Source organism: Lolium rigidum, chromosome 2, assembly GCF_022539505.1.
Source record: "Lolium rigidum isolate FL_2022 chromosome 2, APGP_CSIRO_Lrig_0.1, whole genome shotgun sequence".
NCBI lineage: Eukaryota > Viridiplantae > Streptophyta > Magnoliopsida > Poales > Poaceae > Lolium > Lolium rigidum.
The window spans coordinates 222167233-222230258 of record NC_061509.1 but is presented as its reverse complement, the minus strand read 5'-3'; the positions used below and the strand labels follow the sequence as shown (position 1 = coordinate 222230258).

General features: G+C 44.5%; 2 protein-coding genes and 1 pseudogene across 2 annotated transcripts; 1 reads left to right on the top strand and 2 right to left on the bottom strand.

The window, feature by feature from the left end:
- Positions 1-27003: 27003 nt before the first annotated feature.
- On the bottom strand, positions 27004-30155 carry LOC124690585 (annotated as a pseudogene).
- Positions 30156-50028: 19873 nt separating this feature from the next.
- On the top strand, positions 50029-50808 carry LOC124688199 (nuclear transcription factor Y subunit B-3-like). Its single transcript, XM_047221914.1, has one exon. It carries the CDS (start codon positions 50029-50031, stop codon positions 50806-50808), a length of 780 nt encoding a protein of 259 aa, XP_047077870.1.
- A 4687-nt stretch (positions 50809-55495) lies between these two features.
- Positions 55496-58271, bottom strand: LOC124688198 (tRNA (guanine(9)-N1)-methyltransferase). The gene is made up of 3 exons (XM_047221913.1): positions 57810-58271; positions 56735-57094; positions 55496-56112 (listed from the first exon to the last, which is right to left on the bottom strand). The coding sequence occupies exons 1-3, from the start codon at positions 58212-58214 to the stop codon at positions 55810-55812; spliced, it is 1068 nt and encodes a 355-aa protein (XP_047077869.1). The 5' UTR covers positions 58215-58271; the 3' UTR covers positions 55496-55809.
- Positions 58272-63026: the final 4755 nt, after the last annotated feature.

The following is a 63026-nucleotide window of genomic DNA, read 5'->3' as shown; positions in this document are numbered from 1 at the left end:
GTGTTCACGGAGTGTGAATGCTTTGCTCCGGTGCTCTATTAAAAGGAGTGCCTTAATTTCCAGTAGATTCCCTAGAGGCCCGACTGCCACCGACTGGTAGGACAAAATATGTTGTGCAAGTTTCTCATTGCGAGCACGTACGACTAAATATGGAACACATGCCTATTGATTGATTAGTACTTGGATACTGTTTTATTATTATCTGCAAATGTCCTGCTTGATTGTTACATGAGTTTCTCTCATCCATGCAACGCCCGTTCATCCATCCCCGTGCCTACAGTATTTTAATCCTGTTGTTTACTATAATCACTACTGCTGTCTTTGTTACTCTGCTGCTGTTATTTCACTACTGCTACTGCTATAAAACTGTTACTACTGATAAACTCTTGTGAGCAAGTCTGTTTCCAGGTGCAGCTGAATTGACAACTCCACTGTTAAGGCTTACAAGTATTCTTTGTCTCCCCTTGTGTCGAATCAATAAAATGGGTTTTACTTCCCTCGAAGACTGTTGCGATCCCCTATACTTGTGGGTCATCAGTGGTGGTGGTAGCGGTTGCTGGCTGATACGTCTCCGACGTATCGATAATTTCTTATGTTCCATGCCACATTATTGATGATATCTACATGTTTTATGCATACTTTATGTCGTATTTATGCATTTTCCGGCACTAACCTATTAACGAGATGCCGAAGAGCCAGTTGTTGTTTTCTGCTGTTTTTGGTTTCAGAAATCCTAGTAAGGAAATATTCTCGGAATTGGACGAAATCAACGCCCAGGGTCCTATTTTTCCACGAAGCTTCCAGAAGTCCGAAGGGGAAACGAAGTGGGGCCACGAGGCGGGGACACGGTAGGGCGGCGCGGCCCAAGCCCTGGCCGCGCCGGCCTAGTGTGTGGTCCCACCAGGACTCCACCGACCTTGCCCTTCCACCTACTTAAAGCCTCCGTCGCGAAAACTCTATCACGTTCGACGAAACCAGAGAAAACCTTCCAGAGCCGCCGCCATCGCGAAGCCAAGATCTGGGGGACAGGAGTCTCTGTTCCGGCACGCCGCCGGGACGGGGAAGTGCCCCCGGAAGGCTCCTCCATCGACACCACCGCCATCTCCATCAACACTGCTGTCTCCCATGAGGAGGGAGTAGTTCTCCATCGAGGCTCGGGGCTGTACCGGTAGCTATGTGGTTCATCTCTCTCCTATGTACTTCAATACAATAATCTCATGAGCTGCCTTACATGATTGAGATTCATATGATGATGCTTGTAATCTAGATGTCATTATGCTAGTCAAGTGGGTTTTACTTATGTGATCTCCGGAGACTCCTTGTCCCACGTGTGTAAAGGTGACAGTGTGTGCACCGTGTGGGTCTCTTAGGCTATATTTCACGAATACTTATTCACCGTTATGAATGGCATAGTGAAGTGCTTATTTATATCTCTTTATGATTGCAATGTGTTTTGTATCACAATTTATCCGTGTGCTACTCTAGTGATGTTATTAAAGTAGTTTATTCCTCCCGCACGGTGTAATGGTGACCAGTGTGTGCATCGTGTAGTACTTGGCGTAGGCTATGATTGTGATCTCTTGTAGATTATGAAGTTAACTATTGCTATGATGGTATTGATGTGATCTATGCCTCCTTTCGTAGTGCGAAGGTGACAGTGTGCATGCTATGTTAGTACTTGGTTTGGTTATGTTGATCTGTTATGCACTCTAAGGTTATTTAAATATGAACATTGAATATTGTGGAGCTTGTTAACTCCGGCATTGAGGGTTCGTGTAATTCTACACGGTTAGTGGTGTTCATCATCCAACAAGAGGGTGTAGAGTCTAGCATCTATCTATTTATTCTGTTATGTGATCAATGTTGAGAGTGTCCACTAGTGAAAGTATGATCCCTAGGCCTTGTTCCTAAATATCGCTATCGTTGTTTGTTTACTCGTTTTACCGCATCTATACTTCCTGCAATATTACCACCATCAACCACACACCAGTCCTGGACAGCAAAGCACTTTTCTCGGTGCCGTTGCTACTGCTCGCATTTATTCATACCACCTGTATTTCACTATCTCTTCGCCGAACTAGTGCACCTATTAGGTGTGTTGGGGACACAAGAGACTTCTTGCTTTGTGGTTGCAGTGGTTGCATCAGAGGGATATCTTTGACCTCTTCCTCCCCGAGTTCGATAAACCTTGGGTGATCCACTTAAGGGAAACTTGCTGCTGTTCTACAAACCTCTCGCTCTTGGAGGCCCAACACTGTCTACAAGAATAGAAGCTCCCGTAGACATCAAGCACTTTTCTGGCGCCGTTGCCGGGGAGGAAAGGTAAAAGGCACTCATACTCCGGTCCCAGGTAACTAAGTACTTTTCTGGCGCCATTGTGTGAGTGTTCGAAGCTATTTCCTTTAGATCCTGCAATTGCATCTTTTTGTTTCTTGTTTACACTAGTTAGGCATAATGGAAAACAACAAAAATATGAGAGATCTTTATGAACTTTATCTTGAATTAGGACATGATGTGTTTGAAGAGAGAATTAAAAAACCCATGGAACTTTATATGCATGCTAATGGGAATGTTATTAATATGAATGCTTTGAACACTATTGTTGCTAATGCTATGGAAAATTCTAAGCTTGGGGAGGTCGGTTTTGATGAGAATGATCTCTTTAGCCCTCCGGGCATTGAGGAGAAAGTTTATGTTGATTATGATATGCCTCCCATATATGATGATTATAATGATAGTGGTCTTTTGGTGCCGCCTACTATGGAGGATAAACTTAATTATGATTATACTATGCCTCCTATATTTGATGATGAGAATAATAATGATAGCTACTTTGTTGAATTTGCTCCCACTACAACTAATAAAATTGACTATGCTTATGTGGAGAGTAATAATTTTATGCATGAGACTCATGATAAGAATGCTTTATGTGATACTTATATTGTTGAGTTTGCTCATGATGCTACTGGACATTATTATGAGAGAGGAAAATATGGTTGTAGAAATTTTCATGTTACTAAAATACCTCTCTATATGTTTAAAATTTTGAAATTGAGCTTGTCTAGTTTTCCTATGCTTATTGCATTATGCCTACATAACTTGTTTATTTACAAGATTCCTTTTCATAGGAAGCATGTTAGACTTAAATGTGTTTTAAATTTGCCTCTTGATGCTCTCTTTTGCTTCAAATACTATTTTTTGCGAGTGCATCATTAAAACTGCTGAGCCCATCTTAATGGCTATAAAGAAAGAACTTCTTGGGAGATAACCCATGTGTTTATTTTGCTACAGTACTTTTATTTTATATTTGAGTCTTGGAAGTTGTTACTACTGTAGCAACCTCTCCTTATCTTATTTTTATTGCATTGTTGTGCCAAGTAAAGTCTTTGATAGTAAGGTTCATACTAGATTTGGATTACTGCGCAAAAACAGATTTCTTGCTGTCACGAATCTGGGCCTAATTCTCTGTAGGTAACTCAGAAAATTATGCCAATTTACGTGAGTGATCCTCGGATATGTACGCAACTTTCATTCAATTTGAGCATTTTCATTTGAGCAAGTCTGGTGCCTCTTTAAAATTCGTCTTTACGGACTGTTCTGTTTTGACAGATTCTGCCTTTTATTTCGCATTGCCTCTTTTGCTATGTTAGATGGATTTCTTTGTTCCATTACCTTCCAGTAGCTTTGAGCAATGTTCAGAAGTGTTAAGAATGATTGTGTCACCTCTGAACATGTGAGTTTTTGATTATGCACTAACCCTCTAATGAGTTTGTTTCGAGTTTGGTGTGAAGGAAGTTTTCAAGGGTCAAGAGAGGAGGATGATATACTACGATCAAGAAGAGTGAAAAGTCTAAGCTTGGGGATGCCCCGGTGGTTCATCCCTGCATATTTCAAGAAGACTCAATCATCTAAGCTTGGGGATGCCCAAGGCATCCCCTTCTTCATCGACAAATTATCAGGTTTCTTCTCTTGAAACTATATTTTTATTCGGTCACATCTTATGTACTTTATTTGGAGCGTCTGTTTGTTTTTGTTTTTGTTTTTGTTTTTGTTTGAATAAATGCTTGTGTGGGAGAGAGACACGCTCCGCTGGTTCATATGAACACATGTGTTCTTAGCTTTTAATGTTCATGGCGAAGGTTGAAACTCGCTTCGTTAATTGTTATATGGTTGGAAACGGGAAATGCTACATGTAGTAATTGGTATGATGTCTTGAATAACTTGATACTTGGCAATTGTTGTGCTCATGTTTAAGCTCTTGCATCATATACTTTGCACCCATTAATGAAGAAATACATAGAGCTTGCTAAAATTTGGTTTGCATAATTGGTCTCTCTAAGGTCTAGATAATTTCTAGTATTGGTTTGAACAACAAGGAAGACGGTGTAGAGTCTTATAATGTTTACAATATGTCTTTTATGTGATTTTTGCTGCACCGGTTCATCCTTGTGTTTGTTTCAAATAACCTTGCTAGCCTAAACCTTGTATCGAGAGGGAATACTTCTCATGCATCCAAAATCCTTGAGCCAACCACTATGCCATTTGTGTCCACCATACCTACCTACTACATGGTATTTCTCCGCCATTTCCAAAGTAAATTGCTTGAGTGCTACCTTTAAATAATTCAAAATTTATCACCTCTGATTTGTGTCAATGTTTTATAGCTCATGAGGAAGTATGTGGTGTTTATCTTTCATTCTTGTTGGGCAACTTTCACCAATAGACTAGTGGCTTCATCCGCTTATCCAATAATTTTGCAAAAAGAGTTGGCAATGGGATTCCCAGTCCCAAATTAATTAACCTAAATAGACACTCCTCCATGGTATGTGATTGTTGGACGGCACCCGAAGGATTCGGTTAGCCATGGCTTGAGAAAGCAAAGGTGGGGAGGAGTGTCATCATAATAAAACTAAAATAAAAAGGCACTCCTTCATGGTATGAGATTGTTGGCAGGCACCCGAGGATTCGGTTAGCCATGGTTTGTGAAAGAAAGGTTGGAAGGAGTGCCACCCAAAAATAAAAATAGTTCATGGGAGCCGCTCTTTGAAGGTTTGTCTGGCAAGGGGGTTAGAGTGCCCACTACCATTCGTTGACAACTAAAAACACCTCTCAAAATTTTACTTTTATGCTCTCTTTATGTTTTCAAAACCAAAGCTCTAGCACAAATATAGCAATCAATGCTTCCCTCTGCGAAGGGCCATTCTTTTACCTTTTATGTTGAGTCAGTTCACCTATCTCTCTCCACCTCAAGAAGCAAACACTTGTGTGAACTGTGCATTGATTCCTACATACTTGCATATTGCACTTGTTATATTACTTTACATTGACAATATCCATGAGATATACATGTTATAAGTTGAAAGCAACCGCTGAAACTTAATCTTCCTTTGTGTTGCTTCAATACCTTTACTTTGATTTATTGCTTTATGAGTTAACTCTTATGCAAGACTTATTGATGCTTGTCTTGAAAGTACTATTCATGAAAAGTCTTTGCTTTATGATTCATTTGTTTACTCATGTCATTTACCATTGTTTTGATCGCTGCATTCATTACATATGCTTACAATAGTATGATCAAGATTATGATGGCATGTCACTCCGGAAATTATCTTTGTTATCGTTTACCTGCTCGGGACAAGCAGAAACTAAGCTTGGGGATGCCGATACGTCTCCGACGTATCGATAATTTCTTATGTTCCATGCCACATTATTGATGATATCTACATGTTTTATGCATACTTTATGTCGTATTTATGCATTTTCCGGCACTAACCTATTAACGAGATGCCGAAGAGCCGATTGTCGTTTTCTGCTGTTTTTGGTTTCAGAAATCCTAGTAAGGAAATATTCTCGGAATTGGACGAAATCAACGCCCAGGGTCCTATTTTTCCACGAAGCTTCCAGAAGTCCGAAGGGGAAACGAAGTGGGGCCACGAGGCGGGGACACAGTAGGGCTGCGCGGCCCAAGCCCTGGCCGCGCCGGCCTAGTGTGTGGTCCCACCAGGACTCCACCGACCGTGCCCTTCCGCCTACTTAAAGCCTCCGTCGCGAAAACCCTATCACGTTCGACGAAACCAGAGAAAACCTTCCAGAGCCGCCGCCATCGCGAAGCCAAGATCTGGGGGACAGGAGTCTCCGTTCCGGCACGCCGCCGGGACGGGGAAGTGCCCCGGAAGGCTCCTCCATCGACACCACCGCCATCTCCATCAACGCTGCTGTCTCCCATGAGGAGGGAGTAGTTCTCCATCGAGGCTCGGGGCTGTACCGGTAGCTATGTGGTTCATCTCTCTCCTATGTACTTCAATACAATAATCTCATGAGCTGCCTTACATGATTGAGATTCATATGATGATGCTTGTAATCTAGATGTCATTATGCTAGTCAAGTGGGTTTTACTTATGTGATCTCCGGAGACTCCTTGTCCCACGTGTGTAAAGGTGACAAGTGTGTGCACCGTGTGGGTCTCTTAGGCTATATTTCACAGAATACTTATTCACCGTTATGAATGGCATAGTGAAGTGCTTATTTATATCTCTTTATGATTGCAATGTGTTTTGTATCACAATTTATCTGTGTGCTACTCTAGTGATGTTATTAAAGTAGTTTATTCCTCCTGCACGGTGTAATGGTGACAGTGTGTGCATCGTGTAGTACTTGGCGTAGGCCATGATTGTGATCTCTTGTAGATTATGAAGTTAACTATTGCTATGATGGTATTGATGTGATCTATGCCTCCTTTCGTAGTGTGAAGGTGACAGTGTGCATTCTATGTTAGTACTTGGTTTGGTTATGTTGATCTGTTATGCACTCTAAGGTTATTTAAATATGAACATTGAATATTGTGGAGCTTGTTAACTCCGGCATTGAGGGTTCGTGTAATCCTACACAGTTAGTGGTGTTCATCATCCAACAAGAGGGTGTAGAGTCTAGCATCAATCTATTTATTCTGTTATGTGATCAATGTTGAGAGTGTCCACTAGTGAAAGTATGATCCCTAGGCCTTGTTCCTAAATACTTCTATCGTTGTTTGTTTACTGTTTTACTGCATCTATACTTCCTGCAATATTACCACCATCAACCACACACCAGTCCTGGACAGCAAAGCACTTTTCTGGTGCCGTTGCTACTGCTCGCATTTATTCATACCACCTGTATTTCACTATCTCTTCGCCGAACTAGTGCACCTATTAGGTGTGTTGGGGACACAAGAGACTTCTTGCTTTGTGGTTGCAGGGTTGCATGAGAGGGATATCTTTGACCTCTTCCTCCCTGAGTTCGATAAACCTTGGGTGATCCACTTAAGGGAAACTTGCTGCTGTTCTACAAACCTCTGCTCTTGGAGGCCCAACACTGTCTACAAGAATAGAAGCTCCCGTAGACATCACTGGCCTGCCTGCTGGATGAGTTTGTGCATGTCAATGAACTGCCGACAGTCCCTGAGAAGGTGACTTGACTTCGTTTTCCATCTTTAGAATCGGTATACGAGTGCAAGTAACAGGGAGCGTTGATCTGCTCACCGTAAGGAAGTTCGGGGGCCCTCTGCTGCCTGATGTCTACGGGTGCTTCTATTCTTGTAGACAGTGTTGGGCCTCCAAGAGCAGAGGTTTGTAGAACAGCAGCAAGTTTCCCTTAAGTGGATCACCCAAGGTTTATCGAACTCAGGGAGGAAGAGGTCAAAGATATCCCTCTCAAGCAACCCTGCAATCACGATACAAGAAGTCTCTTGTGTCCCCAACACACCTAATACACTTTTCAGATGTATAGGTGCACTAGTTCAGCGAAGAGATAGTGAAATACAAGTAATATGGATGTATATGAGTGGTAATAGCAATCTGAATAAAATATGGCAGCGAGTAAACATGCAACGAAACGATAAATAAACGGAGTTTCGATGCTTAGAAAGAAGGCCTAGGGATCATACTTTCACTAGTGGACACTCTCAACATTGATCACATAATAAAACCACTCTACACTCTCTTGTTGGATGATGAACACCACTAATTGCGTAGGGCTACAAGAGCGCCTCAATGCCGGAGTTAACAAGCTCCACAACATTCGATGTTCATATTTAAATAACCTTAGAGTGCATGATAGATCATTGCAATTACACCAAGTACTAACATAGCATGCACATTGTCACCGTCACACTATGAAGGAGGAATAAATCACATCAATACTATCATAGTAATAGTTAACTTCATAATCTACAAGAGATTACAATCATAACCTATGCCAAGTACTACACGATGCACACACTGTCACCATTACACCGTGGAGGAGGAATAGAGTACTTTAATAACATCACTAGAGTAACACATAGATGAGTAGTGATACAAAACTCATATGAATCTCAATCATGTAAGGCAGCTCATGAGATCATTGTATTGAAGTACATAGGAGAGAGATTAACCACATAGCTACCGGTACAGCCCTTAGCCTCGATGGAGAACTACTCCCTCCTCATGGGATACAGCAGTGTTGATGAAGATGGCGGTGGTGTCGATGGAGATGCCTTCCGGGGGACTTCCGCGTCCCGGCGGCGTGCCGGAACAGAGACTCCTGTCCCCCAGATCTTGGCTTCGCGATGGCGGCGGCTCTGGAAGGTTTCTCGTACCGTGGCTTTTCCGTATCGAGGTTTTAGGTCAGGGACCTTTAAATAGGTGAAGAGGCGGAGTCGGAGGGCTGACGAGGCGGTGACACAATAGGGGGGCGCGGCCCCCCTCTGGCCGCGCCAGCCTGGCGTCTGGTGGCCCTGTGCCCCCCTCTGGTGGCTCTCGGGTGTTCTGGAAGCTTCGTGGAAAAATAGGATGCTGGGCATTGATTTCGTCCGATTCCGAGAATATTTCATTACTAGGATTTCTGGAACCAAAAACAGCAGAAAACAAGCAATCGGCCCTTCGGCATCTCGTCAATAGGTTAGTTCCGGAAAACGCATAATAATGACATATAATGTGTATAAAACATGTAAGTATCATCATAAAAGTAGCATGGAACATAAGAAATTATAGATACGTTTGGGACGTATCAAGCATCCCCAAGCTTAGTTCCTACTCGCCCTCGAGTAGGTAAACGATAACAAATGTAATTTTTGAAGTGACATGCTATCATAATTTTGATCATACTATTGTAAAGCATATGAGATGAATGCAGCGATTCGAAGCAATGATGAAGATAATGAGTAAACAAATGAATCATATAACAAAGGCTTTTCATGAATAGTACTTTCAAGACAAGCATCAATAGGACTTGCATAAGAGTTACTCATAAAGCAATAGATTCTTAGTAAAAGGCATTGAAGCAACACAAAGGATGATTAAGTTTCAGCAATTGCTTTCAACTTGTAACATGTATATCTCATGGATAATTGTCAACACAAAGCAATATAACAAGTGCAATAGGTAAACATGTAAGAATCAATGCACAGTTGACACAAGTGTTTGCCTCTAAGATAGAAAGAATAGGTAAACTGACTCAACAATAAAGTAAAAGAAAGGCCCTTCGCAGAGGGAAGCATGGATTACTATTTTTGTGCTAGAGCTTTTATTTTGAAAACAAGAAACAATTTTGTCAACGGTAGTAATAAATCATATGTGTTATGTATAAGACATCTTATAAGTTGCAAGCCTCATGCATAGTTTACTAATAGTGCTCGCACCTTGTCCTAATTAGCTTGGATTAACATGGATTATCATTGCATAGCATATGTTTCAACCAAGTGTCACAAAGGGGTACCTCTATGCCGCCGGTACAAAGGTCTAAGGAGAAAGCTCGCATTGGATTTCTCGCTTTTGACTATTCTCAACTTAGACATCCATACCGGGACAACATAGACAACAGATAATGGACTCCTCTTTTAATGCATAAGCATTCAACAACAGATAATATTCTCATAAGAGATTGAGGATTAATTGTCCAAACTGAAACTTCCACCATGAATCATGGCTTTAGTTAGCGGCCCAATGTTCTTCTCTAACAGTATGCATACTCAAACCATTTGATCATGAAAATTGCCCTTACTTCAGACAAGACGAACATGCATAGCAACTCACATGATATTCAACAAAGGTAAAAGAGTTGATGGCGTCCCCAGAAACATGGTTACCGCTCAACAAGCAACTTATTAAGAAATAAGACACATAAGTACATATTCTTCACCACAATAGTTTTTAAGGCTATTTTCCCATGAGCTATATATTGCAAAGACAAAGGATAGAACTTTAAAGGTAGCACTCAAGTAATGTACTTTGGATTGGCGGAGGAATACCATGTAGTAGGTAGGTATGGTGGACACAAATGGCATGGTTATTGGCTCAAGGATTTGGATGCACGAGAAGAATTCCTCTCAATACAAGGCTAGGCTAGCAAGGTTGTTTGAAGCAAACTCAAGTATAAAAGGTGCAGCAAAGCTCACATATGAACATATTGTAACTATTATAAGACTTTACATTGTCTCCTTGTTGTTCAAACACCTCAACCGAGAAAATATCTAGACTCTAGAGATCAATCATGCAAACCAAATTTTAACAAGCTCTATGTAGTTATTCATTAATGGGTACAAGGTACATGATGCAAGAGCTTAAACATGATCTATATGAGCACAACAATTGCCAAGTATCAAATTATTCAAGACATTATACTATTTACCACATGCAGCATTTTCCGTTTCCAACCATATAATAATGAATGAAGTAGTTCAAATTTCGCAATGAACATTAAAGATAAAGCTAAGAACACATGTGTTCATACGAAACAGCGGAGCGTGTCTCCCCCCCCCCCACACAAGCATTTATTCAGAGAATGAAAATAACAAAACAAAAATAAAAGCACACAGACGCTCCAAGTAAAGTACATAAGATGTGACCGAATAAAAATATAGTTTCAAGAGAAGAAACCTGATAATTTGTCGATGAAGAAGGGGATGCCTTGGGCATCCCCAAGCTTAGATGCTTGAGTCTTCTTGAAATATGCAGGGATGAACCACGGGGCATCCCCAAGCTTAGACTTTTCACTCTTCTTGATCATATTGTATCATCCTCCTCTCTTGACCCTTGAAAACTTCCTCCACACCAAACTCAAAACAAACTCATTAGAGGGTTAGTGCATAATCAAAAATTCACATGTTCAGAGGTGACACAATCATTCTTAACACTTATGGACATTGCTCAAAGCTACTGGAAGGTAATGGAACAAAGGAATCCATCCAACACAGCGAAAGAGGCAATGCGAAATAAAAGGCAGAATCTGTCAAAACAGAACAGTCCGTAAAGACGAATTTTAAGGAGGCACCAGCCTTGCTCAGATGAAAATTCTCAAATTGAATGAAAGTTGCGTACATATCTGAGGATCATGCACGTAAATTGGCAGATTTTTTTGAGTTACCTACAGAGAATCATACCCAAATTCGTGACAGCAAGAAATCTGTTTCTGTGCAGTAATCCAAATCTAGTATGAACCTTACTATCAAAGACTTTACTTGGCACAACATTGCAATAAAATAAAGATAAGGAGAGGTTGCTACAGTAGTAACAACTTCCAAGACACAAATATAAAATAAAATTGCTGTAGTAAAATAAACACATGGGTTATCTCCCAAGAAGTTCTTTCTTTATAGCCTTTAAGATGGGCTCAGCAGTTTTAATGATGCACTCGCAAGAAATAAGAGTTGAAGCAAAAGAGAGCATCAAAAGCAAGTATGAAACAAATTTAAGCCTAACCCACTTCCTATGAAAAAGAATCTTGTAAATAAACAAGTTCATGAAGCATAATGCAACAAGCATAGAAAGATAAAACAAGTGCAGCTTCAAGATTTTCAGCAAAAAGAGAGGTGTTTTAGTAACATGAAAATTTCTACAACCATATTTTCCTCTCTCATAATAATATCCAATAGCATCATGAGCAAACTCAACAATATAACTATCACATAAAGCATTCTTATCATGAGTCGCATGCATAAAATTATTACTCTCCACATAAGCATAGTCAATTTTATTAGTTGTAGTGGGAGCAAATTCAACAAAGTAGCTATCATTATTATTCTCATCAAGTGTAGGAGGCATAGTATAATCATAATAAATTTTACTCTCCATAGTAGTTGGCACCAAAAGACCACTATCATTATAATCATCATAAATGGGAGGCATATCATAATCAACATAAACTTTCTCCTCAATACCCGGAGGGCTAAAGAGATCATTAGCAACAATGGTGTTCAAAGCGTTCATACTGATATCATTGCTACTAGCATGCAAATAAGATTCCATAGGTTTTTTAATTTTCGCATTAAACCATTCATGTCTTGACTCAGGAAATAGTACAAAAATCTCACAGATGTTTTCCATTATGCCTTACTAGTGTAAACAAGAAACAAAAATATGCAATTGAAGGATCTAAAAGAAATAGCTTCGAGCACACACACAACGGTAACAGAAAAGTACTTAGTTACCTGGGACCGGAGTATGAGTGCCTTTTACCTTTCCTCCCCGGCAACGGCGCCAGAAAAGTGCTTGATGTCTACGGGTGCTTCTATTCTTGTAGACAGTGTTGGGCCTCCAAAAGCAGAGGTTTGTAGAACAGCAGCAAGTTTCCCTTAAGTGGATCACCCAACGTTTATCGAACTCAGGGAGGAAGAGGTCAAAGATATCCCTCTCAAGCAACCCTGCAATCACGATACAAGAAGTCTCTTGTGTCCCCAACACACCTAATACACTTGTCATATGTATAGGTGCACTAGTTCGGCGAAGAGATAGTGAAATACAAGTAATATGGATGTATATGAGTGGTAATAGCAATCTGAATAAAATATGGCAGCGAGTAAACATGCAACAGAACAGTAAATAAACGGAGTTTCGATGCTTAGAAAGAAGGCCTAGGGATCATACTTTCACTAGTGGACACTCTCAACATTGATCACATAATAAAACCACTCTACACTCTCTTGTTGGATGATGAACACCACTAATTGCGTAGGGCTACAAGAGCGCCTCAATGCCGGAGTTAACAAGCTCCACAACATTCGATGTTCATATTTAAATAACCTTAGAGTGCATGATAGATCATTGCAATTACACCAAGTACTAACATAGCATGCACATTGTCACCATCACACTATGAAGGAGGAATAAATCACATCAATACTATCATAGTAATAGTTAACTTCATAATCTACAAGAGATTACAATCATAACCTACGCCAAGTACTACACGATGCACACACTGTCACCATTACACCGTGGAGGAGGAATAGAGTACTTTAATAACATCACTAGAGTAACACATAGATGAGTAGTGATACAAAACTCATATGAATCTCAATCATGTAAGGTAGCTCATGAGATCATTGTATTGAAGTACATAGGAGAGAGATTAACCACATAGCTACCGGTACAGCCCTTAGCCTCGATGGAGAACTACTCCCTCCTCATGGGATACAGCAGCGTTGATGAAGATGGCGGTGGTGTCGATGGAGATGCCTTCCGGGGGCACTTCCCCGTCCCGGCGGCGTGCCGGAACAGAGACTCCTGTCCCCCAGATCTTGGCTTCGCGATGGCGACGGCTCTGGAAGGTTTCTCGTACCGTGGCTTTTCCGTATCGAGGTTTTAGGTCAGGGACCTTTAAATAGGCGAAAAGGCGGAGTCGGAGGGCTGACGAGGCGGTGACACAATAGGGGGGCGCGGCCCCCCCTCTGGCCGCGCCAGCCTGGCGTCTGGTGGCCCTGTGCCCCCCCCCCCCCTCTGGTGGCTCTCGGGTGTTCTGGAAGCTTCGTGGAAAAATAGGATGCTGGGCATTGATTTCGTCCGATTCCGAGAATATTTCATTACTAGGATTTCTGGAACCAAAAACAGCAGAAAACAGCAACTGGCCCTTCGGCATCTCGTCAATAGGTTAGTTCCGGAAAACGCATAATAATGACATATAATGTGTATAAAACATGTAAGTATCATCAGAAAAGTAGCATGGAACATAAGAAATTATAGATACGTTTGGGACGTATCACTGCCGCGGTTTATAATTGCCACGGTTCCCGGAGTTGTTCCGATTACTGTCCTGTCGATCGTCTCTTCTGTCGTCATATCGATCATCCTGCCGATCAGAGTACCCTGCGGCTACCAGGTTGTTGTCATCATAGTTGCGGTTCTTCCTTCTCTTGTGGCGATCCCTTCGGCCACCCGAGTCATGCTTCGGCTGGTCATCGTCTTCGTCGTCACTGCGCTGTCGTGGCCCTCGCACGTTGTCCTTGCCATCAGCTCAGCTGTTGGCGATTTCCATTAACTTGGTTATGGTTTTTGGCTTTTTGCGTCCGAGTTCTTCTATGTAGCTTTCACGCCGAACGCCATCGCTGAAAGCGTCGATTGCTCTGTCGACAGATACATCTTCGGCGGCGTTTAGGAGTTTGGTGAATCTCCCGATGTACAAGCGCATCAACTCCTTTTGCTTTTGCTGGCAATTCCGTAATTCTTCAATCACGACGGGTCTCTTGTATGTTGCTTGGAAATTGGCAACGAAGGCGTCTACTAGATCGTCCCACGATTTAATGGAACCCTTCGGCAGCCCCCTTAGCCAGGCTCGCGCTGAATCTTTGAGGTAGAGCTGCAAGCACTGCATTGCTGCTATCTGGTTTCCCTTATGAAGAATCACAGTCTGCAGGTAGTCGTCTATCCAAGATCTTGGCTCTTGCTGCCCATCGTATTTGGCAGCGTCGGTAGGCGTAGGCTTGAACTTCCTGGGCGGCATTGCCTCGCGGATTCTGTGACTTAGATAGTCGGCTCCCCTGAGCTCGCCGTCGTACTCCTGATCCTCGTCCGAAGAATCACTGTCATTCTCGTTCCTAACGGCGCGTCGTCGCCTTGCTTTGTCGATCCTGCTCTGGGTGATTTCATCCCGAGCGTCTGTCGCATGATACTTTGAGCCACTACCCTGCAGCGTGGTCTTTTCCTTTTGTGGAACTAGATTATTTCCCAGTATCGCGAGACTTTCCAGGGCGCATCGATGAGCTTGAGCCATGGACCCTTCAGGGCGTTGGTTGATGAGGTATGCAGCAAGGTTGGCAGTTGCTCCTGCAATGGTTTTCGGCCGTGGCATGCATGCGGTGTCCGTAGTCATAAAGGACTTGGTTAGGTTCGACGTGATTTCTCTAGCGTCATCTTCCGAAAGCCTGGATAGCCTCGACCGGTGCTTGCCTGCCCCTTGAGTATTTCGAGAAGCGCTCGCCTGCGAGCCTCTTCGTCGTTCACTGGATCGATCTGCGGCAGATAGGCGTCTCTCGAGGGTGGCTTGTTCCTTCGACAGATGCTCCCGGTTTTTCTCTAGTATAGAGCGATAAGCATTGAGGGTTCCGACTGAGGTTTCTGCGGGGAGCGGTGTGTTGTTGAGTACTGCTGCTCTGGCGGCTGCCCACTCCTCGTCTGCGATGGTGTAGTCACTGTCGTGGTTGCTGGCGCTGTTTTCGAAACTCGCTCATCTACTGGAACGAGGAGTGTGGTCTCCGTTTCCTCTGTGCCTTGTATTTCCTGTGTTATTGGCGACATAAACCTGATGATGTGCCGTTCTTCGGGTGGTTCCTTGGATGATGTTGTCGATACTGTCCTCTCCTGACGAATATTGGGCGTTGCAGATGAACGGCGTGTCGCTCGATCCCAGCCCGTGCCTGGTGTCGCAGTTCAAGCAGTAGTACGAGGTTAACTCCGAAGATGTGGGATCGTCGGATCCTACCGACATGGAGGACACGGAACGAGGAGTCGAGGGCGCGGGTGAACTTGTCGAGCCGGTCAGACCAGCCGAAAGGTCGAGTGATGATGACGGGCTTGGACTCGTCGATCTGGAAGTGGGCGATTCCAGCAGTCGAAGGATTCCCTCCGCGTTGACGTTGTAGTGGATGCTGCCGAAGGTCATCTCCATGTTTCCTTGTAGATCTGAGAAGTTTGAGCGGGAGGAATCGCTATGCGGGGTGAACTCGTAGGAGCCGAACCGAATCGGGCTTCGCAGGTTCGGTGAGGACGGTGTCGATGGAGTCGCTGATGAAGTTGCTGGCGAAGTCGCCGGTGTCATGATTGGATCTGCCGATGACTGATCTTGTGCCGACAAGTTTCCCACAGACGGCGCCAATTGTCGAGGGTGCTCCTCGGCAATGCCCTCCGATAGGGGCTTAGGGTTGATGGAATCCTGCAAGCTGACACGAGACATCGGTTCACAGACAAGCGGGGAGAGCGATTTACCCGGGTTCGGGGCCCTCGATGAGGTAAAACCCTTACGTCCTGCACTGTCCGTTCTTGATTATGATGATAATGGGTTACAATGGGGTGCCGAATAGTTCGGCTGAGATCTCGTCGAGATGGCTAAGCGCTAAGGTGACCTAGCTTTAAGCTTCTGCTGGCTAAGATCGCTAAGACTGATTGTGTCCCTCGACAGCCCCTCTCCTGGCCTTTATATAGGAGGCCAGGTCTCAAGAGGCTTAATCGGGTACGACTAGGTTTACAGTAGATCTATCTCTGGACTTTCCTTGTTCGGCTCCTTCCGCGTCTTGTACTTCAAGGAATCTTCCGTTGCACTGTCCTAGTGGCCCATCTTGCCGTCGAGTGCCTTCATGGGCCTCCAACTAGGGAATACAGGGTAGGGCAACTTTGGTTACCCGAAGGGTAATTCCCACGTCAGAGGTAGAGCTAGGTACCAGGAACTCGAAGGAGTGGTCAAGCTTGCCCGAGGAGGACTGGTGGCGCCGGAGTCGGTGAATTTTGCCGGTGGCCGGAGATGATGGCATCGACGATTTTGTCGCGGTTGAGCCCTCCCGGGTTGATTCCTCCAGCCACAACGTACATGATGAAGAGGCTAACCTCAACGTGGCCACGGTTTGGCTCGCGGTGGTTTGTAACATCGGGGTGACGGCGAGGCCGTGCGACAGCGTGCGGTGTTGTTCACAGAGGAAGAAAAAGAGGGAGTGGAAGGTGGCGGCGGGAGAGGGGAAGAAGAGGAGGGCGCTTGGGTTTCCAGGGCCTCAAGCAGGGATTAAAAGGGAGGTGTGTGGTGGAGATGCGGTGGTGGCGTGGTGCGGTGACGTTGATAGGGACGAAGGGCACGCCTCCTTCGTGAGCACACAAGGAAGACGACAACGCCAGATACCGATTCGGTGGGAAAGGTGGTCGGGCCGATCTTGGGCCAGCAGAGAGATGGGCTACAGGAGAAGGTGAGATGGGCCACCGGGGTGGACTGATTCGGGAGAAGAGAGGGAAGATGGGCCAGAGGGGAAGAGAGTAGCCCATGTTAGGTTAGGGTTTTGTTTCAAAAAAAAATCTTTTCCCCTTTGTTTTATTTTAGAAACATGTTTAGCAAAATGATTTGAACCAACACCAACAAGAGTTGAATTTTGAATACATGTTGGAGATAAGACAAAATAGGAGCCAAAGGTTTTATAACAAAATATAAATAGTTTTATTTTAGGGTTTTGCTAAAAGAATGGAGAAGGGGAGGTTTATTATAAAAACATATGAGAAGGAAATACAAAATAATTTGGTTTATAAAAATAATAGTTTTATTTTGTAAAACATGGATGATATGATGCATGATTTCATGATGATGCACAGAAGAAAAAGAACAAACAAATCTATTAGGGGTACTACCCGGGGCCGTTCACCGCCCGCACCCACTGCCGCCGCCGCCCTACCACCTGCCACACCCACGGACACTGCCGCCCACACCACCTGACGCGCCCACGGTTGCCGCCACCCCCAACCATCTGCCCCGAGCCCATCCTCCACCGCCGCCCCACCACCTCACGCGCGTAGGTCGGATGCGCCACTTTCTTCTCCTGTTGCGCGATTGGCTACCATAGGTGACGAGGGATCACCTCGCCAATGCCTACGTATTGTAGACTTGGATTTCGGGAAGAGCAACGATGGAGATTCCGGGAGCGAGATTAGGCACACAAAATACCCAGCTTCAGGTCCCCTTGGTGGAGGATCCCTACGTGTTGCCAGCAATCTAGTATATGATCATATGTATGTTTACAGGGTACCCCCGTAAGCGGAGCTATGTTCTCTATCTCTTCTCCCCCTCTCTACGGGTGCCCAGGCTAGCTTTATATATGCAACCAACCTAGGGTTTTACGAGAGTCCTAGTCGACTACTTCTCTGGGTTGCCTTTTTGGGCCTTCTCCATATTGGGCCGAGCCAGGTATAGTAATAATGGGTACCCGAACGGTATGCCCATGACAGTAGCCCCCGAGTGTCTACGGAAGTCGAAGACTTGTGTAGAGACTCCAATCATAAGTATCTCCGAAGTCGAAGAAATACAAGGCGAAGCCATTGATCCGGAAATATATCATGTCAATATCGTAGATCACGTGTACCGTAGATGATGTCGATGATTCTCGAAGTTATTTTCTATCGGGTGTGCGGCCAGCGCTCCCGATGGGAGTAGCCCCCGAGTCTATGTGCAGGTGCTTGCACCTAGGCATAGACTCAAGTTGTACTACTCGATGAAGAACTTGACTATATTTCTGGGCGCAACCCCTCTTTTTATCGACTCCTGCTGGAGAACTTAATGAAATCCATGTGCTCCCGATGGGAGTAGGATCCACTCGAGTCGCAGAATCGAGTTGAGTCTACAAACCTTTATATATTTATAGAATCAAATGAAATTTCCGCGCTTTTTCTCTTTTTCCCATTCTTCAAGTCTAAGGAGACGATATACTTTCTTCGATAAATATATTGTACAGGGATATTGGTAACTGCGGCTGGTACATCTGACGGATTAGGTACCAGTTAATTGTTCTAGTGGCAAATCCAGATAAACCTACTTCAAACTCGCGTCCCCCAGACACGAATTCGGGATACTGGCGTAATTCAGAACGTGCCGATTTAGGACTTACCGAAACTGAATTCCAGTAAAATTATCAGGTCCACAGCGCGTTCGCTGGGATTTTTCTTCACATATGTTGATGTGGATAAAGTGGAAGAGTGCATTCGGGTGCGATGCCACGCCACACAGGACGGATCCTGGGGTCTTACCTTCGTGACCTTTTTACGAATCACGGCATTCAGAGTTTTTACCGCGGCGGACGCACTCCAAGAATATGTTGTCTAGCGCCTTGTTCGGCTGATGTAATGACCCATTATTCGGGCTCTTCTATATTTTTCGCGGCGTGATGGGATAGCCGAATATATTGGATTCTTCTATATTGTCATCTGGTACATCGCCGATGCTCTTCATCGGAACAAATGACGAGTCAATGGACTCAAAGATTTTCCACCTTTTTTTTGGTTCCTGCTTGAAGAAAATTTCGTCGAGTTCCTCCTTGAAGAAAATTTCTTCGGGTTCTCTCTTGAAGAAAATTTCTTCGGGTTATTTCTTGAAGAAATTTTCTCGAGTTCCTCCTGGAAGAAAATTTCGTCGGGTTCTCTCTTGAAAAAAATTTCGTCGGGTTCTATCTTGAAGAAATTTTGTCGAGTCCTCCTTGAAGAAAATTTCGTCGAGGCCCTCTTGAAGCACATTTCGTCGAGTTCCTCTTTGGATAAAATTTCGTTGGTTTTCTCCTTGGAGAACATTTCGTCGGGTTCCTCTTTGGAGAAAATTTCTTCGGGTTCCTCCTTGGAGAAAATTTCTTCGGGTTCCTCTTTGGAGAAAATTTCTTCGGGTTCCTCCTTGGAGAAAATTTCTTCGGGTTCCTTGCAGAATTTTTTTATCGAGTTCTTCTTTGAGGTAGATTTTTCTAGGCGCGGTTCTTCTTTTGTTGACCTGAGATGTAGAGTGAATCTATAGAGCGCAGCCCCCGAGTCTCGGGTGTGTCGAAAGTAAATGATAATCAACTTTGTGTAAATTAAAGGTAATACTTAGCTTATTAGGTACGACGGAGTTAACGGAGATATGTCGTGAAGCTAAGTCGATGAAGCCTTCGAGTGCAGCGAAGAATTCGAGCCGAAGTAGAAACCACCAAATAGCGAAAATAGATGGCGCCAAATTGTTGATGAAGAAATAGCCGAGCCCCTGAGCGTTGCTGGGCTGACATCATCATTGTTTCTTAGACGCCGTGTCACAGTTGTGACCCGGGGCGAAGTCGTTGTCGAGCTCCCGAGCGTTGCTGAAAACATTATGCCGAAGTAGTGGTCGCCTGGAATATTATGTTGTAGCTATGCTCAGGGGCGAAGTCGTTGACGAGCCCCGAGTGTTTGCTCCATGGATATGTGACATGTTTTTTGTTTCGCCTAGAGAATCATAACCACATACGCCTGGATAGAGAAGTCGATGAAATTTTCTACCCCATTGAAGCTGAAGCCATTTGAATATTAAGTCATTGAAGATTACACCATGAGAGATAAAGCATTGAAGATGAATCCAAGATGAAGTATTTGAGATAAATCCATATTGAAGATTACGCCACTAAATATGAAGCATATATTGAAGATGAATCCGCTGCTATCTTAGAGGATGAATCCATTGACTCAAAGAAAATAAATTCAGTAATAACCATAGAAGATGAATCCGTTGAGCCGGAAACGCGTCGGGTAGTATTGTATAAGAGCAAACCAATAATATCCATATAGATGAATCCGAATAAAATAAACTCACTGACCCAAAGAAAATAAGTCCAGTAATAACTATAGATGATAAATCCACTGACCCGAAAATACGTCGGGTAATATTATATTAGAGGAAACCAATTATAACCTTATAAGATGAATCCGACGAAGACAAATCCAGTAAGCCGAAGAAGATAAATCCACTGAGCCGAAGAAGATAAATCCACTAAGTTGAAGAAAATAAATCCACTGAGCCAGGAAGATATCTCCAAAGCCAAAGAAGATAAATCCTCTAAGCCGAAGAAAATAAATTCACCGAGTAATCGAATATATTTGCATAAATGATGTAATGGCGCATCCCGAGTATCGGGTGTGGCGGAAGTAAATAAATAATTAACTCTTGAAAGAGGAACACTTAGCTTTATTGTTGGATGCGACGGAGTCGACGTGGGATTAGGTCATCCGGCATACGGAGTCGACAAAGCGGAAGCACTTGATGCAGCGGAGCCGTGCGGCGTTTAGCCGAAAATATTTGACATGGTGGAAGTAGTCGGCATGGAGGAGAGAATCGTCGAGTTCGTGGCGGGCGAGCCCCGGGCGATGCGAGTGCACGTTGTCGGGTTAACGGCGGGCGAGCCCCCGAGCATGACAAGGGCACGATGTCGAGTGCGCGACGGCGAACGCGTGATGGCGAACGGGGTCGATACAGCAAAGTAGTCGAAGCTTTATTTCTGATCTGCAGTTATATTACAGCGCAAAAAAGTACGCGCAAATAATAGTACGAGCGGAAAAATATTCATGAAATAAATTTTGTTAACTGGAAATATAGCACCTGGTAATCTTTATGTCGCATAGCGAATTCGCGATAGCGAGTCGACGTGGCAGATGTACGTCGAGTAGTCCATTATGAGGATCGTCCCGCCGTGCATATCTTCTACACCCGTTGAAATCTTTGCCTTGCCGAGGTCAGCAAGTTGCCAGGTGCGTCCGTAAACTTGTTCCCCGTAACTGATAATCTCGTATTCATAGCTTTAATTTTTCAGCACTTGATTGGTCGCGTGAAGCGAGCCGGTCGCAACGGCGAAGACTGGGAACAGTGGTGTTGCCGCGTAGTCCGGTACTAGGATCGTCGGCGATCAACACGGTCCTCCTCATATTCAAGCTTGCCCCCATGATTCCATTGTTCCAATATACAAACAAAATAATCATGCACGTTTTATGGAGATTAGATCCAAGTTAAATAATACTAGCAGATTTATACGATAATCGAAAGGAGGGACAACAGAGAGACATGAAAAAAAATCCCATCTTCAGATGGAGCGTCATTGGGACTTGATCCGATGGTTCCACAATGTCTGCTGCTGCTTCATGCGGCCATGTGGTGCCGATCCCATCTTTTCAGCTTCTGCTCGTTGTAGTCCTTTACGACGAGCTTGTGCTCGTTGTACCGATTAGCGTGGCCTCCCGATGCGGGGAGCGAGGTCCTCTGATTCTGCAGCCAGACTATCCGACGAACTTTGGTGAGATCCCATGGAGAAGGCATTGTTGATGAAGCCAATCCTTCCGAAGAAACGGACGAAATTGCCAGATGCGATCTAAACATGGTTGATAATGAAGAATCTCGCTCGGATGACAAAATCCAGTCGTCGCGATTCCCACAGACGGCGCCAATCAACGAGGGATCACCTCGCCAATGCATACGTATTGTAGATTTGGGTTTCGGGAAGAGCAACGATGGAGATTTCGGGGGCGAGATTGGGCACACGATATACCCAGCTTCGGGTCCCCTCAGTGGAGGATCCCTACGTGCTGCTAGCAATATAGTATATGATCATATGAATGTTTACAGGGTGCCGCCGTAAGCGGACCTATGTTCTCTATCTCTTCCCCCCTCTCTACGGGTACCCTGGCTAGCTTTATATATGCAACCAGCTTAGGGTTTTACAAAAGTCCTAGTAGACTACTTCTCCGGGTCTTCTTGGGTCTTCTCCATATTGGACCGAGCCAGGTATACTAATAATGAGTACCCGAAGGATATGCCCATGACAATAGGGGACGCTCGACCCCCTACCCTGCATCTCAGACCATCTACGACTAACGGCGCCAGATGCCCACTATCTCCTGCCCTGCATCTCCATCGACACTCCAGCGCGGTGTCGTGGAGTCCACCGACTCATTCCCAGGTAGTCTGGTGCGGTGTGCACTGCAGGTGTTGGTGAGCAGCAGTGCCGCCCCTCCCTATTCCTCTTACCAGCAACAAAAGTAGACAAGAACTTGTGAAGTTTACTCCATCGCCAGCAGGCCGCTTGGGGGCTTTGGGGACGCCAAGATGGTATGCTCTGCAGCAAGAGGCTCGTATATACCAACAACCCGGGGGTGGTCGTTAATGGTGTCTGCTCAAACTTCCTCTGTATGTACATCATTCTCATCACAATCCCTTTTTTTGTTTCATAGATAGCTAGCAATTATTGAATTGATTCGTTAATAACCAATTACTGAAACATTATGAGATATGAAATGGGTTTCAATCTGATTGATTATGATGCACTATTCTAGTCTGGTGGTAAACTGATGAATGAAATATGTGTGCAAGTGACCATCATGTGGCCATTCTTATGCTTTGCATTGCCAGATTGACTAGGATGAGAATGGATATGAATTAATACTTGAGCGTATGAGAATATTTTGAGAGTTCAGATTAAATTGGACTACACATTTTTCCCTGATGTGGAAAATGGGAAGTACATGTGTATCTTAGTTGTGTCGCTGAAAAATCATGTTATTGAACTTTCAATGCTAAAAATTCAATCGCTGAGTGGAAATTTCACAATTTTTGGTCGGAAAGTTCAAATCGTCCGAGGAGGGTATGAGAAGTTAACTTTTTCCCACATGGGAGTATGCATTGTTTGTCTGCAGAGTTCACAATATCTGTGTCAACACTTTTTTGATTCTTAGTTTATTTCATTTCAGTAAGGAGTAGTTTCTGACAATATCGAGGAGATCGGTTAGGCCCAGGGAGGTCACGTTCCTGTCAAAAAAATTCAATTGGTACACTTGTTTATTTTAGGCCTTCAGTGCATTTGTTTCTTTAATTCTACGTAAAATCCACTTTTCCAGGAAAGTTCAGGTTATTGATTCATTAAAATTTATTTCAATCATGTACAAAGTTAGTTTCATTCTTAAAAATTGAAGTTCACAACTCAAACTATGCCAGTTCGTTGTAAAACGTTCACTACGGAAAAATTGACATTTGGTTTGTATGTATCTGAAGTATCCTGCTCACCTTCGTGACCTTTATATACCTTGTGAGCGAGGTACATAAGTGCAATCTTAGCGGTGTACTTTTTTGCATCCGGAAAAAAATCACTCTTATTAATAGGGAAATTCGTGAGGTGGATTTTTGTTCTTTTTGGTCGGTGAGTTCACTCCAAATGCCTGGGGGAGTTCACTTTTCTCTAGATAAGTTTTTTGTTTGGAATTTCCTTCTCTGTTTGCTATCATTACAAACTTGCTTGTTACATGATTCTATGACCAACTTGTGTCATTCATTTAGTTGCTTTGATGTATGTTTGTTGTCTGAAGTTCACTTCATTCCCACCACGGAGTTCGGTACAAGTACATGGCAATTGCAGTTAATTTAAAACACTGTGGGTCGGAGGTTCACCTTTTTATTTGCAAAAAGTTCAGTTCTTCTATGAGGGGAAGCTCACTTGTTCACATCATGTGTTGAAGTTCATATATATCTTGTGGATGAACTCCTATAACAATGTTGCTCTGCGTTTGTAACGATGTATCTAGCCTTTATGCAATTCCATTGTTTTTGTAGGTCACTACAATGAGCTCTAGATAATAAACTCTATGTTTTGTACAGCAGGACCTTTGAGGCTCCTGATGGCAATCAAGTTTGGCATTTTACAGAAACAGGAGTATATGAAAATGAAGACCCTTTGCATTTGGTATGCACTTCCAACAATGACCTATGCTATTTCCTATATATGATGAACTTATAGGCTTGATTTTCGTTTGATCTGTTTTGGTAGTCATGAATCATACATGGCCATCTGGAAAACACTTTCTACAGATTGTGTGTATTTTTGAGACATGTGAGTCGTGATGTTAAAATGTGCATTATCTTGATGTGAACTTTCCCCTCTCACTTCTGCGAATTTCTTCGTGCAGAGACAAGCGTCATGGTGGTCTCTTGCACTATGATTATTTCTAAGGCTATGGCGTCCTCTTTTGAGCCAAGTACTAGTGCGCCACCCGGTTCTTCGGCGAGAGACGATGTTGTTCATGATGATTAAAAAACACACAAAAATTGGAAGACTGTTCTTTTCTTGTCTGGAGTTCACTTCCTATCCGTGGGGAATTCAGTACAAGTGCATCTCAAAATGCAATAGAAGAGTGTGGTTCCGAAGTTCACTATTTTATGAGGTAAATTCACTTCATATATGACGTAAACTTCACGTGTTTTTGTCATGTGCTGAAACATAAATATATCTTGTGACTCAACTATCATAAGAATATTGCTGTGAGAGGGTAACCCTAAATCTAATCTATGCTATTCCATCATTTTTGTAGATCATTACAACAAGCTCTAGATGATAAGCTATCTTTGTCTATATTTTTTATTTACTGTGGGAGAAACTATCAGGAAGTTCAATTTAATAACATCACGAAGTTCATTTTATTTACTCCCTCTGCCTATAAAAGGATGTCTTAACTTTGTCAAAATTTGAATGTATTTAGACCAATTTTAGTATCTAGATACATCCAAGTTTGTCCAAAATTAAGACATGTTTTTATAGACGGAGAGAGTAGTAAAGTTCATTTTTACCAAACTGCGTAAAAGAGTTGCCCGAAACTCATATTTTATTCAAATGCTTATTCTTTCATTTTTGAAAGTGTGCTTGCTTCTTTACGGAAGTTCAATTCTATTGCTAGCAAAAGTTCATTTCATATTGTGCGTTTGCTGAAAGAAATTTGTTTCATGATTATCTTTTGGTTTTGGGAGTTGGAGATTATCAGATTGCCCCATGACAACTTCACTTCCATGTTTACAGAAGTTTGTACTTCCAGAAAGATATCTATGACATGAAATTTGTATTCCTCTCAAAGGAAGGTAGTGAAAATTATTCTCTTATTTTTCTATAGTTGGAAGGTGAAGAACATTCACGTAAATTTGATTAGCAAAATTCCACAATACACTTCTGTATTTTCTGCAGTTGGAAGGTGAAGAAATTCCAGGTAAATTTGATTAGCAAAATTCCTCAATACATTGCTGTATTTTGTGTTCTCTGCTACAGCGGGAAGGTCTTCCCCAAGTTGTAGTCTGCATCGTTTTGTTTGAGCCAAGTTGCTATTGTTGTTGTTAACTTTGAGCGATTGGGAAGTTCAATTTTTAATGCGCTGAAGTTCATTTCATTTTCATCTGCTCCGGACTTTGCTAGTACTTTGCCGCCTCTGACCTTCCATATCGCCACCAAGTGCACTGCCACACAAAGTGAGAATGGTTAACAAATCATGGACGTGTAGATAGTGCACGATACAATGCATTAGTGGTACTAATATATGGTTATGAAAACGGGTACTGAATGTCGATTACATATTTTGAATATGGGACATAAGGCTTTTCAATTTGCCTTTTTTATTTCCATTTTTGTTTTCTATGGATAGAAAGAATGGCAGATTGAAGTTTTTTTTTTCTCGCCTAGGAGTTCAATTACTCATTTATATGTTGATGCATGTCTGACAACACGTTAACTCTACAAGTTTATTTTTCAGGAAGTTCGCCTTTTTCTCTCTGAAAGTTCATTCTCTGTTGGCAGGAAGTTAGTTAGCTTTTGCGCATTACTTGAGAGCCTACAGAATGCCAACGATGTTCTCTCAGGAGCATTGCCAGGGCGAGAGCAGAGAGCAGTATGGGTGAAGTTAAGAGTTAAATTCATCAGTAGTCATCGAACTTGTTGAGCAAATTCAGTTTGGCCATTGTACAACGGAAATACCAATTTACGGTCACTGAATACGAGCTAGAGCTTCACACACGGTCACCGCTCGCGACTTGGTGTCGTATTTGATGACATGGCGAGCTGCAGGACCCACGTCAGCTAACTTAACAGGGAGAAAAGAATACCCAGCTAGAATAGGGCATTTTTGCAAAACTGCCATCCTCTCGAGAGAGATTCCCTCTTGGCGATGCGCCCGCGCCTCCGCATGCTGCTGCCCCGGTCGATGCCGACCGGTCCCGGCGCCGCCGTACTCCGGCGAGGCTTCGCCTCAACCCCCTCCTTCGTTTCCCCTACATCTCGGCACCGCCCTGCACCTTCTTGTGCCCCCACGGCTAACCCTAGCCTCGCCCGGCCTTGGTCGCTAGCGGAGCTCAGCGTGCCGCCGTGGCTTGTGGCTCCACCCCCCCCCCGCTCCGGTCCGCTGCGTCACAGCGCCGCCCCGGAGGAGAGGAGGAAGATAGAACTAACTATAGCGCTTCAGCTGCCTCTCAACACAGATAAACATTTAGCTCAGCAACACTCCAATCAGGCATTCTTACTTCCTTTTGCTGTGCAACTACAGATTGTTCAACCAAATTCTTTCAGGTGCCAACCAAATTTAACACAGATAAACATTTAGCTCACAAACATATCCAAATAGGTTGTCATCTTGCAGGTGCCAAGCAACATCTTCAACCAAATTCTTGTGAGCCTGCAAAATCATAAACTTAGGATATGTACACTCTGAAATCTGAATACAAACAGAAGCCACGTTTCTGTTAGAGGTCATGTTAGAGAAGTATGTTTTTTACACAACATGTTGAAGGATTGTTAAAATAGTATCACTATATATAGAATATTAGCATGCTAGGCAAATGATACAATACTCACCAGCCTACACTTTTTAAAAGCCAGGTAGTCGACTCAGTAAGTGTCTACAAATATTACCAAAAAAATCATATTCCAGTTTAAATAGTGAATAAAACAGTGAATGAAGTGGTGACATGGCTGAGAGCTCATCATTTCAGGGGCATTTGGCTATGTTTCATTATAAGCAGGCTGTCTGAAGACAGAAACATAAGTGTTAATTACTTTTGCTTCAAACATAGTTGCTAGCATCGTAGTTGAGTAATATTCAAAGATTGCTAATCTAGCCCACACAATGCAATCATAGATAAAAAAAAAAGAGATACATGGAAATTGAGAAACTGTGCAGAAGCATCTGGTAGGACATTACCTCAAACACCTGTTGTGCATCCAGAACAGGCACTCCACTACCGTAAGCGAGAATCCACAGGCAGTTCTTCTTGTCATACGACCCACTCAGCAGCCACCCCTCGGTCAAAGAACTCCACGCCAGCCCATACACCTCGGCATCATGGCCCCTGAGCATGACATCGGCGCCTGCCTTCTGGCCGTTGTTGGCAAGGTGGTACACGTGCACCTCACCGACGCAAGTCTTTGTGCCCACAATATACGGTTGCTGCGGCATGGGCCGGGCGCAGTTGAACTCGCCCTGGTACGGCGCTGGCCGGAAGATGGACACGGAGGGGGCCGGGACGGCACCATCCTCGGCGCGGCCGCCGCGGCCAGGCGTGGAGGAAGCAGGAGGACGGCGTCCACATGCATAAGATGGATGGTGGCGTCGTCGGCGTGGGCGCCAAGGACGAGCTGGTGGGAGGGGGCGGCGACATGGGACTTCGGCGGGACGCACTGGACGGTGAGCGAGGGCAACTCCAGCGGGTTGGAGATGACAAGGTTGTAGAGAACGGGAGCACGGGGATGACGAGGGCAACTTGAGGGGTATTTTTGCAAAACAACTGGACCTGGCAGTGGGTCTCGCTCGGCGCCACATCAGCCAATACAATGCTACGGCACGAGCGGTGACCGTGAGTGAAGCTCTGATGCGTATTTAGTGACCGTAAATTCGTATTCGCATTGTACAGTGACAAAACTAATTTTAGTGGACAAGTTCCATGACTAATGATGGATTTAACTCGTGCAGTTAACTTCTTCTAATCCTTATAGTTCACTTCTCCAAATTCACGAAGTTTACATCTCTGTCTACTTTTGTATTTAGTCCATCCATTGGGTTTAGATAGTGCAATTGTTTATTTAGTTCCTTGTGAAAGTCTTTTTCTTTCTCGAAGTTCAGTTTTATTGATGGAAGAGTTCATTATATTTTTGAGACATTTGATATGACTGCATATATGCAAGTAGACAATTCAAATATTGTAGTTACACTTATTTGTTTTGGTATAGTGAATGATAATATTTACCTTTATGATTGATGCAACACAGCTACAATATTCAGATATGTTAATGTTTTCTTTCAGTAGTTTGTCTAATATGTTCGCTTCTATTTTGTGTGGAGTTAGATTCATATATCTTAAGAAGTTCATTTTTCCTATTTCACGTATTGCCTTGGTTCTTTGACTATATAGTTCTTCATAGCAAGTTGGATTTTATTGGCACTTTTTAAAATCATAATGACTTACAGTCCAACATTGTTGAAAAAGTTGGTCTATGCTTATTAATTATTGGCAGGTTTACCATGATCAGGATGCCATCTCTATCTAGTGATTGTGATGCAGTTCACATCTGACACTTGTGCAATTCACAATTTGTCGTGGGTCGGTTCAGTTTGTTGTTGTTGTTTTGTCACAAGTAAGCTACCTCCTTTGTACTCCTATGATGTGTGTGTCACTGGGAAACTCACTTTAATGTTTTAGGGGAGTACGCATCGTCCGAAGTTCAGTAAGAAATTGTTTGATGTTTCAGTTTTTCTTAGATTGTGATCTGTTGTTATGCTTGTGCCTCCATGTTGGCTAGCACCTCCCTGCAGTAACCACCGTGTTGAGCTGGGAAGTCCACTGTGAGCATCCTGGGAGTTAACCTCACACGGTTTGGCGCGGATCAGTTATTCGACAAGAGTAGTGTGGTGGTGCATACTCGTCTAGATCTTGGTGTTATCGAGCGGAGCATGCCGAAGGAGTTGGTATAGCAACGCGAGGCCTATCCAGCGGTAGGTTTTCTTGTTGTAGGTGCTAAAACTATTTTTTTGGGGTTGCAAGGTTCACTTCTGCTTGAGAAATTCATATTTTTTTCAGGACGATCACTTCGTTGACATAGGAAGTTCTGTACAAACAAACTTTGCGAGTTGCAGCCGTAGAAACCAACTTAATTTGCGGAAATTTTCATATTCCATGGTATATCATTTTTTCAAGTTCACTTTTTGATTTCGAGAATCTTGTTTCTTGCTATCGTTGTTTATAGTTGTGTTAGATTTTTTTTAACTTATGTGTTGGGAGTAGTAGCATCCTGTTTGGTGAAGTTCGGATAATTGCAGCGCACTATAGTAATTTCTGAAGTTTAATTTCCGATTTAAAGAAGTTCACTCCTCGTATGTGTGAAGTGCAGGTGCATCGTCTTCACTACTGCATCCATGCATTGGATCCATCTTCTTTCTTGCCAATGCTAAGCACAGTGCTGCTTCTCGATGCATACTTTGCGCTTCCAGTACTAGCGCTGGACTCGCGGCCTATCTGGGAGTTGACTGTCCACATCCCACAGCTGAACCTGTATGAGGATGGGTTCTGAACTGCAAGAGGTTGATGATACACAACATGGGCGCCACTGCTGCAGTTCCTTCTTCTTCCATCGCTGTATGGCGTGCTCGTGCAAGCGTCGCCGTCTCAGGGTAACGTGGCATCACAGTGAGTTCATTAGGTGTAAAAGTTCATTTTATTCATCTACGAAACAAACTAAAGTTCATTATTTGTTTCATAGATGAAAGTGCATTATATATAGATTGAGAAAGTTCATTTTATTAATCTATGAAACAAACTTAAGGATCACGGTGAGTTCATTAGGTCTAAAAGTGAAGTTCACTATGCAAATAAAATGAAGTTCGCTAGGCATAAAAACTGAAGTTTGTTTCGGAAATTGTAAAAAGAATTCAGTATAATAGAATCCTTGCTTGCTTCCACTCTGAATTATTTTATATTTCAGCCCGAGGTCAACACACTAGCATTTGCTGATGAAAGTGGAAATCTCATTTATTCTGGAAGTGGTGGTAATATGTGCAAAGTTGCTCGCTCTTACAAACTATTATTATGCTAGAAGACAATATATAATGACCAAATTTCTTTTAGATTTATTCACCATTTGAAACATATGAAGTGTGAAGTATTTTTATGTTGCAACCTCCAATTTCTGAAAGACAGTAAACGCTGATTCTGGATGATTTTTTGTCAAGTAGAGTGGGAGTTGACATTTCATGATTCCTGACAAAAAAAGGATGTTTGAAATATCGGGAAACGAATGATGCGTTAGCTAATTTTCTATAGCATTTATCAACCTTTTTTTGGTAGCTGAAAGATATGCATTGTACAGGTGCATAAATAACATTAGATGGTTCAGTAGCTATGCCAATATCCTAATTAATCGAGTTTGTTCCTTTAGTCCAGTTCATTACCTATAGACAACCATTTTTTTATGCAAAATAACTGCTGCTAGTTCATGTGTGTACTCCTGGCAGCGCCACCATGAACTCCGGCTCTCCCGCATAGCCACAACCGCCACGGGACAAGTGCCACCACATGAGTTCACATGCCTCGTCGCGGTAGTTCACGTCACTCTCCACAGCGAGCATGTGCAGTTCTATCTTCAGGTATGTTAACAGCGCCTCTTCGTCTGTCTGCTGCGTAATTTTGGGGAGTTTGCAGTGCAGTACCATCTACTCCTATTCTATTTTCAAGTCTGGTATTGATCCCTCTTTGTAAACAATTAATATAGCCATGCATATGGTATTTTGAGAACTGATGAATGGCCATTTGCATTATTGCCGGATGTCTCTTATCTATCATTTTTACTATTTTTCAGCGCTAGCAATTGCTAATTAGAAATAATTCTTGTTACAGATTGCAATGTGATGTTGTTCTACAACTTTAACTGCAAGTAGAGCACCACAGGAGTTCATTGTGCCTCCCTTGGCAGTCCGTTTTGCATGGCCGGGAAGTCCACGCATGCATACCCTGGCAGTCATGTGCATGCCGTCGGGGAGTAAAACTACAATACGCCGATGTTTAGCCGCTGATTCACATGCGTGTCCTCTGAACCATCGATTCTTAGTTCTGCAATTAATACTTGTCTTAGCTTGTTTTGGGGCGACGTATTGCAAATTGCAGGGATTAAAATAGGTTAATGAATTGCTGTGATTTCTCCACTCTAGTTTATAAAGGTGCACGACACCTACTCGGTGGCACACAGTTGGTCGTGAAGTTCAGACAAATAGAGTCATGGAGTTCATAAAGAGACCAGCATGTGTGAAGTTTAGAGACAAGCCTCGGCAGAGTTATTATGAATTTTAATCTGTAGTCATTGAATATCTGGTTGCATCTCAAGTTCAGGAAACTACAACATTTACAGTTTTATCTTGTATATGTTCACTTCATCTCCAAGAGGAAATTCACTCCGCATGTAGTTTTTTTTTGGATGTACAATTCTACCAAAGTGGAAGTTAATATATTTACGCGTTGTACACTTCTCTGAAAAAGTGGAAGTTCATTTTCTACCAAACCATAGTTCACTTTAAACAAGTTGGAAATTTATTTTTGTCAATCTTAACTTTGTAAGTGGAGGAAGTTCACCATGAACATGCTGAAAATTTGCTTTTGTCAAACTTCACTTTGTTCAGAGCGTGAAAGTTCACTTTGAACACGTCAAAAGTTCATTTTGAGCATGTATGTAACTTCTATACCACGATCGGAAGTTCACTAACACATATCCGGAGATTCACTTCCATAATCGAGCAACTCATGGATTCTATTTTTCTGGGAGGAAATCATACGTATAGAAATCGCCTTACGACCTCTTATTCCGCAAATCGACCGGTGCTACGTACAATTAGCACTAATATATATGTATTAATATTCTAACACCCCGCAATGCCACACGTAATCAATCTAGATGAGCCAACTCCAAAATGTCATCTTGTCGGCGTTATCTCCACTTTTGTGTATTTCCAAAATTAAACTTAAACCGTTAAGAATTTGGAAAAAAGTTCAACATGGAAAAGATGCGCCTAATCAATATCTTTTCAACGCAATGTCATTTGCAACATTCTGACAAGTTGTTTGGAAATAATCCCTAAAAAACAGTACGAAAAACGAGAATTTTAGAAAACGAAATCACGTATTTTCAAATCTGCTCTGAAACTGTAAAGAATATGAAAAAAATGTTATACATGAAAAAGGTGTGCCTAGTTAACATCTTTACGATGGTATATATACATCAATCGGACAAACCATTTGAAAGTTAGACCCCCAAATCTGCACGAAAACAGAGAAATCCGCGAAAATATTGTTTGTATATTTACAATTAGTTTTAAACTAAACAAAATTTGGAAAAACAATGAACACGAAAAAGTTGAGAAATTTCAATACAAATCTAACGGTATATTATATGCATCATTCCTTTAAGCGGTTCAAAAATCAACATTAAAATACTGTCCGCACGAACATACAATTCTGGTGTTCCGTCAAGAAGTTCACTAGGAAACACTCGGAAGTTCACAAGTGGTTCGAGAATAGCTATTCTCAATCGTGGAACATACATTTGTTATTAGATGTATATACAAATACATCAATCATGGAAATAAAAAAGATCCCACCAACATCTTCAACACATACAAACTCTTCTATATTTACTTCTAAGGTTTAAACAATTCATTCATGTTGCTACATGTTAATGTGGTAAACTAATTACCACTTTTTTAGATATAGAAGCATGGAAAATAGTGCGCTATTTGGTGCTAATAGTGCGCTATAGCATATATTGAGAGCCCACGCTCAATTCTAGTAATTCTACTCACCATGGCGCTATTTGGGCAATAGCATGTTATATATATCACGCTAAAATGTGTTAGCCCGCTTTTTTCTCCAGCCTATTGCTCCAAAGGTCTAAGTTTTCCTTCTTAGGAAGAAGAAGAAGTTGCTTCATGATTGTCATGGTGATGAACAACAATCTACTGGTTTATCTTGTGAATCGGAAGATGACATCCCTAATGTCGATGATTCTTATTAAGTAAGTTATGCTATGTTGTTGCTCCGTGGGATGTCGATGTTAAGATTTTTATACAATTGGACAAACGGTTTTTGAACTATATCATTTATCCTTGCTGAAATACTATAACTTTAGGCCATATCTGGTTTTTAAAAACTCTATTTAAAATGTAGCATGTTATTAGCATGATATAGCACGAATTGTTGTTGGAGAATGCAATCACCAATTCTTTAGCAAACTATTTTAAACATTGTAGAAAAGGCATAAAATGCCCTGATTTAACTTAAGAAAGTTGTTAACCAAGATCTTAGAAGGATCCGAGAACCACCCAAACATAATAGTAGTTCTATACAGGCCAACACAACACCAGCTACAAACCAATACAAAGTTACTGAGGACAGGTTGGAGTATTGCCATTGCATTGTCGTAGCTTGCGAGCTAAGACCGTACAGGTGTCGAAACGTTGAGACCAGGTAATCCACCGTAGGGCCATCCTTAGCTTTCAAGGTTGGGCGCCAGAGCTGCATAAAAATGGAGGTTTTAAAAACACAATCAGCGCGGTGGCTAGAGAATGCAGCCTCAGTTGTAAATTTGTTAGGGACATTCCAAAGATTCTAGCACTTGACAGCAAATAAGAACCAAATAAAAGATCTAGCTTTTCCTTTCAGCCCTTGAAATATCAGGCAACAAATCAGAAAAAGAGGAAGGATTCCAGTGAACCTCAAAAACGTCTCGGATACCACTCAACAAAATTTGCCAAGATGCAATTAATGAAGATACGATCGCCATTTTCTAGCTGGCTAGACAAGGAGCACATCCCATTTAACGGCCCTGGCCCATTGTATTAACAATTTTTTTCCACGGATGGTAAACGGTATTTTATTAATTGCTAGGTAAATATTTTAATTTTAAGCGGTAGCTTAGCCGGCCAAATTATCTTTGCTAATAAGAAACTATTTCATGAGGACATCTTCCAATAGAGAGAAGCCACCGAGAATTGGCCAGAGTGCTCCAACGCTCACGCACCGAATCCCCATCATAATTACGTTCCACTTCTTTGAGTTCATTCCATAGCTACCCCAATTGATCCCATTCTTCATCTCGAAAGGTGCGGGAAAAGTATGACAACCAACCATCGTGCGTTGGGCTTACCCTACAGAAATGTCAGGGTTGGATGAAATATTGAAAAGGAGGGGGTAGAGATCGTGTAGGGGACTCTCCCCAAGACACCAATCGGACCAGAAGCAATTCTCTCACCACAACCCAGGATAAATTTAACCCCTAACTTGAATAAAATTTCCCATCTTATATTTTCATCCTTCTAGTTTGCATTTCGTATGCAGTAGGACATCAATAATGCATAGTGCATCTCTCTTCATTCCCTGAAAAGTTTTACAATTCTTCGCACTTTTGCTTGGACTTTTCTTAAAATGTCCTTTTATTTTGGTAAAATACTAGTGCCAAGTCTGCATGGTTTTAGAAAAACGGTAGTCTATTCCAACCAAGTGATTCATGTAAGTAACAAGAACCTAACACGATCGAATCAACCAGACTTCTCCAATTGATAATTGCATTTCCTATCATTATAGACAAATACGCATCCGTCTAATACTCTGAAATTGAAAGTTCCCATGATTAACCACTGCGGGGAGACTTAACTTTGCTGCAATCTTTAGCCTGCCAATTTAATAAATGTAATTAATGTTTTTAAATCTCTGATATATCTTGTGATATAATTATTTGTTGCTATGTTATTGAATTCTACCACCCATTCATGCTTGAAACTAATCTTTGCGCAGATTTGATATCCAATATTAATATTAATAAATGCACAAAATCTTTAAAATATAACTTTAGTCATTATCTATTCGTATAATTATGTGACATTAATTCTCAAAAAAAAATATGCAGATTTAATCCTTCGGTGACTACACCTACCCCTTTTCCTTATAAATACATGGACACATCATTTTTATTGGGAGCATTCTGAGAGTAAAGAACAGGCTTTTCCTTCTCCCATCTCTGAGTCTTTGCCCTTAGCCGGCATAGCCGCCTTGCATCAGCTGGCACACACTGAGAGACGCCCAAAAAGGAATGGCCACTAATCCGAGAGAAGAGAGCTATGGTACGCTCCTCTCCATAAGATTGTTCGATCCTAATAATTTTTCCAAATCTAAGACATGTATTTGTGTATGTTCATCAGTATACAGTTGAAAGTATGTAGCACCATATTGTCTCTGCCACAAAAATTGTTTGTTTCGGATTTTGCCTTGTGTTTTAGTAGACCGTGTCATCGTGTGTACGTGCGTAGGTAGGTGGTGAATGGATGGATATTCCCCTAGTTGTGATCGAGTACTTCAATATTGCAAACAGATCTTTCATTATTTAAGCTGCATGTACCGTGTACATCTAATTTTCAGGTGCGTGCAACGCCACGGAGGCTGAGGAGCAGGGAGCTGACATAGCAGACTCGCCAGACTTGGTTTTGCCACTCCAGCACCTCCCAGTTCAAGTCCCTGAGTGCACGGATCCTCGCAGCCCGGCGTGCGTCCGGGGCACCGTGAACGAGTGCATCCTAGACCTGGCATTCGAGCTTATCTGCCAGGCCGCGAACGAGTGTGTCAGCAGCGGGCGCCGGGTCGTCTCTCCGAATGACATGACTCGGGCCATCGACAGGGTCAGAAACGTGAACACGGCCCCCCGCTGGTTGATGGTGGAGCGTGGCAGCCGTGTGAGGGCAGAGTATGGACGAATCGCGCGATTTCAATGGCGTCCTCGCCCCCGGCGCCATCAACGACGTGGTGCAAGCACGCAGGCGCGGCTAGAGGAGGCGCCACCGGACACCCCGGCCCGTCGGTGAAACAGTAACAGCAATGGTAGTGTTGCGGCCCTTAGCACTAAGAGCATGCCCAACGTGCATGATGATATGATACAGTGATGTGTGTGACATGTGTGTGAAACTAAAATATATCTTTGCTCGAAATAAAATGCCTATGCTAGATGGCGAATAAATGTTAGATTTGCAATTGATGTTGTGGAATACAAATGTCATATGTGGTCGTCCAGCAAGGGGTGAAACCGAATCGGATGCGGATTGAATAGTGCCATTCTCATATCCGTTTTCATCCTTTTAAAACGAATATGAATGCTGATACGGATCGAGTGGATGTTACTCGAATACGAGTTACGTTTTCTCAATTCGGAGCTGATACAAATATAAGGAAATAAAAGACCTAGCAGTGAATCCTTGTAGCCTAAGAGCAAATAAAATGTCTTGTTATCATCATTGTAGCTGCTAGCTTTGTGGTTTATAATGTTGTATGGCCAGCTCTGACATGATGGTTTCTTTATTGTCATTATATTCGGATGATTCATAAAAGATATGCTATATGAGCACGCAGAATGGGTCAAAATTAGTGGACCACACGCAATGGTATGAATTTGACATCATTAACTCCACCAAATACTATGACACAACCATGTGTACTCGTCTATGATGTCCAATGAGGTAACACAAATCAAACAAGCTTCATTTTGCCGTGCTTGTACTCATGTCCCTTATGTTTCAGAACATTATTCACAAAGAATTCAATTTTTCCAAATGCATCAGCATGAAACCATTTCATGAGCGCCTTTTCCTATCATTGGGTGTGTGGCTTTATGTTAAAACTCCGAAGTTAAAACTTTTTAATTGTGCAATACGGCAATACCTCACACTGGTGGGAAACATAAATTTACCACATATAGTTAGTTGGCTGCAAATTAACATGTTCAGTAAACATTGTGAAATATTCTCGATATCTTATGAGATATAAGGGCTACCATACTATTTACAACTTCAGCGCCCATTTACTGTTTGAAATAAATAACTGATTTATTCAAAATAGCATTGTGAATCCATGTTGCATGAATGAATAATACATAGTACATCCATTACCAAAATATAACACCGAATACAGGGTCGTCCAAGGTCAGAGTTCTCAAATCTAATTAATTAATTTTCCCTCTATCTTGAAATAAACTATGTTATAAACATGGAAATGGTTTCCAAAATATTCCTTATTCGTAACTTTTTAAAAATATATGTTTTTACATTTTTCTAGAAATACATCAACCTTAATAACCAATAGAGGCCCGAGCTCCTTATTTCGAACGCAAACAAACTCAGTACCTATTTCCGAGCTTGGTTGTAATAGCACATGCATGTTAGTTCCAATTTTCCCTACTTCTCATCGATGCACCCTTCTGCTTCCAAAACAAGTGCATGCGTGAAGATGATGATCATGTATTTGTACCACGCTCTCCCTTCCCTCCTCCGGAATTTTGCAATTAATACCTTGCACATTCTCTCAGAATTTTAGAAATATACGGACAACATATGTTCTTATAATTTTAGCAAATTTTAGTTCCCAAGGTCCACACTATTTTAAAAATAAACAACTTTTGAAATGAAAAATTGATCCAATTAAGAGATGCTTGTAAACAATAACCATTGTAACTTTGATACTACCTCTGCCCATAAAAGGATGTCTTTCTTTTATGGACAGAGGGAGTATTATAATTTGCATAATTTATTCAAATTAATTATTTCATATTATTGCTAAAAATATGCACGCGTCTAGAACTCCAAAGTTAAAAATCTCTATATTTTAGGAGCTACTTTTTTCTTGAAAAAAAAATAACTTTCATTTCCTAGATTTGAGAAGGCCAAACAGTCTTACAAAAGGGTAAAATCAAGAAAAAAAAAAGGATAGGGGTTCAAATTCCAGTCTATCCTGATAAAGCAAACAGGAGCCTTCAACTCATAAAATATAACCTCCTTTGAGCTCTAATGGAACTCTCCATTACATGAGATAAGCAATAAATGCCACCAAAGAAATAGTAGCTTGCTAGTAAGAAACATATATAGAGAGTTAGATCCGCAACAGCTTACGGGACGCCATGATTGCTAGATTAGACAGCAGAGTACATCCTCCAACAGGCAGTAGTCCTCATTGCGTAATATTCCATCTTGTCCGAGAGCTGAAAGCATGAGGCAATTTCAAATAGAACATGATTGGGGTCTTTAGGAAATTGCTCTAAACAATCATGCCAATTGTGATATTCACAGCGGTTAGAAAACAACCGCAAAACCCACACAAAAACATGTCTAGACAACTTATTTTCGATCCGGCTAGAAAGAAAATCATTTATATTCAACAACACATGATACTAACCGAGCATATCTCCGAAACCAGTCAAGGCAAATTTTACCACATGATGGGTGAAAAAAATGGATAGTTATTTCATCACTCCCACAAAGCTTGCGTTTAGCATCTCCTGATCATTGTTGAGCAATCAACTACTAATTGTGGTGAAGGGATTTTTTATTTGGAACTTGCTAGATGAAAATTTTATCAAAAGGACATTTAGCATCCCATAAATCCTGAATTGTATGTCCATTGCCACCTTAAAATTTAAGCATTCATTGAAAAATTAATTAATTATGTAAATACCCTTTTTATCCAACAACCACATGATTTGATCCCTCTAAGCAGTTAACTAGAAATTGCCCATATCCAAGAACAAAGAGTTAAAGCCATAATATCATTCCCATTAAGGGTTCTACATAAGCCAAAATTTCCCATCACCCCACTAAAACCTTCAACAACCAAAATGGCAGGTCAATTATAAATGAAAAACATAGATTTCTACTTAGTTTGTAAAGGCATGCCCCCTTCCACAAATCATGCCAAAATAGAGTTTGTTCCCATGGAGGATTTTCTCGGCAGTTCCAGTCCTCTATTACACATAGGCTTTCTCCATACCTCTATAAGATTGGGTTTCGTCGAGTGCAAACAACATTGATATTTTTGGAGCCCATTCATTTGTTTCACATGAGACCCCCTACAGATAGAATCAACCACATTCTTAATATTTAAAAGGTGTTTGGGCATCATAGAAATGTTCAAGGTCCTAGTATTTAGAAGAACAAATCCTATAAACTATTTAGGTCTACACAAAGAATCCTAATTTACCAAAAATATATTATATCAATAGTGGACCTACTGATATTTTTCTATGTTCCTAGAGACAGATGAAAATGAATCATTGTACAATGACAAAAATAGTCCAAGAAAACATATTTAAGATGTTAAGAGCATCGAATAAATCCCAGAGGTAAATCTTAGCACTTCATTTAAAAATCAGAGAAGAAACAAAAACATCAACCAGCAGAGGATGACTCAAAGCTAAAATAACAAGTAGGAAACCCCATTATTTAAAAATGGAAATCAAAGTTCCATAAATCCCACAATATATGGTGGTAAAAAAGATAACATAGGTTCAACTTAATCGAACCAGAGATAGTTGTGGTACGATCCGGAAGCGATGACATCCCCAAATTTATGGTTTTGATAGTTTGTTTCCTCTAATTATCCCCATCCTCTCCATGTTTTACTAAAATCTTAGGAAGATTTTACCTCCATGAAATATTTATTGCCTACAAAATGGTTAGTTCTACAAAACAAAAGATAATAATTGAAGTGCCAAAGCCTTACCATATTTTATAATGAAGGATCATTAAGTGTACAATGGCTAACATATAAAATAAATATGTGTGCACTTTAAATTTTGTTTTTAGCACAAGTGGCAGAAACTTGATTTTGAAAGAGCAATTGCACTTGTTCGAAAAATGTGAAGATTTTTAGACCAGCAAATACACATATTTTCACACTGTAATTTTTTAGATTTTTTTGGTATTCTAGTAAGATGCTGAAAATCCCACTTTACCAACTATGCTGAGCAATTGCACTTGTTCGAAAAATGTGAAGATTTTTAGACCAGTAAATACACATATTTTCACACTGTAATTTTTTAGATTTTTTTGGTATTCTAGTAAGATGCTGAAAATCCCATTTTACCAACTATGCTGCAAATTCTTACAAACAAGCAACCAATTGATAAACATCTTGTGATAAAGCTGACTTTTTGGAACATTTTTCACTAATAATAGAAAACAAAATAGAATGAAATTTCTTTAGTGTTTAGGGAAACAATATCAAGTATGTGATAGTTGCATAGGTTCAGTGGGCATGGACAAAATGTTATAGGTCGACCCTACTTATATGATGCTCATCTTCCTCATTTTCTTATTTTCTAAGCATCCCATTTTTTTTTTAAAGTTGAACCATATATAAGTGCCATGATCCCACAAGGTATAGAAGCAACCTTAATAATGTAATCGCCACTAGAATGCTCTTGTGTGCAAAAGTCAATTGTAAATCACAAAGATGATCCATAACATATAATAATTCTCCTATGCAGTATAGTTAGGAGCATGCAAGAATAAAATAGAACTACCAAAATGTTCTTTTGGCCCATTTATCATATGATTCACAATAAAAATAAATATTTATCACATGATTCATCAAACAAGAATTTATCATCAAAAATGTCATTTTGGTCCACTAGAGATAACAGTCGTTGTAGTTTGAGAGTTACCATTATCGGAGGGCATAAAAAATTTCAACCCTAAACCCTAATCCATCACATGCCTTGATAGGGGTAGTTGATTTGACCAAACAATATCTCCATATTACCACTGCAACCATGGCCATAAACTCTTGGAAAATGCAGGAGAGTCTCACGGAAGGTTGAGGAGATCTCAATGGTCACCCTTGTACATAGAACCACATTCGATCGTCTAGAACGCAGGTAGTTTTTCCTCCAAGGATTATGTAGAACCAGAGGGTAGTGGAGGGGTATGTATTGCGATCATTTGCACCTGCACCAACTAATTCACCAAAATATTAGATTATCATCATTGAATGTGGATAACAGATCATCAACGGGGAAGGGGATATCAGCATACCTTTCTAGAAAGAGGATCAAAAGCGTGGTGGATTGTGGACCCTTGATTGGAGCGAACATGATTTTGTTATGGGATCCCTCAATATGTCGGAACTTGCACTCTTGAGTTCGCCTATCCCACATTTTTCTTGTGTCTACTCTACCTCCTCATTGCCGAAGGATCTAGAGGAAAATGAATCATGCCGTTTGGGGTTTCCCCATCGTTTCTTTCAACGAAAAAATACAAATATAAAAACCATGAGCTACATGCTTCATCTAATCGAGTTGATCTTGTGAACATGCTAACAAGTTGACAAACTACATCATATAATTACTCATGCAAGCTAATATCTAAATAGGAGCAACATGCAAGATATCTACCTCATCGAGCATTACTGGGCAATCCTAGACTACCATGTGTCATCAACTTTGCCAACTCAGCCAGCAAAAGTACCCTTTCAATTGGCAATAAAACGCATTGTTGTCGCTGATTAAATATAGTTCACCCATATTGTTTCCTTTTCCCCGTTCCATCAATTCGTTACATCCCTTCCCCTTCAATAAAGCGCTCCATATTTGTCTCTACTTTCTCCCAAGTCACAACAGCACTATCGCAGATCTCCAGCTCTCCCTTCCTCCTTCATCTGGAATCTGATACACAAGCACCAGCGAGTCCACACTGCTCTAGAGGGTGAGGTATCCTGGCGCCAATCACGAAGCTCTCCATCAAGCCCCGCCACGAGAAGCATGCCCTACACACATCAAGAGACTGGCCCCACTTACCTGATCAGCATGCCCGTATCAAAAGGGTGTGCAGAATGTGCGATGGCATAGGGCCTCTAAATAATTATGGTCCCCAATTAATTATTTGATAGGAGTTGTAGTATTTGATGGTACTAATTATAGGTTAAGAAATAGAAGCAAGCAGCAGCAACAACAACAACAACAACACTGGATGCAATGCCAGGGGGTGGAAGAATCCTCACCAAAGGAATAAGAGGCCTTCATCCGCTTCTAATAAGAACCAAACTCGTCACAGTACTATCCATCCATCGCCGAAGAGGGCCAATGTCCTCTTGTACTAGTTTGTAGGGTACACAAATCGTCAGACAATGGATCCTTCACCACTCGAGTGCAAATGGAAGATATAACATCATATAAGAAGAGACTCCTGTCACGACCACCGCCGAGCCCCGCTAATCAATGAGAAGTATTGTCAGTGCCCACGAACTACATCCACTATGCCCCTTGAAAGTGACCAAAGGCTCCAAAAATTTGCTCCTCCAAAATGGAACAATGCAAAGGTGACGCCGCTGCCCCATTTGGGAGGGTAGGGGTGGACCGAGAGTTTTCGCTTAGAGCCAAGGATGAAGGGGCACTCGATGAAGACTCCAAGAAGGGAAGAAACTATCAAGAGCGTCGACGTCACCAACAACGACATTGTCGAACGAGGATTTTCCCGAGTTATGGGCCACCATCCACATAGAGACCCACTAACCATAACACAGGATGGTAGTGGCTCCAGTTAAAAAAGTGTTGTTGCTAGGAGCGAAATCTATCAACTCTTTGAGACTCCATGTGTAGAGTTGCAGTAAGTGGACATTTCCCACAAGGATGACTTGGTATTCATATCAAATTCGAGAAGGTTATGTGTGTGCTCTACCTCATAAAGAAACCCATAAAAGCTCTAGGAATTGCCTTCTTGTCTCCATTCTCCAACTTCACAGAAGTATATCTCAAGTACAAAGCAGGTGAGATAAAATTAATTAGACAACTAGAAAACAATAAGAGTGGTATTTTGTATTTTAGACTAACTAATTGTATAACTGGGTATAGCGAGGAAACTAGTGAAGCGATGTTTCTTGTATGAAAAAGGATTGATAAATGGATCGGTTTCTGGGTTCACTTGATCACTTTCTAGAAACCATGGTGGCACAAAATAAGAGAAAATATAAAATGATAAATACAATTGTCTAGTCATTGATTGCATTTATATGTATATATCCATCACAACCTAATATAGAGGTGGTGGGCTATTCTCTGGAGTACTCCATAAGCGAGGGGTATGTTCACATGCTCAGAATCAATTACAACACCTAATATTGCCTTAAGATAATTGACATGAAGTTGAGAATGAAAATATTGTAAAGCTCACTTGTACTATGAGAGAGTAGCAAGCACTTTGTTCTATGTTTATCCCTAGTGAGGTTTTATCCGCAATGTAAATACCATAGCAGTCCAAGCGAGCTCTCACCGAGCTAGAGCATAATACAAGTTTCACTTTATCTAATACACATGTTTTTCCACACACATCCTAGCATCAAGGTTGGTCATATCAGCAAACTAAAATAGGGTAACAATATGCATCTACACCTACATCAAGGTCAAACATGAAGATTGCAACTGAATCACATGGTAATTTGAAAGGGGGGAGTACATATTTCGTATGAGGTATTATTTAAAGTATACATTGCACATACACGGTTTAAATGTAATCACTGACTGAAAGTAGCTCACTTCCACTTGTATTTATGATAAATTGGTTTATGCTAGTACATATAATGTTCAAATGTTCACCATACAGAGATTAAGTACAAACTACGAGTATGCAACTATGCATACACGTAACATTTTCTAGTGTGGTTAGAAAATTCCCTTGTACTCGGTATGTATGTTTCTGCATGGTACTTAAGAACTAAGATAGGTTTGTGTCCTCGTGTACTTGAAAAGAAGTCAATAGTGCAGCTCGCGTAGCCATGTACCGACGACCGCGTCATCTCCTGTGTCTTGTGTACGCCAGGACAATTTATGCACGATCTGACCATTTTATCAGTACGTAGTCTTTTGGCTCTGCCACCGTGAGCATGCGCATGCAGTAAGGGCATCTCCAACCGCGCGATCCAAACGGACGGGGCCGTCCGTTTTGGACCGTTTGGGTGGCCGCGCGGACGCGCGGACGGAGCCCCGCGTCCGCGCGTCCGTTTGGGTTGCGCCCTGCGCCCAATGCAGCGGCCACCCATTTGGCCATTTGGCATATTTCTTTGAGAAATAGGCCATCTGGCCACCCATAGTTATAACAAATATAGAATCATACGTTGAAATTATAGAATAATATCAAATAAATTGTTGCATGATGAAGAAATGAAATGTGACATAGTTCGAAGAAATATAAAAATTACAAATTGAGATTGTCAACTCAATTTGGGCGCTCTAGGATCTCCTTCTGCCTCTTCTCGAACCAAGCTCTCTTCGCCTCGCTCATGTTGGTCAAGTCGGCGTTCATGATCAGGTTGTCCTCGGCTAGCCGTTTGAGCTCAACTTCCTTCGCTTCAACTCCACCTCTTGGGCCCTTGCCATTGCTATGAGCTCAATTTCTCTCTCTTTGAGCTCAATTTCTCTAGCTTTGGTCTTGGCCTTGACCTCTTCAATCTCAAGCTTCTTCTTTTGGACATCGAAGTAGTTCTTCCTGTCCTCATCTTTCTCCCGGCGCCTTCTCTCATCCCTTTTGTACGTGGACACCTCTCTGTCGGCATGCATCTCCTTCAAAGTGCCGAACAATAGCATGGACGAGGCATCACGCTTCAAGTCGGCTTTGGTTGCCTTGTGGCCGCGAGGACGACTTGCACGAGAAGCGGAGCTACCGCAAGGCTGCCCACCATCAAGGTCAATGACCGTGGTATCTTTGGTGGTCTTGTTGCCAGTCAAGGTCGCCATGTACCCCTCGTACCCCTCCTGGAACTTGGGGGTGCCTTGGAGTTGCTTCCAACAATGAGGGAAGGCAAAGGTCTTATCGCCATTGTTGCATTTGTACCATTCCAAAGCTTGCCACACCTAGAGCAAAGCAAGAAAACAATGATAAACATAGGTGCAAACATTGGATGACTAAGTCGAGGTTAAGAATCATACCAAGTCCTTCACACCCATGCCACTAACGGGGATCCGCTTCACGTGTTCATACGCCGCCTGGAACTTGTTGCATTCCGTTTGAATTGCTCCTCACCTCTTTTGGAGCGATGTCTCGCTGCGGTCGCTCTCAAATGGCTCCTGTCCGTATTTGCGATGTTCATGGAAGTACTCGAAGATCCGGCGCCAGAATGCGGTCCCCTTCTGCTCGGCACCCGTCAATGCATCTTGCCCGACGGTCAACCATCCATCGACGAGCACCTTGTCCTTCTTCTCCGTGTAGTTGCTGGTTCTTTTGCTTACGCGGCGACCTCGAGCTTGTGCAGCTGCGGCTTGCGTGAGCTCCTGGCCGAACAACGGCTCGTCCTCGATGTTAATGCTGCCGGGACAGGCAGTGCTGTCCTGCTGTGTGTCAATGGGAGGTGGCTGGGGAGCCTGCTCGGTTGAAGCATAGGGCATGGTCGTCGGCATTGTCTGCGTGTAGGACGGAGGGGCCTGCACGGTGGACGATGCCGGCATCGGAGGCGGCGCGCGCTCGGCCGACAAATCTTCGAGCAGGTTGCGTGCTCCGGCCATCGCTGCTGATCCCATGTGCTTGGGGCCTTTGGAGTTCGCCGGCGCACGGTTCAGGTCAATGGACGAAGGAGACGGCCCCGTGAAGGACTCGCCCACCTCCGGTGACCCATCCCGTGACGGGTACGCGTACCGCGCCGACTGCGCCCCCAATTCCTGCGCGACGGGCGTGTACCCAAACGAGGCAGTCGGCAGGGATGTCGACCTTGGAGGAAGGGGTCGGGTCACGGACGAGGCCGAGCTCCCCCCCGAGGTCGTGCCGGCGCCCGGGAGGATCAAGTGCTGAGCGAGCACTGCGTGGCCGTAAAAGAGCATGGCATGCTCTTGCATGACGTTCGCCTTCGCCTCCGTCTTGAGTTGGAGGAGCTGCTCCGCCGCCCGCTGCCGCTCCTCCGCGGCAGCGACATCCCTCTTCCGTTGCTCGAGCGCCCTGCGGCGCTTGCCCCGCTTCTTGCTCTCGATCTTCCTCTGCTCCGCGGTGAGGTCGGGCTTCGCCTTCTTCGTTGCCTGCCCGGCCTCCACCACCACCGGAGCGTCCAGTTCAGGAGCCTCCGACACGGGAGGAGCGGCAACGTCCTCGAGCAGTGCCTCGTCTCCGATGGTGGCGGTGCAGGCGGTGGCGGCGGCAGTCGCTTCGTCGGCCATCTCTAGGTTTTGGGAGTGGAGTGGAGTGTTTCTGGTTTGGGAGACAGACAGGCGGGCCAGGGGCGGACAAGGGGTGGACGCGAGCGACCAGCATTCGGCGTCCGCGGCCACGCAAACTCGCCCCAGATTTGGGCCGGGTTTGGGTCATCCCGGACGCCGCGGCCATCCGTTTTAGGGATGGGTCCGCGCGCTGGGCCGCGTTTTTGTCCGGCTCGACCCATCCGGACGCGCGGGCGCGGTTTGGGTCGCCCCGTTGGAGATGCCCTAAGCACCCAGCACAGCACGGACGCATGCATGCTTGGCAGCATGTTTGCCACACCAGGTCACCAGCTGCATGCATTTATTCCTTGATTTGAGTTTGGGTGTGTCTAGCGAGTACAAGTTGAGTGTTTATTTTTCTTATTGGTCAGGGCCTCTTTGATTTGCAAGATTCATATAATGTGGGAATAGAAAAATCATAGGATTGGAATGACATGTTATCTTAAATCATACAACATAGAAAGCTATAGAACATTACAAGATTAGTATACGTGTCTGAATCATAGGAAAAGAAATTCTAACATGAGAATGGTCTGGAAGGAAATTTTCCGTTAAAAGAGAGTCCAAAGGAATCCTTTGTAGGAATTCCGAAAGATTATAATCATTTAAATCAAATGACCTTTGAAAATTCTGAAGGATCCAAATCCTCCAATCATACATAATTCCTATAAATCGGAAGAGGCACAAGACTCGAGCCCGTAGCAATTTCTTGGAAATTTCAAATAAACATATGTGCATGAATCCACGGCAATAAATCAATTTATGTTTTGCCGGAGGCAGCACGAGCAGTAAATCTGAATCAGTAACTATTGGATGTATAGATGCAAATGGGTCAGTGTTTTTAGATAAAAGGCCTCACAAACCCAACTTTAAATTAATAAAACCAGCATCAGTTCGAACAGAGTTACAGACATGCTGGGGAAACCAGCTTAAGCACAAATCCAGAAGATAACAGCGTCATAACTACTAGTAGAAGACATCACACGCCCTACACACACCGGACTAGACTAAAATCGAGGCAGAGCTGCTGGGAGAAGCAAAACGGCCCTTCCGATCCAACTTCCAGCATTAGCCACGGACTTGGCGGTGACAAGAGGGGCAGAAGGCTTCAGGGGCTTGATCTTGCGGAGAAATATAGCTCGCGAAGTTCATTGGTCATACAGCACAGACCCTCCTGGTCCTTACTCTTGGAGTGTATACTCCACAGCTGCAAAAAATTAGTCGTTTTATAGATGATATCACCAGGATGATTAGGGAACTTTTTTTCAATGGTAAGCTTATTGCGTATATGCCACAGCGCCCAAGACTGAGCAAGGAAGAGCAACCAAAGTAACCTCCTAGGGGACCCCGACAAACTAGACACTATGTGGTGAAACTGGGCGAAATTTGCAGGACGCCAATTGCAACCCAGCTGTTGGCGCAGCACATTCCAAGCAAACGATGTGATGGAACATTGGAAGAAAATGAGGGAACATTGGAAGAAAATGAGGGGACATTGGAAGAAAATGTGCGCCGCGTCCTCGGGATTGCCACAGAGGGCACAACACCCGTTCGTCGGGCCATGTCTCGAAGCAATCTGTAGGGTGGAGGGGAGCTTATCAAGGATCAGTTGCCAGGAAAAAAATTGATCTTAAGCGGCACCGCCGCTGCCCAAACATCCTTGTAATTTGCCACTATCGCCCCTGCGACAGTTTGGCATACATCGATTTGACCGAGAAAACGCCAGAGGCCTCGAGGTGCCAGGTGACCTGATCAGCGCCCGTGTTCAGGTTGACTTCATCAAGCATGGACACAATTTCTTGCCATTGAGCTAGGCCCACTTGGTCCAAGGAGCGGCGGAAGCGAACGACCAGAGCATCCGGTTGGCATACTTGAGAAACAAGGGCCTCCGGTGAGTCACAAATGGCGAACAAGGAAGGAAACGAAGCTTGCAGAGGGGCGTCCCCGATCCACCAGTCAAGCCAGAACCGCGTGCGACCCCCGTCTCTAACCAAAAATTTAGCTCCCATAGCAAAGTAATGCTTGATTGTATGTAGGTTTGTGAGCCCCCTTGCCCCGACCCTTCGAGCAAGTTGTTGGCATCGGGATATTTCGCTTTTATCACCCTGGACCAGATGTTGTCTTCATCTTGGTACAACCTCCATATCCACTTGGTCAGCGAGGCGATGTTCATCTTCTTCGTGTTAATTAAGCAGCTCTAGACCACCCATGGTCTTAGGTCTACATACCGTAGGCCAGTTTACCATATGATACTTCCTTTTCGGCCCTGAGCCCTCCCAAAAGAATCTAGATCGGAGGGAGTCAAACTTAGCATGAATCATGTCTTGAAGCAAAAAAAAAGCCCATGGAAAAAATGGGCAGGTTATCGAGACAGGCATTAGACAGCGTTAGCCTACCACCCGAGGTAAGAAGCTTGCCAAGCCAAGGCTCTATCTTGACGCCAAGCTTGCGGACTAGAAACAGCCACTGTTCGGTCGACAGCTTTCGGTCCGAGATCGGGAGGCCCAGGTAAACGAACGGGAAGGATCCTCCCTTACAGTTCAGCAGGTTGGCGATCCGGACTTGTTCCTCTAAAGGTTGACCCATCACAATGACTTCGCTTTTGTAAAAAAATGATCTTAAGGCCTGGCATGTCCTCGAAACACATCAGCAGGAATTTGAGGTTCTTGATGTCCTCCTCGGAATTCTGGATCAGGATACTCCTACTACTTCCAATTCATATCGGTTCATTAGGGTATTAGACACTTTGAGAAAATAATTAAACCATTAATTTAGTCAATAAAATATGAGATATGTACCATAAAAATTGTACAATTTGATTTGTATTCAAAAGAAGTTTCAATGGTATAACTTTTTTGGTATATATATCTTATATTTTGTTGATCAAATTAGCAGTTAAAAAATTTCTCAAAATGTGTTATATGCTAATAAATTGATATGGAGGAAGTATACCGTTTCCCCTCTTTCAGTTCAACAAAATGAATTATGATGACATCAATATTTTGTATAAATTATATCATTTTTTTGCATAAAAGAGGGTAGGCCCGGTTGCATCTTTAATTGGGCGCCCGTGTGTTGGGAAATAGCAAAGCTACCTGGTTGGCCACCGGCTCTGTTTGAATAATTAACGCGATTCCACGGCTCAATGCACAGCATGCATGCCATGGTCACGCACGGCATCACCAGTGCACAGATGGAGCAGTAATTCAATCACAGGGAAGCCGCTGCCACTTGTCACGCACACACGCCGCGACGCCTCGCGGCGCACAGACCTCTCTTTTTAGCCATGCCATGGAGTAGCTCCTCTGGTCAAACGTACGCACCTCGTAGCTTCCTATTTAACGTATCCTCGCACATCACAAAGAGCACACGACACATACTCCGGCGACAGAAGATAGCAAGCGACACTTTGTGTGCACAACTGTCCATCACACGTTCTCGAGGAGCAACCCTAGCTCGATCAGGCCGGCTAGCCGCAGATGGATATGGGTTTCCCCGGCACGGCGAACGGCGGCGCGGCGGTGACGGCCGGCAACGGCGGCGGGGCGGCTTCTGGGGCGCCAGCCGCGATGATACGCGAGCAGGACCGGCTGATGCCGATCGCGAACGTGATCCGCATCATGCGGCGCGTGCTGCCGCCGCACGCCAAGATCTCGGACGACGCCAAGGAGACGATCCAGGAGTGCGTGTCCGAGTACATCAGCTTCATCACCGGGGAGGCCAACGAGCGGTGCCAGCGCGAGCAGCGCAAGACCATCACCGCCGAGGACGTGCTCTGGGCCATGAGCCGCCTCGGCTTCGACGACTACGTCGACCCGCTCAGCGTCTACCTCCACCGCTTCCGCGAGTTCGAGGGCGAGGCGCGCGGCGCCGGCGCCCTCGGCATCGGCGCACGAGGCGAGCACCACCACGGCCACGGCGGTATGCCGCCGATGATGCTCAAGTCCCGTGGGGGCGTGTCGTCCATGGTGCCTCACCACGATATGCAGATGCACGCCGGCGCGCCCATGTACGGGGGCACCGTGCCGCCACCGACGCCGCACCATCATCCGTTCCTCATGCCGCCGCACCACGGCCAGTACGCGCAGTACGAGATGTATGGCGGCGAGCAAGGGATGGCCGCGTACTACGCAGGAATGTACGCGCCCGGGAACGGGGGAAACGGCGACGGGAGTGGCAGCAGCGGCAACGGCAACGGTGGTGCAAGCACGCCGCCTGCTTCCAACTACGAGCACCAGCAGCCGTTCGGATACAAGTAGTGGTGGCACCGATCCTTGTCGCACACATCGCGCAGTAGCTTTGCGCTCGGCTTGCTAGTGTCTACTAGTACTTCTCTAGTGTGCTTAATTTTGCTACGTTCGCGTGGCGACGAGGTTATTTCCAGCACCCAGTTTTACTTTTTCCATGTAGCAACTAGCAAGCGCACTATTTTCTTATCTTAGTCATGCGACCACCGAGTAGCGAGAACTATCTTGTAACCGAAGATAGATGCAAGAGTTCATTGCAATCGATTAGCTTCATGGCAATGCAAGATTAGCAGTTGGATTATGGTTTTCAACTGAAGGCATTGATGTCTGAGTACAAGGATGTTGTTAACCGCTTAGAACACAACTCATAACTCAAGCAGACACAGAAAACAAAAAAGCTCAGCCTGATGCAAACGCTGTCCTAGCTACTCGCTTGAACGCCAAGAGAAGCAAACAACTGCAGCACGTCAGCTAGTCGATATGAGAGTAGCGCTAAATGATCAGTTTCATGTGATTAATGGAAAGCACCATCCTCCTCCATTTCCGAAGAGGGACCTTACTCTCAAGCCTTGGTTCAAAGGGGGCTCAGATGAAGGAGATGTTCACCCTAGAACAAAGAGAGGTGCATTCCAAGAGGCCACCAAAGAAGACCAGACCGCGCAAACCTCCTCGTTGCGTTGAGTACACCAGTGCAACTTAAAGCTTCACACAAAGGATGACCAGGGCGGAAAAGGGTAAACTTGTGAGTAGCCATTGAACACGAAGATGCAGGGTCCTATAGCAAAGATGGCAAGAGCACGGTAACGGTAATGAACGCAAAAATGAGCCCAATGATATTTCCTTGTTACAATGGTGATGTCACTGGGAAGGGGAATCATATCCCCTCCCAACTCACAGGAACCAGTAGCGGGAACCCTAATCGAAGAGACACCGTTGAATTGACTCCCACCAATCACTAGCTACACTACCGAACCCCATATGGTGCCTCCAAGGAGGGAATAGCGTCCATAGCGCCGCCGCCATCCGATCCAAAGTAGATTTTGAGCTTTCACCCGAGATGGCGGTAGGGTTGGGGAGGTGGGACCTCAGTAGTGCCTCCATGGATGCAAAAGACACCCAAAGCATCGCCGCCATTGTGGTCAAGGATTTATCCCGAACTCGGTTCACCCCACCAGTTTCCCAACCATCGTCTGTGTGCGGACTAAGGACGATGACAGACTGACGGGGAGGAAAGAGCCAAGTAAAAGGTTGAGATCTGACCTTTGGGGTCTGGCATGAGCAAACGAAGCAGTCCACACACGACACACATCTGTCGTTGCCCTGCTGCTCGCGCGGCCAGGACGCCGGTCAGCAGCATCTACGCACGCTATTAGGCACACGGTCGAGGTTGCCTCTCTGCATGAGGCCACCGCCATATTCACCAACATGACACGTGGGCTTGTCTGGAGCCCTTCTCGGGTGGCGGCAAGGGAAGGGGAGCAGGAGGGGGTTGTAGCGCGAGGGGAACCCTAGTCGCCCCCACGAGGGCCAAGTGTTTTAAAAAATATGATTGAAATGATTGTACAGTACGTGTATGCGTACGGTTGTGGCGCGTAGCACGTCGATCGTGTTATCCGCATCGGGCTGAGGCGCACGACAAGTGCCGGGCAAGAGCAGGTTCCGCTTCGATTCTGGTTCCGCCAGGTTAAAATATGCTGCTGCTGTTGTTGAAAAAATATGCTGCTGCGGCCGCTGCATGTCTCAGTAAACTGTAATCAGGGTCTCGCTTCGTTTCCCCTGCTCCACTGCATGCCGCTTCGGGAACCGCAGGGCGCAGCCCGGCCTAGTTTTGTGAGCTCCCTCGCCAGTCGCCAGCTCCTTCCCTATGGAGCTGACCGGCCTACTGTACGCACGACCGTGTGAGGTCAGGCCGGATCTTCTTTGGTTTCTTGCTGCTGCGCCTCCTGACCGCGTGACGAAATAGGTACCCGGCCGGACCTGAATCCCCTGTAGCCATGCATGCAGCGTCCTCTGCGTACCAGCTCGCCCGTCCATGCCCATGCGCACGTACCACTGCCCTCGTTTCATTCACCTGTCTAGCGTCTACTTCCCCCTGTCACGTGTACTACTGCTTTGCTAAAAACTTCCGACGAGCACTGAACTCACACCCTCGAGTTCACAGTGATGAGTACCGGGCAGTTGTACATTTGTATAGGGATGACTTGTTTCTAAACTAAACAAGCGGCCTGACCTAATTAAACGGATCAATGCTATATGTCTTCCATCTAAAAAAAATGCTATATATCTTCGTCTGCGTAGATAGGTGGACACAAAATAACCTTTTTTTTAGCGGGAGGAACAAAATGCCTAACCTATGGGCTCGACATACATGGACAACCCAAATTTAGGCTTGGAATGTGGTCGCGCCGGCGTCTAAGCGAGTCCCTCTCTTGTCCTCCTAGGGCCATCCGCCGGTGGCACACTCCCACTCTCGCCACTCTTCCCGTTGAATTCGTCGGCGTTGCTGCAGCAACCTTAGCCGCAGAAGGTTACAAAGTACTTTCATGAGCGTAGAAAGTTCCCTCCCTCCCAAATTCATCGATGGATGGGGATCAAGGAATGTCCCAAGTGTGAACTATGTTATGGTACATACGAAAAGGCTCTCAGACATAGGGGCGCAATGTATCATCGTTCACTGATCTTGAAAAGGGTGGCCCAAGCAATGGTGGTTGTTTACCTCGGCCAAGGGGGCACAAGGCCACCAAGGCGGATCTCAAACGTGATGCTTCCGCACTTGCATTGATTGCGATATATAGGGGTTGATGGCCGAGAAGGAGGAGGCAAATGCCAAGAGGAATGCCAAGCGATGGGAGAAAGATGTCACATGTTCTAGTTGTATGGACCTCCAAAAGAGAGCACTTGAAATTAAAGAGACTAGCCATTGAGGCCAAGGCCAAATTTCACCAAGGTCAACCATGTCATGTTCGCGGACTTGAGCATCATGGACCTGGCAAACTGTGTTTGGTTCGATAAGAATCAAACAATCATCCGCCAACGTGATGCCTGATTTCACATCTCTATCTTACTTTGTCTATTCAGTATGAAACATGTGTCCTTTTGCACTTTGATTCGGTACTATAGCGTGTGAACTATATGATTCCCTAATTAGTGGTAATTTATTAGCTATTTATTCAGTTTGTGGTGCTACTATTTCATTCATATGTTGGCCAATTGGCTGAAATGGGATAAGGAGCTCATTCCTACCCGTGGGCTGACCCTAACGGATTAATTGTGTCTGAAATAGGTCATTACAGAGGATACAGCCTCATTCCTATCCGTGGGCTGACCCCTAGGGGTTCATTTTGTGCAAAACAGGAAGGAAAATGCTGCGTTTCCGCCGGAGGCTTCGTCGCGCCGTGCCTCCGGATAGCACGTCGTTGGATCGTTCACATCGCGCGCTAACAGCCCGACACGCGTCCCCCACGTGGTGAGACAGCGATGGGTGGGGGCCCACCACATTGCCTTATCTCTTCCCTTCTTCACCCGTTCCACACTTTTCTGCCCGTATCCTACGAGCTCCACCATGCCGGTCAGCTGCTGCCCCGCCCCTCACGCGCGTCGCCGGCGAGATCTCAGCCGGCGTTGCCACCAGCCTGATCCCAGCTCGCGTCGGCGCCATTTCTCGCCCAGTTCTGGCAGTCTCCACCGGGTGCTGCTAACAAGGGCAGCCATGGCGAGTGCGAAGTCCAAGCTCGTCGGCGCCATGGCGGCGCTATGACGCAGCTGCAACAAGGTGGTGGCGGCGCCGAGGCGGCCATCCATGCGACATCAAGAAGGTGGAGCTGCAACCCCCGTCACCGGCGCTGCAAAGGCCGGCCGCGGGTGCTGCAACCCGTCGTCGCCGTAGCTGCAAAGGCCGGCCACCGCTGCTGCAACCCCTCGTCAACGGAGTTGCGAAGGCCGGCCGTGGGTGCAACCCTTGTCACCGGAGCTGCAAAGGCCGGCCGAAGGTGCTTCAAATGCCGGGCGACGGTGCTACAACTCCTCGTCGTCGGAGCTGCAAAGACTGACCGCATGTGCTTCAAAAGCCGGGTGACGGTGCTACAACTCCCGGTCGCCGGAGTTGCAATGACTGGCCGCAGGTGCTTCAAAAGTCTGGCGACACTGCTCCCGGCGGGGGCGGCGGTGCTGCCATGGGCGAACGAAGCTGCAAAGACTAGCCGCATGTGCTTCAAAAGTCGAGCGACAGTGCTGCCGGCGGGAACGACGGTGTTGCCGGTGGGAGCGGCGGTGCTACCGGCGGTGCTGCCATGGGTAACGGAGGTGCTACCGGCGGTGCTGCCATGGGCGAACGGCGGTGCTCCGATTGGTTGGAGACGGTACTACAAGGAAGATGCACATGTGCTGCAAGGAGAAGTGGTTGGAGACGGTACTACAAGGAAGATGCACATGTGCTGCAAGGAGAAGCGGCGGTCCTTTCAACCGGAGTTGATGCTTTGCCGGCTAGGTCCCTCGCCGGACTTCTTCTTTGAAGAGGATGATGCGGGGAGGAAGACTCGATGTCTCGATTTTTTTTCAGTTTTCTTTTCTGTGTCAGGAGGAAGGGGTAAGTTGTGCTTGCACGTGGTTAGTGGTCCTTGGACACGTGTCATTCGGAGGAGTCGGAGGTTCAACCGGAATTATCCTCCGGAGGATCCTCAGTACGCCCCAAACAGGAAAGGATGACAAGAGAGCACTCTATTTATCTGTAGTTCTATTTGTGCAGAGTCACGTTTAGCATAGCTCATTACTCCCTCCGCCCCAAAGTACAGGTAGTAGTGCTGATAAAGCAATAGAAATAGGAGTACCACGAGAGCAGAGAACAGAGAGCACTCCCAAAAACACAAACCAGAGTAAACGAAGCAGTACTGCAAAACTAATATAACGATAAACCTGGACATGAGTCATCTTTCAGTCGACAGCGCAGCGGATTGCTCTTTCGCTCTGCTCTTCCCGGAAGATAACATAGTCCACCACAGCTCCGGAAGAGTGGTACTAACACTTCCCATTTTCACTTCTAACACAGTGCCTTTTCTTAGCGACGCCATCTTCTTCATCACCAGCATCATCATCATCTGCTTCCTCATCAGAGGACTTCTCAAGGTCTCCCTCGGGATGATCTCCGTTTGTAGTCCCTTCAAGTGCAGCATCATCGCCCAGGCTTGCTTCGGCCTCGTCGTCTGCAGCTCCAGCTTCTCCTCGTTTCCTCGGTGGGATCACATGAAAGAATGCAGTCTTCCAGTCCTTTGTTTCCACAAACTTTTGCATGATCTCAAACACTTGGTTGACGGTAAGAACCTGCATGAGCAACGCACAAGGGAAGTCGGTAATCTTCGATTCTGAACATAGCTTTCCCAAATCATCTGAAGCCAAGACTTAAAGCCAGATATAGTGTAGCAACTGTTTTCACGTAGTAGTGTAAATAAAAAAGTAAAAGCTGGCACCTAGATGCACCCATGAAACGACCATGTGGTCATAGTTAAAATTAAGTAGCAGCACAAAATACACAGGGCTCTTATAATTGCTACTCCCTCCGTTCACTAATATAAGCCATTGTAGCAAGCTAATTTAGCTTGCTTAAATGTGTTATATTAGTGAACAGAGGTTGTACATTGATGTGAAAAATAGTACTTTGTAGAAAATCAGCAAAAAATGTGTGGTATATTTCCCCTTTCTAAAATGCTCTTCAGGTTTGAGGAATGACGAGTCATATGATAATTAAATTGTCCATATTATCTGAAAAATACATCATGACAACACCTACACATCTTGGCATGTCAAGGGTCAACGCATATCCGAGGTATATAACATCAAATTTGAAATAGAAACACAATAAATCTACAATTCACAGAGGCAACAAAGTCTATGGTATCAACTGGGCAAGCTAACAAAAAAAATAGAGGGGCATGCATATGCGCACCTGAGAACTCGACATCTTCAAATAATTTCCAATGGGGAGCTTGGCGGACTGAATGCCCTGATCAACTGCCTTTTTCTGTGTTATGCCCTTGCATCTGTTCCGGTCCACCAGACCACCAATAATATATATTTTCGACATGTCTAGATCATCAAGCACAGTCTCAGCATCCGCTGTAAGATACACAAGATTTTCCTTACAATCTGCAAATGCTTCAAGATAGGACTTGGACTCTTTTTCTATGATCCACTTATCAAAGCCAGGGATCCTTTGAACCTGGGTCCCCATTTCTCCGCTGCACCCTGTCAACCATAGATGAGCTGGGGTTGCTGATCTTCCATTCACTGCATAGCAGTACATGATCTGTAGCTTGTGTTAGTCGATGGTTGCGACGTTTACTCAGACTAGACATTCAATGAAGTAGAAAGTATCATGGTAGGCATAGGCATTTAGATATATTTAAGTCCACAATAATGGATATGCTATACTCTCTTTTTTTTCCTGATGCTGATACTAGTGAATTTTGATTCAATATCAGAGCATTGCTTTAGATGTTTCAGATAGACAAAAGAGAATTGGGTACATCCATCATTAACATTTGATAGCAGTACAGCACAAATTGACAAGTTCTTGAAGAAAAATAATCATCTGTGCAAGAAATAGGTCGTGTCACCACAAATAAATGTTCCACCCTATGTGTTTCACTAACAACCCGATTGTTAACATCATTCATTCCTTCTGAGTTCTGATACATATAATCATCCCACCAATCAAAATTATAGTGAAAGGGCCACTCAATCTTTTGCTACAGCAGATGAAGTAGCTTACCTGAACATTCAACAAATACAACCTTCGCATAGTGTTGATCTAAATACCAAATTCAGTTCACCAATTATATAGACAATACCAGAGACTCTGCTCATGCATTAGCGACATACGAGCTAGCTTAATCATCAAGAATCACACGATTCCGTTTTAGTTCCCCTTACTCCAACCATCGAGGCTACTTGGTATGCGTTCAAAGTTCAAAAATAGTACAGCGAGAAGAAGGCGAGAAGAAAGAAAAGGGGAATTTCACCTGCTGGGTGAGGCTGTGAATCTCGTTGGGCCGCATAAGGTCGGCGAACTCGAGGTCGAGCACCACCTTCTGCCCGGCGCCCTCGGCGGCACGCCGGAGCCTCTCTGCACGCGCGCCGCGCTCCTCCACGTGCTTCCCCACCCGCTCGAGCCGTGTCTCCCTGCGTGCCGCCAGCATCTCTTCGCGCGCCTCCGCCGATGGCGCCGCGGCCAGCGACTCCTCCCACTCGCGCCTCCGCCTCTCTATGTCGGCGCGCCGGCGCGCCTTCTCGGCCACCTTCCGTTCGGCCTTCCGCGCCGCCTGCCGCTCCTGCTTCAGCTGCTTCTTCCTTGCGCTCTTCGTCAGCTGCGGAGGATTCCCGTTCACCACAACCGCGGCCTGCTCGCTCTCCGTGCCGTCAGCCATCTCAACGCGCCGCCGCCGCCGCCGCCGGAAACCGGAGCAGTCCTGTGTTTCAGAGAAGGGTTTGGGTTTCTCGGTGCAATCTGAACACTAGCACCATATGGCCGTAATCTAATGCTGCCTGACGTACTTCTTGAATACGCCTCTTCAGGAGGTTAACATGTTCCGTGCCGGCGTAGATACCAGCTCAACTCTGAGCATCCCGTGCCCAAAAAGGGCTATTGAACGCTTCGGATACAATTCCTTTAAAAAACCACGTCAAAAAAAACCTTACAAAAAAAGCTTAGGATACAAAATACTATACAATGAATAGCACACACGTATTCTAAAACAAATTTTAATCAAAAAATGAAGCATATAATCTTAATTATATTGTACTTAATTAGTATCTTTGGATTCATACTGAAAAATAATTTCTAATGATGTTAATTTTATACTAAAAATCATTAATGTATTTTGATTAGTTCGTGATGAAAGAGAAAAACACGACAAACATGGATGCATTATTCATTGAAACAGAGGGAGTAATGTTCAGCCACGTGCCCTAAATAGACTTTCTGTTTGCCACGGTTTAATAATATGTTTGATGTCTGCAGGTCATTCCCCACCTATTGAGCGTGTTGTGTGTGCTAGACACAAACTTCAAGTAGGGTACTGATGAGTGGGTCATGCTCCTCATTAGCATAGCCAAACTGTATTTTTCATTCCCTTTTCTCTTTCTATTTCATTTCTCTAACCATGTCAGTACTCTTTCCTGGCTAGTCCAGTCCGTCATCATCGACGCACCCAACGAGATCCATCATCGTGCGCCCCAAGTCCATCGAAGAGGTGTATGTTGGCGCGCTAAGCGATATAAGGGGCATCAAATATGATCCACCAAATAGGGAGCTCCCCGAGGGTGTTCCAGAGGTGGCTCTCATTCCCCCTTCTCTTCTCTCCCTGTGTGGTGTGTGTGTGTCTGTCTCTCTCTCTCATATATTCTCTTGAGAGTCGTCTTCTCCTCCCCGGCTCCTCTATATCCCTCCTTCGGCGGCATCGCCGGTCGGAGTGGGGGAGAGATAGGAGGTTGGCCTCCCACTCTACATAGTAGTCTAGGTTTCCTTCGTCTTACCCTTGTGAAGAATGGCTTTACGTCGGTAGTTTGTTGCGGACCAGATCTTGGCAGACAAATCTGGGGTCTAGGGTTCTTGTTTCTTGCTGCCATGCTTCTCGGGTCGGAGCTGGTAGTGGAGGAGAAGGCCACCATCTCTTCCAATAAAGTTGTATTCTGGTTCAATCGCGGATGTGATATGGAGGGTTGGAGCTCCAGTTCATCTTCTTCTTTGTCCTGCCGTGTGGTGAGGGGAGAGGAGGCGATGATGTTGTGATCTTCTTCAGGTTGCGCTGGCCTATGCTACGATGGCGCGGCGACTTCGAGCTCAACCACGCGGACGACATCATCGCCTCCACAACCTTCGGCTGGCAAGGTGGCCTCTATTCAACCTCCGATGTGGAGGCCTTTCACCGCGTTTGCGGCTGGAGCTTGATGCGTCCTCGCCGCCAAGTGGTTCGTCCCCGGCGGCTTGGAGGTGCCCAGTGACGGTGGTTCTTCGTTGGAAGAGGAATTTCGAGCATCCTTCCCTTGTTCCTCGGTGGTGACGCCTTGAGGACGTCGACAATCTGTGGCGGAGATGCCTGAGGACCTGATTGCTTTTTCAGCTTTTGTTTTGGGTTGTTTTTTGTAAATGTGCATGTCCTTTCTTCAAATACTAGGTTCTTTAGGGCGAGTGTTGCCAGGGACTTACTTGCAAATTGTACCTATCACGTGTTAATGGAATGAAATGCCACCGGGGTCTCCTTTGTTCAAAAAAATAGGGAGCTTCCCTTCTCTAGGACTAGGAACACGTGCACAAATCTTTTTCTAGGGTAACATGTGCACAAATCTGACATCCCAAAGTGGCGATTTACACAAAAATAACCCAAAAGTGAAAGAAAAGCACAGACTAACCCTCCGGCGAAACTATTTCACCAATCTAACCCTTTTGTGTGGCGCCCCTCCCACGGGCGCCACACATGCCCATGTGGCTCCCCTCCTGCCGGCGCCACACACCCAGCCGACGTGGCCCCCTCGCCGCTGAGCTGGTGCGCCCATCCGACGTGGCAGCATGTGTGGCGCCCCTCCCAACGGCGCCACACATGCACTTGGAATCCCCCAAAACATACTGTGAGACAAATCCTCTGGGACTTAGCCGTTTTGCGAGGCTCGATGTGTGGCGCCGATGCCACGGGCGCCACACCAGCCTGTGTGGCGCCGATGCCACGGGCGCCACACGTCCACTTAAGTGTGGCGCCCGCGCCCGCCCCCAGCCCGACCCTCTCTTTCTCTTCTTTCTCTCCTCTCTTTCTCTCCTCCAACCGCCGCCGCCGGCCGCCTCTCCGCCGCCCCCCACCAAATCCTCCACGGATTGGACAGATCTGGCCGGCCAAATCAATCCCCATACAATCCTCAAGGTATTCCCCTTCGTTCCCCTTCGATTCATCCAAGATTTGCTCCGGTTTAATTCGTTCCCTTCGATTCATCCTAGATTGGAAATTTTGGTTGTGTTTGAACCATAGATTTGTATGCATGTGTTTGAACCATAGATTTGTTGGAACCATAGATTGTATGCATGTGTTTGAACCATAGATGTTAAATTTTGCTAGATTGTATGCATTGTATCCAAAGATGTTTGAAGGAACCCTAGATATGTATGTATCCTAGATTTGTGGAGGAACCATAGGCATCAAATTTCATGAATGTGTATGTGAAGGAATAACTCATATGGTGTTCTATCCCTAGATATGAATGTATATGTATGTATTTGATGTATGTGTGTATGTATGGAACCTTATATATGTATATGGTGAAAGGCAAAATTGGAGCTTAGAAAATGCATTCTATTGTCTTACATATGTCTATTATGTGCCTAGGAATGGTATGTCTTACGAAATTCATATGTGTGATGTATTTGGATATGAACTCTCATGTATGTGTGATGTATAGGTGATTCGAAAGTTAGATATATTCTCATGTATGTGTTGCTCATTTTTGTTAGTGGAATGAATCATAATATGGTTGTGTAAACATGTAGGATGGTGTGGCTTCTGGATGAAGAGTACGACAGGATGCACCGGGCTGTTCATATGACGGAGAGGGGAACGGATCTTCACCCTTTGAAGATTCGTTACCATGGCACAGCGGATATACCGTATGACGAGAGGTACACGGAGTTCATCCGGCCTACCGGTCTTATGCCGTTCATATCCCTTGTAAGCCGTGGGGGCCACACATGAACCCCTCGGCACTCACCGCCCTTGTCGACCGGTGGAGGCCGGAGACTCACACCTTCCACTTGAGGGCCGGCGAGATGGCCCCTACTCTCCAGGATGTTTCCATGATCCTTGCACTACCTATTCAGTGGCGAGCCACCGTGTATGAACACAGCTTCGATGGGTGGCGCCAGCAGATGGAGGCGCTTATTGGCGGGGTTCCTCCGCCGCCACCGTAACCAAAGAAGAGAGTTCCCACCGGCGCGTCTTTCGAATGGATCAGGACTAACTTTGGAGAATGCCCGGAAGAGGCCAACGAGGACACTCGGAGGACGTACGCCCGCGTGTACTTATGGTACATGATTTCGAGGACTCTCTTTCCTGACAGTGGGGGAAGCTGGCCCATTGGTGTTGGCTGAAGGCGCTTACGGTGTTGGATGACCGGTGGAGTTGGGGAACAGCGGCACTTGCCTACCTCTACCGGCAGGTGATGATTTGTTCTATGTACTATTTTCCTATAGTAGTGTGCTAGACATAGTAACCAAATATCTTATGTACGCAGTTGGACGAAGCTTGTCGCAGGACTGGGAGCAGGACTGGGAGCGGCGGTATTGGTGGATGCATGCTCCTACTTTCCGTATGGAGCTGGGACCGCCTATCAGTTGGGCGTCCCGTGGTACTCACCGAGACGCCATGGCCTCATCACCCTCACTTTCCTCGATCGGGAGCCCACTTGGGCATACCTTTGGGACAATGTCTCGGAGATGACGAGCGATCCAATGGTCATGTACATGCGAGTACACCGCGGAGTTGGACACTCTTACCGCTGAGCGGGTAACCGATCACCGCGGAGTTGCAATCCTAGTTTTGATTGATTCTACTGGCATGTTCTAAATATTTGTATGCTGCAGGTGGAATGGGAGCCATATGGTAGCTACTACCATATTGGCGCGGGGATGGCTGACCTCAACCACAAGTGCACGGAGGAGGCACGGTTCTGGCGTATGCGCTGCCCACTCATATGCATGTGGCTTGTTGAACACCACCAGCCGCAAAGAGTGATGAGACAGTTTGGGCTGTATCAGGAGTGCCCACCAATGTGGCAAGACACGGACAAGGCGCTTCATAGGTAAACTTCTGGAATCATGCGATGGAAGATTCTTGATAGAAGAGGTACAAACTAACTTGTTGATTCTTGCAGGCTTGATAGGCAGCGGCAGAGGAAGATCACAAATTGGCCAGTCCATCATAGCGGCCACATCGCAGCTGTTCCAACACCGCTTGGAAGCGGCACGGAATGCTGGCCCCGAGCAGATTGTGCCTCACGACTTCACCGCTTTCAACAACTACCTCGAGTGGTTCCATCAGAACACGCGTATCGAGTTAGTGAAGCGCGCGTATCGTGAGGAGATCTTGGACGACCCCATCCAGTTCGATGAGGTTGGGCAAAGCCAGCACGACACTTTTGCTCGCAGAGGGAGATCGACTTCTATTGCTTCCGAGCTGAACTTCGTGGTAATGGATTCT

Bases quoted from the DNA above. Each gene is read 5' to 3' on its own strand.
- LOC124688199 (XM_047221914.1), top strand. From the start codon at position 50,029: ATGGATATGGGTTTCCCCGGCACGGCGAACGGCGGCGCGGCGGTGACG.
- LOC124688198 (XM_047221913.1), bottom strand. From the start codon at position 58,214: ATGGCTGACGGCACGGAGAGCGAGCAGGCCGCGGTTGTGGTGAACGGG. The intron at 57,095-57,809 runs GTGAAATTCCCC...CACAAGCTACAG, and splicing joins TTCACAGCCTCACCCAGCAG to ATCATGTACTGCTATGCAGT. The intron at 56,113-56,734 runs GTGCGCATATGC...TTGCTCATGCAG, and splicing joins TGAAGATGTCGAGTTCTCAG to GTTCTTACCGTCAACCAAGT.